Genomic DNA, 72089 nt, shown 5'->3' on the forward strand with positions numbered 1-72089 from the left:
ACCTGTGGCCTTTCTGTGTGGCGTTTGCATGTCCTCTCCAGGTGCTCCAACTTCCTGTCGTGGTGGATCGGAAACTTTAAATTGTCTGTAGGTGCTGGTGTGAATGTGTTTGTTTGTCTGTATGTGGCCCTGTGACAGACTGCTGTCCTGTCCAGGGTGTACCCTGACTCACGCTCTGCTGGGATAGGCTCCTGTGACCCTTAATTGGAGTAAGTGGTTGAAGATGTGGTTATGTGGTCTATTCACCAGAGGGAGCTCACATACCACCAGTGGTACACATACCACAGTTGGAGAACTATGGTACTAAGTGATCCTGTAAAGATGATAAAAGACATCCATGTCCTTAACTGTTAAGGCATAATTGTGAACCTTTAAAAGCATTGTTCCTTGTGAGATATATTTTTATTAAACAATCTAAGGATGAATAACGACAGGAATACAGTATATATAGTACAATACATGCTTCTGTTCATAGTGTATCGTTACATTAGCAATAAAAAATTATTCAAACAAAACTTGTAAACAAAATAAAGTGCAAAAACCATAACCATACATCAAGACTACTATGTGCAAAGATGCTTATCAGTAAAACAGTTAATTATCAGTGTCACACTCTAAACAGCCTAAAGACATTAACTAAAAAGACAAGCACTGGAGGTTTGGGAAAGCTGGACTAGCAGAAGTATTTGGTCAATACTTCTCACAGTTAAATAATCTTATATATTCACATTTACTTGTGTTAATATTGGAAAACTCCACCACTGCGTAGATTGTAAGCAGAGCATATTCAATAATTTATTTCTGAGGGGGTGTGTCACATTACAAAACTAAGATGTACTTATAAAGTGTTTAATTTAGAAAAAAATTACAATTTCAAGGAAAGAAAAGAAAAAACTATTTTGAAGAACACTGATTAAACCCTTGTAATCCCCTGACTGTAGAGCACTGCCCTCTTAAATGATACTTAACAATACCTTTGTACCGAGAACACAATATTCAGCTGGAAACAGTTTTGAGTTTTCACCCCCCCCCCCCCCCCCCATGGAAAAATAATTTTCCTAAGGAATAGATTCCAGCAAAAAAGTTTAAATCCTGTTAGTGCCAAACAAAAAAGTTTAAATCCTGTCAGTTCCAATAAATAAGGAACATGGATACATTTTTATAACTATTGGTACGTAACATGAAGAATTTGGACATACCCAGCCGAAGAACTTTGTTCCTGTTTACAATGAGAAAAGCAGATCTCAAGCCATAAAAATGTTAGATCTTTTACACAACTTTATCCAGAATAGGAAACTAGAGTACTTCAATTTTATTCTTAAGTCTTAAAATTAGTTTACTGGCATGAAAATGACCAAATCAACACATCCATAAAACTTGTTGCACAAAGACTTCTATTCATGTATTCAATTGTTTCACTGATCTCTTGGTAACCAGTTAATTCAAACTACCATCCTGTCATGTCGGCGCATCACATCATATTTCAGTTTACTGCAGAAGTGTAAACTGTGGTGTCATATTAGGAATAACACATCAATAACACAAACTTCATAAAAGACACAGAGATACACAAAATGGAAAAGGACCAGTTACTCCTGCAGGACTGGTGTTTCTACTCTTCACTAATACTGCTGAGATAGTGTGTTGAATCGTGGACACAAAATGATCAGAGCCACTCACTCAACTATTACCTACAAAATACAAATTCACTCAACAGCAAATAGACTGCCATTTTGGACAGTATTTGCACAAGTAGCTACAAGTGTAGTATTGCTCAAGCCTACATCTATCGAACAAGTACTGTTGAAATTTTTTTTTTGGGGGGGGGGGGGTGGGGGGGGCTGCTAGGTGTGTGACAAAATTTCCAATGCAATGTTTTTGTGTGTAAATGTAAACAGGCACAATATGAGCTGTTTAAGTTCTGCGTGGGTGCTCAGTGGGAACAGTCAGGGGATGTGTCTGAAGTTTAAACTGTAAATGTTGCCATCTTCAGTAAATATGTGAACCAATGAGGTTATGAATGCAAATCTGTTTCTTAGTCTGCACCTGCACACGTGTGCAGATGAACCTGCCAGTGTAAAAGTAACCTGCAGGGATAGTTAGTAACATTTTCATCTTTTGTATGACAAACAGCCAACCCCCCCCAACCCACACAAAAAAAAGACAAGTGGATTCCAGTACATGGCAACAAAATATAACTAACTGTACAAAGTCTACTGAGACGTTAGTGTCATGATGTTCCAGTGTCTAACAATACTGATAGTACGGCTGTTCATCAGGTCTGAAGCCATAGGCTGTGGCCGGTCGTCCAGGTGATGAGCTGGTCTGGTCAAACGCATCACAACCATCTCTGTAAAACAAATCAAGAACAATCAAGAGAGTGTAGAATCAAAATCACGTCACCATTCAGCTCCAGATTCATTCCTCCCATCAGGATCAATTCATGGTGACACAGAGGGAGATTCTCCTCTTTGATTCCAGGTTTAGGTGTATGAATGGAGACAGATGCTAAAAATGTAAAAACTCACCCAGTAAGGTTAGTATCTCCATTCTGAGGCTGGAGATCACTGAAGAAATCTGGGCTGACTGAACCATCTGCTGGAGTTATGCCATCTACAGACACATAAAAATATACCATCAGCAGTCTGTTAAAACAAAGTCCTATATAGGAGCTCAGGCCTATTAGTGTCAGTGTTCATCTCTGGATTCCATAGCATGAAGGGGATGAGAGTCTGGATGGGATGCCAGTCCAACTCAGGTTACTTCCTCAGCCAAGGCCGGTACCCATTTTTGGGTGGACTGAGACTCCACTGAGCTACCTGCTCTACAATAAAATAATATCACAATGAAATCACCACAGGTAAAGGGTTATTGCAAAGTTATAGAGATGATCACAAGATGCTGAAAACACGCAAACTATCTGCATGTTAATCACACAGCTATCACTAGCTGTCACACACTATCAGAGCCTGTCGGTAGTAAATAGAAACAAAAAACGTGGAACAAAACAACAGCATAAGTATGAAATCACATCTGTAATAGAGGCTGTCTGACTTTTGTGTACCTACACGTGTATAAAAATATGCATCTCATTCAGGCAACTAGTCGATGTGGCTGTCACCGCCGCCTCCTGCGCTCGCGCTCACACCCCTATTCCACAGGACACCGTTCTATTATAATGATCCTCCACGATCCAGAAAAAGTGCAAAAATGGGATGAAACGGCTAACTCCAGCATGCATCCTATTAGGCTGGCTTATAAAGTGCAGACCTGTGCAACTGGCTGACTTATAAAGCATACTTGGCAACTGGGTCGAACATGAAAGTAAAGGTCCACTGACACTTGCATGACTTTGATTCACGCTCTTGTGTCGTGCAGGAGAGTAAACTCATTTTTAACAGGTGCAGCCTTTTTGCGCAAAGAAAATTTTGAAATGTTCAAAACATCCTTCACGCATAAATGTCATGCTACGTGACGCAATCTTCTCGCCAACACAACGTGCAGCTCGTCAAGTGCAGTAAAGAAGAAGTGAACACAGCAAGTGGTTGCGTCAGCAGATTGCATCAGAGTGCAGCTCGTCTGAAGGATTATAACGCAGGGCTGTGAAATGAAAATTGTGAAATCCGAGGAAAATTTGCAGGGGGTCTGGGGAGCATAGGCCCCCCCAGGAGCGGGGGTCTCAGGCTCTGTGGGATCCCAGAAACCAAATTAATTTTTTATCTAATGATACATTTTCAGCATCTCTTGGAACAAAAAAATCTCAAAATTAGTGTATATTTAAATGACCCTGTATGCAACCTTAAATTTGAACCGTCAATGATCATGTTGAAATAACACAACATGATGTGGAAGTAGGACCTGGAATGATTTTCCTTTTAATTGTAAACCAAATTATGCATTAACTCAGAACAATTAAACTACATGAAATTCCTGAAGAATGAAAAAGCATTTCAAAAACCACAGCCAAAGCTTGGAGAATATTTTGAAATATCAATAACATACATTATAGTAAAAAAGTCACATATATTCTTGTGTAAATTCCTGTGTAAATTGGCGAATCGCGATTAAATTTTTTGATCAGCTCGAAAATTTCACCCGTTTCAAAACTGGTGCCAGTGATGGTCGTAACTACTGTGTATACCAAGTTTGTACAAGACTGACAAAGTTGGATCAATGAGTTACTGTTGATGTTTCAGAACACACAGACCGATTTGCTGTATGGGAAGAAACAGGAAGGAAAAGTGCTCAGGCAGACCAGCCAGAATCAAACACGACTTTTGATGTCTCGTTGTTAAAGTTTTATTAAAGTGACACAATCACATATGGCAGGGCGTGGCAACCTTTTCCCAGAATGCACTGCGGTGTAGCACAAACTTTTATGCAAAAGGTGGAAATACACAAAACTCGGGCAGCCTATTGCAAGTACACAAACAGCCTCAGCATCAGTAATTACAACCTGCCACAACATTACAATAAGTCTGCAATCATGTTAGTTTTTAATGACAGGTTGTGGTTTTCTCACTGTTCACTCTGGACTGAGTAGACTGAATGAACGGGTGTGTGTGAACAACAAAATATAGGCTGACTGGCCATCATTTATTTTGTTTTGTTCCAAATTTTTATGTTGACATCGCACTAGTGTTGCCAAAACTCACATCACTACATATAGCTAAATGTTTCTCATTCAGAATGGAGCTGGGGAATAAAGTTGAAATAAAATTTTTTTTTTGTCAAATTGTGCATGCAAGGACTGTATGTTTCCTGTGTGTACCTGCGCTGTAGAAGAGGTCTGTCCTGTCATCGTTGTCATAGAGATATGGTTCAGCTTCATCAGCCTGGCGACTCTCAACCATCTCCAGCCACTGGTTGTTATGGAAACGGAACTTCTCTGACTGAATCTTCCTCCCCCATTCTTCATCATACTCCTGGAAGGTGGAGGTGAAAACAATATTTGACTATGTACTTTAGAAAGGTATGTTTCCATTCCAGAGAGTGCAGAGCATGTGTTCTGAGCCAATAATTGTGTTAAGAACCAAGCCACATAAAATCAACTTTTGTTATGGATACATCTTGGTCTGAACCAGATCAATTGGTCTTTAATATAGGTTACTTAAAATCAACCACAGAAACAAAAGTTTCAGCTGCATCACTGTGTCAGTCTGATAATTTACACGGCAATTTCATAAGGGATGTACAACCCCAAATCAGACAAAGTTTGGACGTATGGAAAGTGCAAATTAAAACCAAACAAAAATAGCTGCAGTGATTCTCACATTTAACTTAAACTTCTATTTTATTGCAGACAGCATGAACCAAAGATATTTCATGTTTTGTGTGGTCAACTTTACTTCACTATTCAACCATTCTTGCATTTCAGGCCTGAAACAACCAGATTGTAAAAAAAATAAAACAAAACAAATAGCTGCGACAGGCAGAAACTGAGGGCTACTAATTTGGTTAAAAAATAATAATAATAATTACTGATATTTCAACTACATGATGTTAACAAATGACTAATCATGATTTGGTGCAGATGCAGTATCCACAAAAGGCAGTGTCTTTGAGATGCAAAGGTGGGCAGGGGATCCCCAGTTTATAAAAAAAAGTGTGAAAACTATAGAAATGTTTAAAAACAATGCTCTCAACAAAAGATTTAAAGGGATTTTCATATTTTCCCATCTGCAATGTGTATCATCATTAAACAAGTCAAGGAATCTAGAGGAACTTCAGTGCATAAAGGACAAGGGGCCAAGCCTAAGTCGAACACGTGTGATGTCCAATCCCTCAAATGGCACTGCATCAATAGCAGTCAGTCATCAACAGCTGATGTAACCACATGAGCAATGGATGACTTGGGTAAACCTTTGTCAGGTACTACGATACAGAGTTAAATTCACAAATGCCATGTAAAACATTACTGTGCTGTACTGTGTTGGGCTCCAAGTCATCTGGGCTGGACCGTCATACAGAAGAAATGTGTATTATAGTCAGACAAATCAGTATTATACATCTTTTTTTTTTTTTGGAAGAAATGGAAATGTGCTCTGGACTAAGGATGAAGAGGTCCACCCAGACTGTTATCAGTAATTAAGTCCAAAAACCATGGTCTGTCATGGTATGGGGTTGTATCAGTCAGTGTACTTGGCAAAGTTAATTTACACTTGTGTGATGGCAGCATTAAATTTAACAAGACAATGCAAAACCACACTCTGCACACATTAAACAAGCATGACTGAGGAAGAAGTGGGTATGGCTATTGGACTGGTCTGGATGCAGTTCTGACCCGTCCCCATGAGAGAACATGTGGAGAATTTTGAAACAAAAAAATACAACAATGACGCTGTACTATTGCACACCTTAATATGTTTGCAGGAAGAATGTGACAAAATAACACCTGCGACACTGCATCACTTGTTATTCTCAATGCCAAAATATCTCTTAAGTGTTGTGAGAAGGAATAGCAACATAAAAAAGTAGTAAATGCTTTAGCTTTCCAACTTATCTCTCTGAAACAAGTTGTAGCTCTGAAATGAAGGAATGCATGTATATTAACAAATGAAATGAAACACACAAAAGCTAAACTATTGGCTTGATACTGTCTGCAGTGAAATAGAAGACAAAATAAATAATCACTGCATTTTTTTATTAGGTTTTTTTTTTGTTTTTTTTTGCTTTCCATACCATCCTAACTTTTTCGTGATTTTGAGAGGAAAACGCAGCTCACAGCTTGGTGGTAATTCCAGAGTGTAAAGATAGCTGAGGAAGAAGGCTGCAAAGGTACTGAAGGTGGACAAAAGCTTCTTTTCCACATGGAGCCAGTTACATTTCTGTTTTAGGGAGGTGATGGTCTAGTGGTTAAGCGTTGGGTTTGACCAGAGGATCCTCGGTTCAAACCTCAGCCTGACCGGAAAACCACTAAGGACCCTTGGGCAAGGTCCTTAATCCCCAAGTTGCTCCCGGTGCGTAGTGTGCACCTTAAATGGCAGCACCCTGACATCGGTGTGTGAGTGTGTCTGTGAGAATGCGAGGCATAACTGTAAAGCACTTTGAGCGTTTGATGCAGATGGAAAAGCGCTATATAAATGCAGTCCATATAAATGCAGAATTGTATTTGTCGAATACAATTCACCTGGCAGTTGCAGAGGTTTGACTTTTCCACTCAAGGCTATCAAGTAGAATTTTTGCATTATTCTGCTCTCAGATATTGTTCAACACTAATCCAGAGTAGACCCAAACACAAAGTAAGTCTAACAAACCTGCTGATAGTATTTTCAGCTTCTCCCTTTTCACTCTGGTTCGCGACAGCAGATCTGATGTGGAGCTGCCTGTTCATTTGACTCAAGTTTCACACCAGATATTTTTCTTCATGCAACTTCACATTATATAGAAAATGGGCACGAGCAGTTTTGAACTGGGAACATTCTGTTTAAGAAGCAAGTGCACTAACTGCTTGGCCAGAATGACCATAGAACAAATGTGGTGATAATTACCTCTAATCCAAAATTACACAGACCAGAGGGGTACAGATTAATCTAGTTTCTTTCTATTTTTTTTTTTTTTTTTTTTTTTTTTTTTGCAATTTCTCATGTTTGGGAAGTCTTCTGAGTGGATCAACTTCACTTACAGCAATAATATCAAGGGTGTTGTGGCAGACCTTTTGGATTTCAACATTCTTGTCGTGCATCAGATCTATCAGGTATGCTGGTGCCTCTACAGTGGCAGGTGTAAGGAAAAAGCAGAAAGCATAAACATTCAGGATGGTATTCATACATGTTACAAATCTGGGCATGTTTCACCTTCATTTAAGGAGCTGCAAATCCACACAATCCCCCCCGGCCAAATCTATATTTAATCTTTTAATAATTTAATAGGGTTAGTTACTGTACATATAAATTTTTATTTTTTCACATGTATGTAATAATATATTATCAGCAACCAAAATTATTGCTTTTAGAGACAATGTGTGTTAGTGTTTCAACTAAATGAACATCCTGAAAAGACAAACCAATTACAGCAACCACACAGACAGACAGACACAGTGTGTCTGTGTCACACTGTATCAACCAGACTGGACAGCAGCATGAAAAAAATAATCACTTCTTCATCAAGGCACAAGATGGACAGAATGGACTTTAGGAAGGATACGGGTTTCTTTGATGATGGCGTCTCGTGTAGCCTGGTGAAAAACCATCTGATAGAAGACGTAGACAATCTGACAAACAAATTCATCATCTTCCTGTTTGGCTACACAGAAGAAACAATGAATTTGCACAAGTAGCAAATTTGTTAATTTCATGACATCATTAAAGCAATGTTATCAAAACTTGTGACATTCAACTGATATTTCCTGTTTAATATTATAATACATACATACAGTAGTGTTCAGAATAATAGTAGTGCTATGTGACTAAAAAGATTAATCCAGGTTTTGAGTATATTTCTTATTGTTACATGGGAAACAAGGTACCAGTAGATTCAGTAGATTCTCACAAATCCAACAAGACCAAGCATTCATGATATGCACACTCTTAAGGCTATGAAACTGGGCTATTAGGAAAAAAAGTAGAAAAGGGGGTGTTCACAATAATAGTAGTGTGGCATTCAGTCAGTGAGTTCGTCAATTTTGTGGAACAAACAGGTGTGAATCAGGTGTCCCCTATTTAAGGATGAAGCCAGCATCTGCTGAACATGCTTTTTTCTTTGAAAGCCTGAGGAAAATGGGACGTTCAAGACATTGTTCAGAAGAACAGCGTAGTTTGATTAAAAAGTTGATTGGAGAGGGGAAAACTTATACGCAGGTGCAAAAAATTATAGGCTGTTCATCTACGATGAGCTCCAATGCTTTAAAATGGAGGTTACAATTTGCCAAAGAACACATTAACTGGCCTAAAGAGAAATGGAGGAATATTTTGTGGACTGATGATAGTAAAATTGTTCTTTTTGGGTCCAAGGGCCGCAGACAGTTTGTGAGACGACCCCCAAACTCTGAATTCAAGCCACAGTTCACATTTAAGACAGTGAAGCATGGTGGTGCAAGCATCATGATATGGGCATGTTACTCCTACTATGGTGTTGGGCCTATATATCGCATACCAGGTATCATGGATCAGTTTGGATATGTCAAAATACTTGAAGAGGTCATGCTGCCTTATGCTGAAGAGAACATGCCCTTGAAATGGGTGTTTCAGTAAGACAATGACCCCAAGCACACTAGTAAAGGAGCAAAATCTTGGTTCCAAACCAACAAATTAATGCCTCGCAGATGTGGAGAAATCATGAAAAACTGTGGTTATACAACTAAATACTAGTTTAGTGATTCACAGGACTGCAAAAAAAGCAGTTTGAACATAATAGTTTTGAGTTTGTAGCGTCAACAGCAGATGCTACTATTATTGTGAACACCCCCTTTTCTACTTTTTTTTACTAATAGCCCAATTTCATAGCCTTAAGAGTGTGCATATCATGAATGCTTGGTCTTGTTGGATTTGTGAGAATCTACTGGTACCTTGTTTCCCATGTAACAATAAGAAATATACTCAAAACCTGGATTAATCTTTTTAATCACATACCACTACTATTATTCTGAACACTACTGTACATACATATACACAATGACCAAGGCTCACAACTGAAATTTTGTATTAAAAAAATAAATATGTTTGCCTAAAGAACAAGAAGACAGCTGTGTGAATGATAAAGAACATGTTCACTGCATTAATCAGGAAGCATAAAAGACAACATGTTACAGAAACACATGTATGTATAATTGTGTATTACCATTCAGCAGTTCAATAAGAGCTGGAATGATGCCAGATTTGGCCAACATGGCGGCACAGGCATCATCCATTGACACTGTTCCAATCATGATCACTATCTCTAGAATCAGATCGTCCTCTGCCGAGCCTGAAACAAACACACGTACAGGATAGTGGGCTATGTCTGACTTACACGTTTTAATCAACATCAGTGACACAAAAGTATCTCTACCAAGGCCCAAGATTCTATAAGAAAGAGTTCAAGTTTTATGGAATTCTAATTCTCAGGTTTCTAAAAAATGTGCTTTCATGCAGTGTTAAGAAAGCGATATGAGCAAACATTACTGAGGCAGATCTGGCCCAGGCTTTAATTTACTTACACAGCATAAACGAAAGCCTTGCTGAAACTGTAACATCAGGTCAATGGATATTGATAATTGAAAGAAAAAAAAAATCATAATACACTGACTCTTTAAATACATAAACATACTTCATCAAAATATATTCAGCAAGAATACTTCAAAGTTGCTTATACAAAAATAATGTGGATCACATTTTACTAGTGAACTATAAAATATTGTGAAGGCTTACAGTAATGTCAACGTGTTAAGAGTACATTTGCAACTGATGACTTCAATGAACATCATACTTTAAAAATAGTGTAAAAAATGCTCAAATGAACATATAATTAAAACCAATAAAATGTACTGCTACACACACATCTCACTGGAGTGAAGGAGGGACTGCATTTCTGTAGTACTTTTCCATCTAGCAGATGCTCAAAGTGCTTTACACTGACACCTCACATTTGTTTCCCCAGCCAAGGCTGATGTCGCAGACCGAACGGTCCCCCCTAAAAATCGGTCCACCCTGCCTTCACTGCGCATGCGTCATAGCCGCGGTTCACTGATTATCACCTTGTTTCTGCTTCAAACTGCACTCCAGTCATCATCTATTCTCAGCGACAGATATCGGAAGCTTTTGTACAACAATCATTTCCACATAAATTCAGCATTATTTCATCATAAAAGACAGAGGAAGCCATCAGGTGCCGCAGCTACACAGCCTGTTAGCTGTTGTGTTCACTGAATATTGCCTCGTTTCTGCTTAAAACTGACTTTAGAATGATTTAAGAGGTTTTACTTTGTTATCTGATGGTTAATAATCTCATTAATCCATTTGATGGCTCTGGGTGAAGAGACTCCGTCTCAGACGAACTGCTGAGCTCTGAAATGACACATGCGCAGTGGAGTGCAGGGAAGACTGCTCGGTCTGTGACACCTGTACCCAGTTTTACAGCTGGGTGGACTGAGACCATGCAAAGTATGTGCCTTCTCTAAAAACACAAGGCGCATGAGCGGGATTCAAACCCAGGTCTACATATTGACAGCCAGCTCCTTATCCACTATGAGTGTTTGGGTTTGTGATGGTCCTGGATCAAAACTAAGGTTGGGGCTCTCAATTATTTCCTGGACTCAGCCATCAGAAGTGTATCGTTATGAGATGAAAGCATCTAATTTGAAGAGACTTTCACTTACATCCACAGTGACATTTATGTCTCTGGGTCCTCAACCTTTGAGGTCAAGAGAGCTGTGGGACAGAGCTGTTTGGTGATGCTGATATCTTTGCTGGAGAACAGAAGTCCAAGTATTTAGGGTCTTGTTGCTGGTCTTCACACTGTGTGGTTTTGGGACTTGGATGACAGCTAGTGAAATAAAATGACATCTGGGTGTCTTTGGTACTAGGGCTCTTCAAAGCATCCTTGGGTACCACTGGAATGACTTTGTGTCAAATAAACAGTTACCCAAAAAGTATCTCTTGCACTGCGGCTGATGAAGGGCAAGGGTATGGCCCCCTTTCACTCGGCCATGACAGATAGATGGCTACTTTTGAGATGTGGGGAAGGACTGGTTATTGTTAAAAGGATCTACTGTTTCTTTCCACACTTTAAAAAAGGGGACATGTGGATTATCAGACAGGAAAATGGTGGTTGATGATGATTCATCAGTGTAGCATTAGGGCTCCAGATGGTGCTGCAGCATAACCAGCCTTACCTGGTTTCAGCCTGTCTTTGAGGTAAGGTACCAGGTTGTACTCTTTCAGCACCAACTCCCAGTCCAGGTCTGGGATGGTGAGGTTGGCCAGCGTTCCCAGACACTCCAGAACCCAGTCTTCCTCTTCATCTGCACGAATCTCAGCTGCCAGGTCACCTACATTGTCCTGAGAGAATCAAAGGAAAGAGAGTGAGTGTGGACGGAGACAGAGACACACACACTAGGGGTGTCACAATATATGTATTTGTACTGAACTGTACAGTACACTTAAAACTGTTCGGTGCACAGAATTGCATGTAGAGTACACAGTATGACTCTGCACAGTATTATACAGACATAGGTATTTGTTTTCACAAGTCACTGATATTTTAGCAAGTTGTGCTTATGTCCACAGACTGCATCCCTCTAGTTTCATGCTCTGTGCAGGAGGCGTGGTCAGCCCCCTCAGCCTGTGTGTGTCGAACAGAGGAAACAGCAAGCCAACTAGGTGAAGCAAGCAACCACATTATTCCACCCAGGAACTTTGGAAGCACAAATGGAATTGGTTAACTTGTCTTTTTCTTCTGAAATATGAGCCTAAAAGTGAAAGCGCACCGATCCACATTTGTACTGAATCATTGTCCCCATATGGAATCACAGTATAGTATTCTAATTTAGACAGACATCACCAACTTATGACAAATGTTGGCATTTTATATGAATTAGTGTAAATTTTCACAGATGAGATGGCTATCGAATAGCAACACCGCATACAGTGATTTCAAATCTGTACAAAGTGAGGTTTTATGAGATGCTGTCATTTGTGGAAAAAATGAATAAATCAAACAAACTTAAAATGAACAAAATATTGAAAGCAGTCTGCCGTGACACATCATGCGATACAAAAACAAAAAACAAAACACTTAGCATGCTGCACAGTAAATTCATCTCAAGGAGAATGACAAGAGATGGAATCCTATTCATAAAAGATTAAAGAAAAAAGTTGACATTTACACATTGTCAAACCAAACTCGGAACAAACCGTGATGGCTAAACTGCAGTGTGAATCAAGCTGTGACATCTGTGTAACCCCTAACACATACACATGAATGATACGTACATCATAGAACAATAAAACTATCAGCTTAAAGCTCAGTGCTACACAAATAAAAGCTGGAAGGTTTTCATCACAGCAATAAATACAAATACATTTGTTAAACAATCTGTCATGTACAGTGGTGCTGTTGTGTGGGCGGTCCGAAGAGGAGGTACTGCTGGCTCACCACCAGAGGGCGCCCTGCCTGTCGTCGGGCTTCGGGCAGCAGATGGCGCAGTCACCACAGGAGTCCGCCAGGTGCTCGGAGCTGACAGCTGTCACACATCATCATTCATCACATCACATCCATAAAAGCTTGGGATAGACATCATAACTCTGCCAAGTTATCAGCTTACCCGTCAGGTAAACCTTACTCAGCCGTTCTGTGCCATACACACACGTTTTTGCATCTGAGCTTTTTGCAGTCGTAACCTTTTTGTACACTTGCAGCTTGTAGCCGAGTTTGTGGAAGTTGGAAGGAGTTGGCGTACCCACTCCTCACTCCAGACTTGTTAAGTGTTACATAAGGCACTGCACGTACTCTGTGTTCTTGTGGTTGGAGGTGGAGGTTCCCCCCCCAGAAAGGAACTGTGTTTTTGCTGACTTGTAACCTGTCTGTTCTTCCTGCCAGCAGTACCGGGTCTGACAGCTGGAAGCGGTGGCCACCTGGGGACTCAGGACTTGGCAGCTCCGGTGTATTGCAGGTCTCTGTTGGCGGTGGAACCTCGCGGGTCCCGGCTCTTCTCTGGATAGACGTCTCCTACCCTCGGGCCTGCCCACGTGTCATCTTTAGTGTAGATTGATTGACAGACTAAAAGCATATTTGGTTGTTGTGCACATTTGCAGAATAAATTGTTATTTATTCGGACTTCCTATTGGCCGTTCATTTACGCCCCCTGTCGTGGGTCCGTGTACTTCACTTTCCCAACAGGATAACTCGGCCACGTCATGGACTCCGAGGGGCGTTTACCACTGTTTGAACCACCAATGGAAATGCAAGGTGTGCAGGCTCCACCAGGAGGTGAGTTGGGTGAGCTGCAGCAAATTCTCACCAACTTTATGGCTCGGTTGGATTTGTTAACCAAGCAGGAAATACACCTCACCCGCAGGATGGAGGCTCTCACCGCTCAGGTAGAGGCGCACCCGTCAGGCGCGGCAGCGGCCACCCCTCCTGCAGGCCTGTCGCTCGATAATGATGATCCAGTGGTAGTTCAAAGGTCTCCCCCTTCTCCTGAAGCTTACATTAGCCCCCCGGAACTGTACGGGCGGTTGTATCGAAACGTGTGTGGACTTCTTAACGCAGTGCGCGCTCGTTTTTTCACAACGCCCCGTGATGTACGCGTCAGACCACAGCCGGGTGGCTTTTGTGATTAATTTGCTTCGAGGCAAGGCACGCGCCTGGGCTACGGCGCTCTGGGAGCATAATTCACGACTCCTGTCGACGTACACTGAGTTTATCAGGGAGTTTCGACAGGTGTTTGATCATCCTTACAGAAGCGAGTCCGCTTCAAATGTGCTACTGTCAATCTGACAGGGGCGCCGGAGCGCTGCTGAATATTCAGTCAACTTCCGCGTTGCGGCAGCGAGCGCCGGCTGGAACTCAGTAGCGCTCCGCGCCGCCTTTATGAGGGGGCTTTCTCCGGCCCTAAAGGAGCACCTGGTGGCGAAGGATCAGCCGCGGGATTTAGACGGGCTGATCGACCTAGTCATATGGTCAGACAGCCGATTAGAAGAACATCGACGGGAGCGAGACGAAGGGCGTGGCCAGGCACGCGCCGCCCCTCTCCCTTCTGGGTCTGAAGCAGCGCCGTCCTCCCCCCGCTCCAAAGCCAGAGCACTCCGCATGACAACAGCTCCCCCTGCTGACGTTGCTATGGAAACGAGCAGGGCCAAAATGAAATCAGATAACAGACAAAGGAGGCTGGCCCGTGGAGAGTGTTTTTACTGCAGCTCGAATGAGCACATGCAGAAAAACTGCCCCAAACGGTCAAAACGTCAACGCTCGCCCTTAGAGACTGGGCTGAGGGTGAGCCATAATACTCACAAGGGAAAACCACGGAGATCTGCACAAGTCCCAGTCACAATCCTCTGTGGGGATTTAACTCTTCATGACCCAGCACTTATTGACACAGGGTCAGAAGGGAATCTACTGGACAGTAGATGGGCTAAGGAAGTAGGGCTCCCTCTAGTGGCCCTTCCTTCACCACTGAAGGTACGGGCACTAGATGGCACTCTTCTTCCATTAATAACACACCAGACACAGCCCTTAACACTGGTTGTGTCTGGAAATCACAGGGAGGAGATTGTGTTTTTTGTAACACCTTCTACCTCCAGAATTATTTTGGGTTATCCATGGATGATTAAGCACAATCCCCGGATCGATTGGCCGACTGGGGTTGTGGCTCAATGGAGCGAAACCTACCTGAGTGTTTAAGATCCTCGGTCCCACCCGGTGCGACTGCTAAAGAGGAGGTCCGAGTCCCCCCCAATCTTACAGCGGTGCCGAATGAGTACCATGATCTTGCTGACGTTTTCAGCAAAGATCTGGCACTCACGCTTCCCCCGCACCAACCGTATGATAGTGCCATTGATTTGGTCCCGGACGCTGAGGATCCGTCCAGTGGGCTGTACAATCTCTCACGTCCTGAGCGCGAATCAATGGAGACCTACATCTGGGACTCTTTAGCTGCCGGGTTGATCCAGAACTCTTACTCCCCGTTGGGTGCAGGTTTCTTTTTTGTGAGCAAGAAGGACGGCGGACTCCGTCCATGCATTGATTATAGAGGGCTGAACGAGATCACAGTTCGCAACCGATACCCGTTACCTCTATTGGATTCAGTGTTCATGGCCCTGTATGGAGCCAAAATATTCACCAAATTGGATCTTAGAAATGCATATCACCTGGTTCGGATCCGGAAGGGAGACGAATGGAAGACGGCATTTAACACACCCTTAGGTCGCTTTGAGTACCTGGTCATGCCGTTTGGCCTCACTAACGCCCCCGCGACGTTCCAAGCGTTGGTAAATGACGTCTTGCGGGAATTCCTTTATCGGTTCATCTTCGTGTATCTAGACGATATCCTCATCTTCTCCCCGGACCCTGAGACCCATGTGAAGCATGTACATCAGGTCCTGCAGCGGTTGTTGGAGAACCGGCTGTTTGTGAAGGGTGAGAAGTGCGAGTTCCACCGTACTTCTTTGTCCTTCCTGGGGTTCATCATCTCCTCCAACTCCGTCGCACCCAATCCAGCCAAGGTAACGGCAGTGAGAGATTGGCCCCAACCGGTAAGCCGTAGGAAGCTGCAACAGTTCCTCGGCTTCGCAAATTTCTACAGGAGGTTCATCAAGGGCTATAGTCAGGTAGTTGGTCCCCTTATAGCCCTGACCTCCACAAAAGTCCCCTTCACCTGGTCGGATCGGTGCGAAGCCGCGTTTAGGGAGTTGAAACGCCGGTTTTCGACTGCGCCAGTTCTGGTGCAGCCCGATCCTAACCGCCAGTTTATTGTTGAAGTGGATGCCTCTGACTCAGGGATAGGAGCCGTGCTGTCCCAGAGCAGGGAGTCCGACAAGGTTCTCCACCCTTGTGCCTATTTTTCCCGCAGGTTAACCCCAGCAGAACGGAACTATGATGTTGGCAATTGGGAGCTCCTGGCGGTGAAAGAGGCCCTGGAGGAGTGGAGACATCTGTTGGAGGGAGCTGTGGTTCCATTCACGGTCTTCACTGACCATCGGAACCTGGAGTACATCCGGACCGCTAAGCGTCTGAACACCAGGCAAGCCCGTTGGTCACTGTTTTTCGGACGTTTTGACTTCCAGATCACCTACCGCCCCGGGACTAAAAACCAGAGGTCTGACGCACTGTCCCGGGTGCAGGAAGAGGAGGTCAAAACAGAGCTGTCGGATACACCAGACACCATCTTACCGGAGTCCACTATCATCGCCACCCTCACGTGGGACGTGGAGAACATAGTCAGGGAGGCCCTGACCCATCACCCGGACCCCGGTGGAGGACCGAAGAACAGATTGTACATCCCACCAGACGCAAGGGCTGTGGTTCTGGACTTCTGTCATGGTTCCAAGCTCTCCTGTCATCTAGGGGTGCGAAGAACCGTGGCAGTGGTCCGGCAGCGGTTCTGGTGGGCGTCAATGGAGGCCGATGTCCGGGAGTATGTCCAGGCCTGTACCACTTGTGCCAGGGGCAAGGCAGTTCACCAGAAGGAAAAAGGACTCCTCCAGCCATTACCTGTGCCTCGACGCCCCTGGTCGCACATCGGCCTGGACTTTGTCACGGGTCTCCCTGCGTCCCAGGGAATGACCACCATCTTGACGATAGTAGACCAGTTCTCCAAGGTGGTCCACTTCGTGGCCCTCCCGAAGCTAATCAAGATCTGGAACAGGCCTTACGTTGTGTAACCTCCGCGCACCCGACGGCCTGGAGTCAACATCTGGCATCATCTTGAGTATGCCCACAATAGCCAAATATCATCGGCGACCGGCCTCTCCCCGTTCGAGGTGTGTTTGGGGTACCAGCCCCCATTATTTCCAGCGGTTGAGGGAGAGGTCGAGGTCCCCTCAGTCCAGGCCCATCTCAGAAGGTGCCGTTGGGTGTGGCGGACATCCGCTCTGCCCTTCTGAAAGCCCGGACAAGGGCGAAGAGCCATGCAGACCGCCGAGGCGCCCCGGCCCCCGCTTACCAGCCCAGGCCGGAGGTTTGGCTATCAATCAAGAACATTCCTCTGAACATGGACTCACCCAAACTAACGGACAGATACATTGGACCCTTCACCATCACCAAAGTCATCAGTCCAGCCGCTGAAGCTGGGAGTTTAAGCTTCACTGCGGATCCATCCCGTGTTCCATGTGTCCAAAGTCAAGCCGTATCACACCTCGGACCTCTGCAGCCCCGGACTAGCGCCGCCTCCTGCCCACATCATCGACGGCGAGCCTGCGTACCATCCACTTGATGTTCGCCGGAGGGGTCGGGGTTTCCAATATCTGGTGGACTGGGAGGGGTACAGACCCGAAGAGCGCTCCTGGGTGAAGAGGAGCTTCATCCTGGATCCGGCCCTCCTGGCCGATTTCTACCAGCGACATCCCGACAAGCCTGATCGGGCGCCAGGAGGCGCCCGTTGAGGGGAGGATCCTGTTGTGTGGGCCGCCTGAAGAGAAGGTACTGCTGGCTCACCACCAGAGGGCGCCCTGCCTGTCATCGGGCTTCGGGCAGCAGAGGGCGCAGTCGCCACAGGAGTCCGCCAGGTGCTCAGAGCTGACAGCTGTCACACATCATCATTCATCACATCACATCCATAAAAGCCTGGGAGAGACATCATAACTCTGCCGAGTTATCAGCTTACCCGTCAGGTAAACCTTACTCAGCCGTTCTGTGCCGTAAGCACACGTTTTTGCATCTGAGCTTTTTGCACTCATAACCTTTTTGTACACTTGCAGCTTGTAGCTGAGTTTGTGGAAGTTGGCTACCCACTCCTCACTCCAGACTTGTTAAGTGTTACATAAGGTACTGCACGTACTCTGTGTTCTTGTGGTTGGAGGTGGAGGTTTCCCCCCAGAAAGGAACTGTGTTTTTGCTGACTTGTTTACTGGGTGTTCACACACCCACCCCATAACCTGTCTGTTCTTCCTGCCAGCAGTACCGGATCTGACAGCTGGAAGCGGTGGCCACCTGGGGACTCAGGACTGTGATTTCCAGACTCAACCAGTGTTAAGGGCTGTGGCACCTCGTGGGTCCCGGCTCTTCTCTGGATAGGCGTCTCCTACCCTCGGGCCTGCCCACACGTCATCTTTTGTGTAGATTGATTGACAGACTAAAAGCATATTTGGTTGTTGTGCACATTTGCAGAATAAATTGTTATTTATTCGGACTTCCTATTGGCCGTTCATTTACGCCCCCTGTCGTGGGTCCGTGTACTTCACTTTCCCAACAGGTCCCTCGCTATATCGCGGTTCACCTTTCGCGGTCTCGCAGTTTCGCAGATTTTTTTTTAAGTGCAATTTTGCATGCTTCTTCTTTTTTTAACTGTCTGCTGTGCTTAGTTGCAGCCAAAATCTAGCAACAGGTCCAGAGACTACACTCGCTGTTTTGATGCAGAGTGCTCCAGCAGCCCGCAGGCCACTGAGAGAAGTTTTTATCTTTTTAATGTCTTGGATTCTTTGCGGGTCCCGCATCCATCCCGCAACGGTAACACCGAAGGCAGTAAGCGAAGAAAAAGCACGCGCATTGTGTTCTGCGTGTGTCTGTTTATAAGAATCTTCTCGCTCAGAAGAAAAAAAGAGCGCCAACAACTACCCATAACTGTGTTCTTCACTCGGAAAAAGACACCTGCACCGAGGAACTGTGAAATACTGGTTAGTTACTATTAATAATTTCTTATGTGTCCAACCTCGTAGGTTGATCGTTAAAATTAAATTTGTTAGTTCTAAAAGCCATCATAATTATTTATAGGAAAACGTTCTATTTTTATTTCTCAAACAAATGTTTGGGCCTGAAAACAGGATTTGATCTTTGGTTTCATTCTATAATACTGGACTTATTTTTCTACTAAGGTTTGAACTTTGAGAGTGTTTACACAGGAGAGAAAAGTGAGAAAATGTGTGTAGTGAGGGGTTTTACAGCCTTAAAACATCTATAATAATTGTAAAAACGCTGGCTACTTCGCAGAATTCACCTATCGCGGGCTATTTTTTGAACGTAACCCCCGCGATAAACGAGGGAACACTGTAATCACAAATTAGCTGGTTAGACACTCATACTCATTTTCTATACAGAGCACCCAGAAAGTATTCACAGTGCTTCACTTTTTCCACATTTTGTTAAGTTACAACCTTATTCCAAATGGATGAAAAATTTAATTAAAGGCTGTAACATAAAATGTGGAAAAAGCGCTGTGAATACTTTCTGGATGTGGTGAATATGTTTTTTGTTTGTTTTTTTCCTTTGTAAATTCAATGTGGGTGAGCTATACTTTTCAACAACACACAACTCAAGGTTGCGCTACTGAAGTAGCTGCTGGGTTAATCATCGCAATCCTGGCACTTTAATATATCTACAGGTAGTGCTACACAAGTGCTTTGCAACTTTTCATAACATGTTCAAAGTTTTCTAGCAAAAGTACTTTTTTGTATGTAGTAGATATAACTCACTATGAATAGAGGTTTAGTTTGTCCGTCATGTTGTGAGATGTTTCTGATCATTTTCATCAGAAGGCAATCTTTCATCTTCAAAGCTCTTTTCATTAACATCTTTAACCCATTGCCTGCAAAAACAACAACAACAACAGCAGCAGACATTAGTTATCACTGCAGTTATACACAAAACTAGAACATTCACATAAACAGTGTGGAAGTAAAGTTAAAAATAAACATGCTGTTGCCTCTGCTCATTTATTTTAATGTAGCTGTTTTCATTAGTGGTGCATCACACATTGTGGGCATAAAATGTAATATGATCAATGTCCCAATGCAGCCGCATGAAGTATTTAGAACAAATAATTTGTATGAGGAGCACTGAACATCATTCTCTCTGTGTGGTGAAAACACATACACCCATACCTTCACACATGAGTTGTGCATTCCTTTTGTTAGCAGCCAGATTAATGCAAACAGAGATGAGCTCTGTTTCAATTTCTTCCTCACTATGTTCATACAGCATCTGCATAAGCTGCACACACAGACACACAAACATACTGCCATTTACTGTGAGTGTCAGAGTTAAATGTTCGGCTGAACTTCCATTACTTTGCTCAAAGTGATTTCTAGTAGCTGTTATTGTACCTGAGGTATGCAATCGGTGTAAACAAACATGCCTTTGAAGCGGTCATCAATGCTGATGTGGTACAGGATACGCATGACTACCTGGTGATTGTTGTCATCACCTGTACACAACAACACACACATAGACTGATAATCGTCACGTGTAATCAAACACAGCACCACTAATTCTCTATTCTATTTTCTATTAATGCAGCCTCAAAACCTGATCATTTCTATCAAACAAATTTCCTCATGTCAACAAAAGTTATGTATTTCACATATGTCATAAATAAATGTCATGCAGGTCATACATTCTCAGTTTACAAAGATGTGTTACCTAGCAATGCAGTCAATTTGGGTAACAGTCCAACCTCTACCATCTTTGCTCGAAGACCAGAGTCAAATGAAAGGTTGAGCAGCAGACGCAGAGTCAGATTGACCAAGTCTTCATGGTCACAGGGCAACAGGCGAGCCAGCCGCTCCACAGTATCCACCTCTGCCTGTAAATTACACAAGCCAGCAGAAACAGACACAGCAGTATTATCAATTACAGGGAATAAAATATAGAGGGTAAATCAACCAATGATCATACCAAAATATGAAAAACATTAAACGGTTAAAATAAATAAATAAACAAATAAAGGGGAAAAAGCAAACGCCAATAGAAAACACCCTAACACGCATCGCACAACCCAACATCAAACTGGTGCAAGACCTCAGCAAGGTATAATCTGTCATTCATCATGGTCCATGAGGTCCTCTGGTGACCATAATTAGAACTGAAATGCGCCCAATGTCAAACCTGTCCGAGGTTTTAATGAGGTGACCTTCTGTACAGTCGTATTCAAGGCATTGCATACATGTTTACCACATGGACAAGTGGACAGAGCAACTAATAGGGCACCGCAGTCAGGATTTGACCACCTATGGGGACCTCCGCTGCCACTGTGCAATATATACACAGCATAACTTCACAAGGACAAATGGTGTACTGTTATGTTTTCTGCTGCAATCACAGAAGCAGTCTTGAAAAGTCTGGGTTTTTTCAGTTCCCAGTGGAGAAGGGAAGACGAAGCGACTGGGGCGCGTCATGTTGGTAAGTGTTAGCCAACATAGCTAACCAGAGTAGCTGCTGTCTCTCACCTGCAAAACCGCCTCGACATGTTTGTGCTCCAGGTCATAAACAAACCGTAACACGTCCACTTTCCACCGCGTCACTTTTTCTTTGCATTTTCACTCTGCATGTAATTTGCCCAAAAACTCAGAGAAAATGCAGTGTTTCTGTCCCCGAAAGTAGAGAAATTATATCATATGCGTCATATTTTATACCTTTAGCGCCCACCCTCAAAGAAGACTGCGGTGCCCAATTCCTGGAGCGACTCTGCATTCAACCTAAAATGGGCGCATGCTTGTGCAGCGACCAGCAGCAAATGGGAACGTCTCTGCCTCGTTTTTGATATATGAGTCTGTTTGAGTATCAAGGTGTGTAACCAGTTTCTGACTTGTGCATTAAGAAGAAGGACCTGTTTTTATTGTCCATTGAACATTGTGTTGGGAATGGAGCTTGTTGCTCTGTTTTTGCTGTGAACGCTGTGTCATGCCGTCAGCAGCCTCAGCCCTCCCGCTGGAGAGTTTACGCGGATCCAGTATAGCAGGGATCTTCTTCTGCAATGGGAATATTCATTGCCTGCGGACCCTACTTTGGACCTCCTTTTACCGAGAGTTGATCTATCGGATTATTTTAAAAACTCTCAATATGTTTCTCCTCGCAAAACCAGGAAGCGAGGGAAAAGGGGCAGCGCGCGTCAGCGGCTGTGGAGACAAGCCATGAATCGGATCCCCCTGCCGTCTATGATTCTCATGAATGTTCAGTCCCTCAGAAACAAAGTTGACAAGCTACAGGCACAAATACGTTTCCAACATGAATTCAGGGAGGCATGCCTGTTCGCGATAACGGAATCCTGGCTTACGGCTAATGACGCTGACGAAAATTTGGCACTGGATAACTTCGGGGAACCCCTTCATCTCGATCGTGACGTAGATGTGACTGGCAAATCACAGGGGGGAGGAGTGTGTCTTTACGTCAATGAGCGCTGGTGTAAGAATGCCATTGTGAGAGACAAACTCTGCACTGAAGATGTAGAGCTTTTAGCAGTGTCCTTACGCCCACCATATCTACCTCGAGAATTTCCACAAATATGTGTTATTGTGGCGTATGTGCATCCCAAAGCAAAAGTCGACAGAGCGTCTGAGACTATTTTTAATGTGACTCAAAAGCTGCAGTCTAGATGTCCAGATGCGCCCATCTTTGTTCTTGCTGATTTTAACCAATGCTCTTTGAAACATGTTCTGAGGAACTTTTATCAGTATGTCACATACGCAACTAGGCAAAATAAAATCTTGGACATGTGTTATGGTTCGGTTAAAGGAGCGTATAGGTGCTACTCTCTCCCACCTTTGGGAAGTTCTGACCACAACTGCGTGCAGCTCATCCCAACGTATCGCTCTGTTTAGAGGAAGGGCAGAGCTTTGACCAGGCAGTCCAAGCTGTGGACTGAGGATGCTGTTATGGGCCTTCAAGGCTGCTTGAAAGCACTGACTGGGATATTTTTAAAGAAAGCTCATCTGATATTGACTGATGTTATCAGCAGCTATGTAACCTTCTGTGAAGATCTTTTGATTCCTAAAAAGACTGTTAAAATATATCCGAACAGTAAACCTTGGTTTTCAAGATCTGTAAGAATTTTAATCAACAGGAAAATGAAAGCCTTTCGTGAGGGAAATCGGGAAGAGGTGCTAAAGCTTCAAAGGGAGATTAAAACTGAGATTAGGAAGGCTAAATTGGGTTATAAGACCAAACTAGAAAAACAATTTAGCCAAACCAAATGGGCTCCGTTTGGGATGGTTTAAATTTGATTTTAGGATCAAATAGGAAGAAAAATAATAATCACAAGATAACTCTTAATGAAACTAAATCTGGAAAAGAATTGGCCCAAGATTTGAATTCTTTTTACTTGAGATTTGAGTCTCTGGATTTTAATCATGAAATTTGTAATGGAAAATGACTTGTTATGCCCAGGTTCTCCTCCTTTTAATGAACAGGCTGTGGTTACTTGTTTCAGAAGAACAAGGCCAAAAAATGACCGGGGCCAGACAATATCTGCGGCCGTTTATTATCCTCTTGTGCAGAACAACTAGGCCCAGTCGTTTTTGATATATTTCAAAGGTCAGTCAACGAACAGAGGGTTCCTAATGTTTGAAACAAGCACAATAATCCCTGTGGCCAAAACCAAATCCCCCAAGGTCTTCAATGATTTTAGACCTGTGGCTCTTACTTCATTAGTAATGAAGTCTTTTGAAAAATTGATGAAGAATGAACTTCTTTCACAGGTGGAGCTTTACCTCGATCCTCTTCAGTTTGCTATAGGGCTGGTCGAGGCGTGGAGGATGCTACTGCCACCCTCTTAAATTTGGTCCTGAAGCATTTAGAAAGTCCTAGGCACATGCACGTCTTCTTTTTTTAGACTTTCTTCTGCTTTTAACACTATCCAACCACATATTTTAATAATAAGCTTGTTAAGGATTTTAAACTGGATTTTACTATGACAGGTTGGATTTTGAACTTTTTAACGGAGATCTCAGCGTGTGAGGGTAAATGGTTGCCTTTCTGATGTTTTATATTCCTCAACAGGCTCACCACAGGGCTGTGTGCTGTCCCCTCTCTGACTGTGACTGTCGCAGCCGCTATAAGAATCGCCATATATTAAAATTTGCAGATGATTCTGTTATAATCAGTCTCCTGCATGGTGATGAAAGGGAACATGGCCCTGTCGTGGCAGATATGGTTCAGTGGTGTGACGACTCCTTCTTGCAGCTGAATGTTGACAAAACAAAAGATATGGTTATTGACTTTCGGAAACGGATGTCCTCACCCAAAACCACTACAATCAAAGGCCAACAGGTGGAGCATGTGGACAACTATAAATACTTGGGAACGCTGATCGATAGCAAGTTGAACTTTAATGACAATGCAGACCTGCTGTACAAGAAGGGTCAGCAGCATCTGTTTTGTCTTCGTAAGTTGTCATATTTTCAAGTGGACAGGACAATAATGACCCTATTTTATAAATCTTGTATTGAATCGGTTTTAACTTTTTCGATGATGTGCTGGTACGGGAATCTCAGCATTAAAGCAAGGAAGCCACTTCACAACATTATAGAATTGTGCAGCAAGCTTTTGGGGGCCCAGCAGACCTCACTGTCTGACTTGTTTTCCAGACAGGTGAGGAAGAAGGCTCAGAGAATTTTATCTGATCTGGCCCACCCTCTCCATGGTGAATTTTGTTATTTGCCATCTGGAGCGAGGCTTAGGTTTCCTACAGTGAGGAGTAATAGATATAAGCATTCCTTTGTACCTGTGGCTATCTCTGTTCTGAATGCTGATCAGAGGAGAGAAGCAGGTACTTAGAGTTGATGGCAAATCATGTTAGGTAACTCGGTTCCTTTTCCATCGATCCAGGTCTGTACTGTGTCCCCCTTGTGTACTGAATGTTTGGTGTGTTTTTGCTTTTCTTTTTATTCTGTGTTTTTCTGTATACCCATTGCTGTACAGCTAGTTGCTCCTTTGGAGACATTGAATAAATAAAGTGAAAGTGAAGCAGGCAAAACATTTTGGAACACCGAATGTATACAAACAGCAGTGAGTCCCTTCGGCTTCTCCCTTGTTTCACTCAAGTCGCCACAACACTATTAGGCCTACAATTATTACTTCCAATGAGTCATATTTTGTCAGTTTAACAACTATGTAATCCTTTACATTTTACCATTCTCCAACTTCACACTCAACACTAGGTGAAAAGAAAAATGCAGCAACAAAGATCAACTATGATACAGCTGAACAAGACTATCCCAAAATCTCTGTGTGACTAAATTTGTTCACACAGACTGAAGCAAGCGAGTGTTTTTGTGCCACAGACCCGCCATATTCATTCATTAATTTTGTATACCCACTTACTCCAATCAAGGATGACCACTGGGATGGGTTCCAGCCTCCTGTGAACCTTGACTGGAATAAGTGGGTTTGATAATGAATGGCTGGATGGAATATGCTGGAAAAAAAGGTAAAATTTTCCACAAACATGACTGATAAAGACCCTATCAAGCCCCGGTCACACGGCACTAACGAAGGACACCAAAGCCAAAACAAAACAAGAAATCTGGTCTCATGTTGACTTTCGGAGACATGGTTTAACCGTCGTCCAGCTTTGTTCCTGCAGCTGGCGCTTCTTCAGAATTTTAAAACTGTTGAAAAATGTGAACGAATACCAACGACAACTTCAGTTTGTCCATAATCCGTTTTGCTTTCTGTCTTGACGGTTCCTCATCATTTGCATACTTTCCATACCATCAGCGTTCCGTTTGTCGTCCAACTTCATCCAATCTCCCAAGTCCGATGTCTTGCACGAACATTGACAATATCTGAATGGATCAATAACTAAAGCTCTGACGAGCTGAACGTGACTCGTCCATGTGTGGGATGAAAAGCAACATATTCATACAGAAACAATAGCGGCAAGAACATTTTATCAATTACTGTTATGCACGTTCCAGCCACAGACGGCTGGAGTCAAACCAGTATTTAAATTTTTGCAGTTCCCTCTCCACCAAGTCCAAGAGCTGTCTCAAATTATCTCCACTACCAATCACAGTTGTATCATCAGCAAACAAAATACAACTCAAAGACTTAGAAACCAAACCTATATCATTAATATACAGCAAAAAAATAATGGCCCGAGAACTGACCCCCGGGGCACTCCACATGTAATCCTCAAAAATTCTGATTTTATCCCACCAAGGTGAACACACTGATATCTATTACGTAAATAACTAGCTATCCAGTTAAAGGCCAGTCCTCCATACCAATAATCTGTCATTTTTTCCAGTAATATGGTATGATCAATAGTATCAAATGCTTTCTGTAAGTCAAAAAAAACCCAAGTGTATTGCTTCTTCTCTATTGCATTTGTAACTTGTTCCACAAAGTCTATTAAAGCCAAAGAAGTTGTTTGATTTTTCTGAAACCATACTGCTGTTCGTTAAGTATATGACGTTTTTCTATAAAATCGTTCAACCTCTTTACAAATATTTTTTCCAGAATTTTAGAAAACTGTGGCAACAGAGATTGGTCTATAATTTGAAAAAAATGTGTTTATCACCAGATTTAAACAATGGTATCACCTTAGCAATTTTCATTCTGGACGGAAATTTCCCAGTAGTGACAGGTTACAAATATATGTTAAGGGTTTGATAATACAGTCAATAATGTTCTTAATCAAAACCATATCAAAGCCAGGCATTAACATTAAGCTTTTTATTGTACTTGTCCATAGGACAAGTAACCCTGGCGGTTTACTTGTCCTATAGGAAAAGCTGGTTGTCCGGACAAGCGAGTGCCACAGGCGGCACACGATACATACGCCAACAGCGCATGTCACCTAGGGGTGTCTGGGGGCATACTACTGTGGAAGTCCTGAAATTACACTTTTTCATAAATTGCTTCTCTCCTATGTGGGTAGTAAAATTCAATTTCCAAAAAAAATTTTTATTACATTTTGCATGCATAGCCTCTAGCATTTTAATCTGTTAACCAAGACATAGCTCAGAATGTTTCTCTCCTGCGACTGTTCATAATTGGGGAAAAAATTTAAATAATTGGTAAATGCCAATATGCATCTGCTTCTCTCCTGTGTGTTTTCTGAATTCATCACTGTTCAATGCATCATTTGCCAGTATGTTTTTTGATAAAGCAAATCAAATTCTTTTATTTCAACATTTAAAAATGCCTTACTGGTCCGCAATTGAAGGAAAATCCCGACAGACATGGCAGTATATTGTGTTGTCCTCTTCCTTGTGCCCCAGCCACGGATAATCCTGTGTGCAGCTACTGAAAAACTTCCTCTCTCTTCCTTTCTCTTCATACTTCTTCTTTGAAGGTTCTACACTTTCAGGGGTTGATGCTTTGCATTTGACTGGTGTTTTCCCTGGTATCTGGCCCGGTTTCGGAGGTTTTAGAAAAGACATTCTGTTCAATATATTCTTCGAAAGGCGTGTTAATCGATGTGATGTTCGTTATCTAATGTTTCCCGTCACAGCATCTTGCAAGAAGATGCTACGAACGCACACTCCACACAGTGGTCTCGTTAAAGTTTAAAAACACATTAATATTTGATGGACATAACATTTGCTCTCTTCTTTAAAAATGACACACGGTACCTTTAATTCAGTAAAACAGGCAGAGTTTTTCTGTCATGTTGACAGTTTAGCTTTTTTTCAACATTTTGAGTGCAATTGCATACTTATTAAAAAAACCCAACAATATAACTCCTAATTGTCTTGTTTGAACAAGAGCTAAATCTGGACTGATTTGATTGTCAAATCAGAATCAAATTTATTGCCAAGCAAGTTCTCACATACAAGTAATTTGATCTGGTGTCATTGGTGCATAAACAACAATAATAAAAAGAAAATGAAAAAAATAATTCTGGAAGAAGTAAAGGAGTAAATCTGGTCTTTTAGAAATGAATCCTGGATGAAAAACTTTCTGAATCAGTTTTTACACTTTACTGTTTCTCTGAGGCTGTGTGGTGAAGATGATCATTTATTAAAATTGTTTTGCTGCTTTTTTACATCTAATGCCGCGTTCACACCGGGCGCGATCAGACGTTACAAATTCGCGGGGGTCACGTGGCGACGGACGTGCCTCCTTCGCCCGGTGTGTCGCTCTGCTTTTGCTGCGAAAAGTCACCCCGGTGCGTCATCAAATAGGAGGAGCTTCCATTCCACTCGCTGGCTCCGGTTGTCAGTCAAGTTAACATGACGGACCTTGATCACACAGAGTGAGTTGTTGTGGAAAGCTCCCAATTCAGGGAGTATCATTATTTGCTGCAGGAGCTGCGTCTGGATGACGGCCGCTTTCAGTGGTCCTTCCACCTCTGCGGGACCCAGTTTGAGGACCTCCTGCTGTAGGGCTGCTGCTCGCTCCAAAAACTCTGTCATAATTGTGTTTAGAAACCAGTCACCATTTGTTTTATTATACATCTGTGTAGTTAATTAATAAAATATTCTCCAAAGACAATTCGCTCGCGCGCACACACATAAAAAAAAAGAAACTCTGCTGCCTGCTGTAGGGCTGCTGCTCGCTCCAAAAACTCTGTATTTAGAAACCAGTCACCATTTGCTTTATTATACATCTTTGTAGTTAATAAGTAAAATAATCTCCACGGACAATTCGCTTGCGCGTGCACGTAAAAAGAAAAAAAAAGAAACTCCGCTGCTTGTTGCGGGGCTGCTCCTCGCTCTTTCCCAAAAAACTCTGTCATAATTGTGTTTAGAAACCAGTCACCATTTGTTTTATTATACATCTGTGTAGTTAATAAGTAAAATATTCTCCACAGACAATTCACTTGCACGCGCACGTAAAATAAAAATAAAAAGAAACTACGCTCCCACTGCTGTGGGGCTGCTCCTCGCTCAAAAAACTCTTGTCATAATTGTGAAGTAAAGGACAAAAGAGACATAAGTCCTGCTCACAGGCTGCTACCAGATACAGGACATGTTCACATCTTCAGTCAAACTCCAGACATCTCCACGTCACTACATAGTCAGTCCCTGATTGGTCATCGCGGCGCGACGAGATGAAAAAGTTCAGATTTTTCAACTTGGGGAGGAGGGTAATGCAACGTGATGCGAAGCAATATCGCGCCACAAACGCGCCAATCGCTCAAAATCGCTTTACTCGCATCGTTTCATTCGCGTCCATCGCGTCGCGCTGCGTGACTTGGTGCCAAAACATGTTGTTTTTCCTCCTCCTTCCCTCCCTCTCTCTCTCTTCTCCTCTCTCCTCTCCTCTCTCTCTCTTCTTCTCTCTCTCCTCTCTCTCTCTCTCTGTCTCCTCTCTGCTCTTTCTCTGTCTCCTCTCTCCTCTTTCTCTGTCTCTCATCTTTCTCTGTCTCCTCTCTCCTCTTTCTGTCTCTCATCTTTCTCTCCTCTTTCTCTCCTGTCTCTCTCTCCTCTCTCTCTCCTCTCTCTCTCTCGCCTCTCTCTCTCCCTCTCTCTCTCTTTCTCTCCCTCCTCTTCCTCCCTCTCTCTCTCCTCCCTCTCCTCCTTTTCTCTTTCTTTTGCTCTCTCCCTCCCCTCTCTCCTCTCTCCTCTCTCTCTTTCCCTCTCTCTCTCCCACTCTCCTCTTTCTTTCTCTCCTCCTCCTCTTCTCTCTCTCCTCTTCTCTCTCCTCTTCTCTCTCCTCCTCATCTTCTCTCTCTTCTCTCGCCTCTTTCTCTGTCTCCTCGCTCTGGTCTCTCTCCTCTTTCTCTCTCCTCTCTCTCTGTCTCTCTCTCCTCTTTCCTCTCTCTCTCCTATTAGGATTTGTAGTTTTTCTTAAAGCTTGTTGTGGTTGATTTTATATTTATTGTCTTGACTAATAATTGGTATAAAATATTTAATTAATTAATTAACTAAATTATTTTTAAAAGTCAAAGTCTCTCTTTCTCTCTCTCTCTGTCTCTCTGTCTCTCTCTCACTCTCTCTCTCTCTGTGGTTGAATGAGAGACTCTTCACTCTCACACCGTATTTGAGCAAACTTTTGAAACATGAAGGCTTTCAACTGTAAAATAAAGCCTATAAATGAATTTCTGGAGGTATGCAAGCAGAAGGAGCTCGTTTTCTCTGAAGACTCTGACAGATTTTTTTTTCCTCTGCAGTGCTGCTCGGCTCTCAGTCTGCGGGGGAGGGGGGGTGCGGCCAGTGCAGCACAAACAGCCTGACTGTATTTTAGAAAAACTACCTAATAGCAGGGCAGAGTGTGACGGTGCTGTCAGAACACTGTGGCGTGGCGCCGTTGTTCCATTGTCTGGGGAGAATCTGTGTTCCGATTGTCCGCTGCGTGGAGAGTGGCAGGAAAAACCGAAGACCCTTTCTCGCGAGATGGGAGAAGAATTTGAACATAAAAAAAAAAGAAAAAAAAAAAGCCACTTGTCCGGTCGGACAATGATTTAAAGCTACTGCTTGTCCGGACAATCGGACAAGTGTTAATGTCGATGGTAGAAAGCTATCAATATCAGTGGATTTTTTCCCCTTAATTTTGTAAGTAAGTCCCTTCGGCTGCTCCCTTGTTTTTGCACTCGGGGTCGCCACAGCAAATCCAAGGTGGATCTGCATGTTGAATTGGCACAGGTTTTACGCTGGATGCCCTTCCTGGTGGCAGGGGTGGGATTTGAACCCGGAACCTTCTGAAGTGAAACCAAGTGCATTAACCACTTGGCCACCACCCCTGCTCAACTATATTCAAATTTTCTTTTTCATCAGTTTCTCTAATAAACATTGAATCCTGAATTTTATGAACTAATTTACAGTTGTCCATAAAACACTTTGCCATAGTTACAATTGAGTTTGATAACATTAACATTAACAAAATAATCAGCAATAATTTTATTTCCTTTTACAATTTTATCAGAGTCTAAATAAAAGTAAGATGGATAATCTTTAACAACTTTTTTCTTTTTAATGATTTCGCCCAAGAGCTTCCAGGTTCCCCTAATGTTAGTTTTATTTTTCTCCAACAAATCGTAGTAATACTGCTTCTTACACAATCGCATAATGTTTGTTAATTTATTTTTATATGTCTTATATTTCCTATCGGTTTCATTAGTTCTAAATTTCAAAAACTGTGTTGTGTGTTGGGGGGGCGTGGCTGGATGTTTTGGTGTTCTTTTCTTTTCTTTGCTCTCCAGGTGGCATGAGGGCTGATTTGTCTGTGAAGAAGGTGCTGGCTGAAGAGTCTTCACCCTCATCAACATCATGGAAAGAACCTGTGATTGGTGCTCACGTGCAACCTGGACGACTTGCAGCTGAAGCAGATAATTGGATGGCGTTCTGCATTTAAGTCATGTGTGATTTGAGCAGAACTGCCGGGAACTCGACCTTGTGATGTTCGTTTGTGAGACGCTGAGGACCGCGCCTGGGTTTTGACACATCGAGCCCGTGAAGCAGGGAGGGGTGAGGACACATGCTGTCAGCACACACTAAAGGTAATTAAGTGTTTAAGTAATTGTTGATAGTAACTTGGTGTTTTGTTACACAGTATACTGGAATTGTGAAGAGAATTGTGCAGTTTGCTTCTCACTGCTGTGGCGTGAAGGATAAGTGATCCTCCACTGGTTGTGAGAAGCTGCTCATTTGCATAAAGTAAAAAAAGGACACTGACCTGAGTGTGTTGCTGATAGCGTGTGTTTATTGGAAGATATAGTTGTATCTGTTGACTTACCTCACCTTCTCTTTGCTTCACAGAGAATCAGTTCATCGTGTCCACCTGGGGGGTGTTTGGCGGTGGTAGGAAGTCCAGGAGCGCCGGCTTTAATCCTTGCGGGCGCTGGAGAGCGAGCCACGAATCACTCCACCAGAGGGACGTTGTTTTTATGTTTTTACACTTTTAAGCACAGGTGAATAATAAATAGTTTCTGTTTGGAACCGCTTTCTGGTTATTTTTAGCGCTGGGTCCTGTCTGATGCAGGTCCGCTCCTCAACCCGCGTCGACACATAATAAACTGCTTATACAATAATTTTTTATTTTTACATGCATTCAGGAGTCCCTTTGTTACCCAAGGATTATCAGTCCTTCGTGTATCTCTGGTTTTAGGCACCCACGGACAATGTTTATCATAAAGATTAGATACAATAGAAATAAATGATTCATATGATGCACCCACGGACAATGTTTATCATACATATTAGATACAATAGAATTAAATGATTCATATGATTCATTAACATCATCACAATAAATTTCACACAATATCTGGCGCAATAAATCCCTTTGAGGTTCTCAATATTAACATTAGTTATTTTCCTAATAAAATGTACAGTTTTTGTTTGGTGTATGCTGTCCACTGATGATTGAAAAGCTACAAAAACTAGCAAGTGATCACTGACATCGGAAATAAGTATTCCACCTGTTATATTCCCTACAATGGCATTTGTTAATATGTTGTCAATGAGTGAGACCCATACAAAACATAGAGTTTAGAAATTCAGTTATTTGTAATTGACCATAAGGGTTTAAAAACATCTATATTAAAGTCTCCACAGACAAACAAAAGCTTGTTATTATTAATTGTGTTGTACATGTCAGTCAGTCTATCCACAAAAGTATTGATATCTGATCCTGGAGCTCTATAAACACAGCGTATAATTATATTTTTTGATTTTTTTACATTTAATTTCAACTTTCAGCTGTAACTTCCGCTAAATTTTTACGGGTTTATCGGTTTAGCTTTATAAACGTTATCTTTTCAGTTAGCGAATTAACAATTATCAAAGCTAACTTTTTGGTTAGCTGTGCCCACCACTGGTCCTATCATCTTTCCATTTTCGCAGCGTTCTTCCTTGACCCAAAATACATAAGTATAACAAACGGAAAATGTCAGCTCTCTCCAGTTTCTCTGTTATTGAAGCCATACGCACGCACACACGCAAGCAGAGGCCACTTGGCTATTATTATATTGATAATGAAGTAAAATACACTCCACTTGGTTAGTTTGATTAGTTTTGACAAGTCTTATGTGTTAACTCATTGCTTGCAGTGGCACTTCAAGCTCAGGTTGGCCTCTGTGACAATAAACACGTTAAAAATTGCTTTAGTTCTTTTCTACAAGACGCCAATTCTTACACAGTGAAGTGTTATCTCACTCACCATGTCATTCTTGTTTTCCAGGAAGATGGACAGTTTCTTGAGGAAGGAAACCACCAAGACCAGCAGCTCCTCATCATCCCGTTCAAGAACTCTGACCAGCAGACCAACAATGTTTTTATTCCTCATCTTCAGTTCAGTCCTTGTGTCCTCAGCGAGGTTTAACAAGAGATAAAGACACACTGGAAGACAGTGAAGAGAAGGAAACAAGAAAGGGGGAAGAAATAAACATAATCGGGAGAACTGTAACATAATGAGATGATAGGCATGAAAAGCACCTTTAATCTCATATTGTGACACTCTGGTCCCAACTGTGTACAAAATTTCATCAATATAGTTCAACTGCTTTTTGAGATACCAAGTCCACAGACAATCAAAAACACCATCAGATACCCTGCACCCTTCTAAAAGCCCAACTTACCCCTGAGTAGCTGTTCCTGTTTAGCCAGAAGGGCTTGGTATTTCCTCAAAGCTTTTTCCTGGTCTCTTCTTAGAGATCCATTCTCAGGTGCAGACTCACGTGCAACAAAGACTGTTAAGGAAAAACACATCAGCAAGATACAGCAGTTACAATGCAAATCACAGAAGACAACAGGTAATAACATAACAGCCAATAAAAGGATATAAGCTTTGTTCTTCTTGCGTAGCTCCTCACGCCACACATCGTGTCTTTTCAGCTCATGTTCTACCACACTCATACACAGAGCTCCTATTTTATAATGACTCACCACTCCATGAAACTGGGAGAAGCTGGGAAGGAGACACATAAGACATGCAAAAGGCTGAAACAAAGAAGCAGATTATGCAGGAGGAGTACTGGTGTGTGCGTGTCACCTGGAGAAACAAAAAAAAATGTAGATGATGATGGTAGCCAGCTCCATACTCTGCTTCCAGTCTTCTCTTAAAACTCTGGCTAAAGCACCGAGAGCTGCTTCTGCAAGCATACAAAATTATGTTCATGAGATTAAATGGACTGCATTTATATAGCGCTTTTCTATCTGCATGAGATGCTCAAAGCGCTTTTGAAATTGATGATAAGACAAAGTACAAGTTTCTTCCAGAACCCAAGTCCACTGCAACTACGTTTTAAACAATGCTGTAAAACAGACTGGTATGAAAACAAAATATTAAGACCCCGTCACACACTGCAAGAATGAGCAGGAATCAAGCAGAATCACTCGGTATGGAAAAAAAAATCCAAATTTCAAGGCACAGGCAGGAGGGAGAGACAGCCGGACAGCCGTGTATGATTGCCGGGTGACCACATAGAATGTGGGCGGATCCAGTACGGACTGAGTCGTGCACATCTGCAGCTGAAACACTACAAACAACACTACATAGACACGGACTGCTGCCAGTCTGCACCAAGATCATAAATAAAGTGCTCAGACTGCCGGACGGATGTGCCCGAGTGCTGTTACTCACTCACTCACTCATTGATTCACTCCTCCACTCACTCCCTCGTGCACACTGACCTCTGAGCAGGACATTGCACAGCCAGGACGGACATGCATATCCCACACAAGACGGACTGTGCTCACGGACACAGTACTGCGATAGCGACGTGCTGAGCACCACGGAGTCCACGGAAGGACTGTGTGCCACGCTGTCTGGTCGGATTATCAATCAATTTTTTTTTTATATATAGCGCCAAATCACAACAAACAGTTGCCCCAAGGTGCTTTTTTTTTGTAAGGCAAGGCCATACAATAATTATGTAAAACCCCAACGGTCAAAACGACCCCCTGTGAGCAAGCACTTGGCTACAGTGGGAAGGAAAAACTCCCTTTTAACAGGAAGAAACCTCCAGCAGAACCAGGCTCAGGGAGGGGCAGTCTTCTGCTGGGACTGGTTGGGGCTGAGGGAGAGAACCAGGAAAAGACATGCTGTGGAGGGGAGCAGAGATCGATCACTAATGATTAAATGCAGAGTGGTGCATACAGAGCAAAAAGAGAAAGAAACAGTGCATCATGGGAACCCCCCAGCAGTCTACGTCTATAGCAGCATAACTAAGGGATGGTTCAGGGTCACCTGATCCAGCCCTAACTATAAGCTTTAGCAAAAAGGAAAGTTTAAGCCTAATCTTAAAAGTAGAGAGGGTGTCTGTCTCCCTGATCTGAATTGGGAGCTGGTTCCACAGGAGAGGAGCCTGAAAGCTGAAGGCTCTGCCTCCCATTCTACTCTTACAAACCCTAGGAACTACAAGTAAGCCTGCAGTCTGAGAGCGAAGCGCTCTATTGGGGTGATATGGTACTACGAGGTCCCTAAGATAAGATGGGTCCTGATTATTCAAAACCTTATAAGTAAGAAGAAGAATTTTAAATTCTATTCTAGAATTAACAGAATTATCTGCGCTGCGGGACGGCACCTGACATGGGATATACAAGGTCTGTTAGAAAAGTATCCGACCTTTTTATTTTTTTCAAAAACCATATGGATTTGAATCACGAATGACAAAAACTCCTGTAACAGTGGAATGTGCCGTTCATTTCCAAACTGGACGCTGTGTTTTATCTGGGATGTCGTCTGACTAGCACAGGAATTGTGAAAAGACGTGGACATCAGCACTTTTTCGGCACATTGAGACAGACGTGCGAAGGAATTCCGCGCGTCGCAGCGGTGCCACATGGCGCAAAGCAACGCCGTGATGAAGCCTCACAGGACATGTTCTGGCATGTCCAGATTTGATCGTCACCGCTTTGATCGTCAGTAATGACCACATCTCCTCTCCTATATTCACATGTATTGAAAGCCACTCTGTTTCAGACTGTGGAATCTTTCAGGCGTCTGATAATCTGGATATCTGGACTTTTCAAATCTCGGTCGTCGTCTCGTCGTCTCTCATCTGTGTGTGATCATTGTTTTGTTTTTTTGTGCTGATGGTTTTTTCCTGCATTGCTGCTGTGTGGTTTAACGCAGCAGCTATGAAGGTTTTTCTCTCCCTAGTTTTACCTTGTGTGTGCTTTTTATATGTGTTGATGTACCGGGCCAGCTTATGTGTGTTGTGTGTTATGTGTGTGTCGTCTGTTGTCATGAGGCCGGTCATGGTTTGCTCAGCCCTGCTGTTGACCTAGGCAGGGATGTACATCTGGAGCTGGTCCCTGGGCGCCTAAAGGCGACCTCTGCTCCTAACTGGCAATTAGGATGGGTTAAATGCAGTAGATACAATTCATTGTGCAGGGAACATGTTCCTATGTGCATATGACAATAAAATTCTTTTGAATCCTTGAATCCTTGAATGTCCAGGCTCATCCACAATTTCTCGGATAATCACACGACTGAAAAACCACAGCTGTCTGAAAGCCATCTCAAAGCCGTCCTGTGAGACCAAAACGGAGGTGGTTTGTCTCGCTCCATCAGCGAATCCGTCGTGACGCGCGAAGCCTCCCCGCGGCTTTCCATGACAAAATCTCTTGTTAAAAGTGAAATCTGTCGGAAAATGGTTGATGTCCAGCTCTTGTGATAACCAGAGAAATTGCACACGATGGTCAACGGATCCATACAGCCATCCGTTTAGAAATTAAATGGTCATTCAGCCTGTCGATCGCGGCTCGGAGAGCGGCGCGCCATCAGCCGCTGTGGGCCGTCCTTAAAGCGATAGTAACAATCCTTAATCTCTCTGAAGCCCATAAAATTTTCACCGAAAACCATCTGAATTTCTCGAATGGTGTCCACTTGGATGTGCCTCACAGTTTCTGAAAAAATTTTGATCAAGCAAAGCGGCAGTCTCTGAGCCATTCCTAAACAATGAAAAAAAAGACGAGGGGGCTGGACCACTCCTCACTCAAAGCCTGCTCACAGGCGAATGACGCAACCGACAGGCGTGAAAAAACTCAGGTTCAAGCTTGGCTGGTGCAATCACACATGATTCAAATCCATATGGTTTTTGAAAAAAATAAAAAGGTCGGATACTTTTCTAACAGACCTTGTATTTATGCCGTGTTGGACGAGGTATTTGTGAACCAATGTTATCGGCACATGGTGCAGCCGGGGTGAGAGGGACTGTCACACGCCTGGGGCTGTACCGGAGGCGAGTTTAAATGTTCATTTATGGTATCATGGGCTGGGAAACAGTTTCCACCGTCATTCCTCCGACAGAGTTTGATGGTGAACACATTATAATATGTGTATTACTGCTGTCCGAAGTTTTCAAACTGCACGTCAACACTTCGGATGTGGGTCGATTCGCCATTCGGCCCCATTTGTGCTATGTGTGATGGGGTCTAAGAGAATAACACATTTGCATGGCTCAGTATCATGATAAGAAATGAAATATTCATATCTAACACTAATGCCTTTAAGTTACACACATGAAGCCAATCTGTACCTTGAATTCCATTGTGTTGATTGGGTTTATGAAAAATACTGAAGACACAAGGCAGCACATTTTTTTCAAACCAATTCAGCATACATGCAGATACTATGAGCCAAAAGGTGTTTTTTTGTTGTTGTTGTTGGCATTTACAGGTAAAATCAAAGAGTACCATTGTGTAGCAGTTCTTCCAAGTTGTCAGGGTTGCGGGCAAGCTGTAGAATCAGGGCTGAGCCTCTGATCTTCTCTGGGATGCCTTCATAGAGTAACTCAACATACTCATCTACTCTGGTTATACTGGCTTCCTCATTCAACTGCACACACATGCACACAAACACACATTACAGACAAAAAACAAGGCATGCCAAACTATTCTCAGTCTTTTTTACATCCCCAATTCCAATGAAGTTGGGACGTTGTGTAAAATGTAATTAGAAACAGAATACAATGATTTGCAAATCCTCTTCAACCTATATTCAATTGAATACACCACAAAGACAAGATATTTAATGTTCAAACTGATAAACTTTATTGTTTTTGTGCAAATAATTGCTTATTTTGAAATGGATCCCTGCAACACGTTTCAAAAAAGCTCGGACAGTGATATGTTTACCACTGTGTTACATCACTTTTCCTTCTAACAACACTCAATAAGTGTTTCAGAACTGAGGACACCCATGGTTGGGTATAAAAGGAGCATCCCCTAAAGTCTCAGCCGTTCACAATCAAAGATGGGGTAAGGATCACCACTTTGTGAACGACTGCATGAAAAAATATTCCAACAGCTTAACAACGTTTCTCAACATTCAACTGCAAGGAATTTAGGGATTCCATCATCTACAGTCCATAATATAAGCAGAAAATTCAGAGAAACTGGAGAACTTTCTACACTTAAGCGGCAAGGCCGAAAACCAACACTGAATGCCCATTACCTTTGATCCCTCAGGTGGCACTGTATTAAAAACCGACATCACTGTGTAAAGGATCTTACCGCATGGGCTCAGGAACACTTCGGAAAACCACTGTCATTTAACACAGTTCGTTGCTACATCTACAAGTGCAAGTTAAAACTCTACTATGCAAAGCGAAAGCCATACATCAACAACATCCAGAAATGCCACCGCCTTCTCTGGGCCTGAGCTCATTTGAAATGGACAGACGCAAAGTGGAAAAGTGTGCTGTGGTCTGATGAGTCCACGTTTCAAATTGTTTATGGAAATTGCGGACGTCATGTCCTCTGGACAAAAGAGGAAAAAAAAACATCCAGATTGTTACCAGCGCAAAGTTCAACAGCCAGCATCTGTGATGGTATGGGGGTGTGTTAGTGCCCATGGCACGGGAAACTTACACATTTGTGATGGCACCATCAATGCTGAAAGGTACATCCAGGTTTTGTAGCAACACATGCTGCCATCCAAGCAACGTCTTTTTCAGGGACGTCCCTGTTTATTTCAGCAAGACAATGTCAAGCCACATTCTGCACGTGTTACAACAGCATGGCTTCATAGTAAAAGAGTGCGGGTACTAGACTAGCCTGCCTGCAGTCCAGACCTGTCGCCCATTGAAAATGTGTGATGCATTATGAAGTGTAAAATATGACAACGGAGACCCCGGACTGTTGAACTACTGAAGTCGTACATCAAGCAAGAACGGGAAAGAATTCTACCCTACAAAGCTTTAACAATTAGTTTCCTCAGTTCCCAAATGCTTATTGAGTGTTGTTAGAAGGAAAGGTGATGTAGCATAGTGGTAAACATACCACTGTTCCAACTTTTATGAAACGTGTTGCAGGTATCCATTTCAAAATGAGCAAATATGTGCACAAAAACAATAAAGTTTATCAGTCTGAACATTTGCATTTTACACAACATCCCAACTTCATTGGAATTGGGGTTATAGCTCAGACATATTTGAAGCTGAATGCCTAAACAAAACAGAATGACACAAAATTTCTCTAGCATTACCCACAATGGTGTATCTTGTGACATTTTTCTAGAGCCACCCATTTATTTGAAACCTACCCTGGAATTTAAAATCTGTTTTAGACTACATGCAAATTCTTTAAACCAAGTTTACTGATATAATCTTTGATAGTTTCTGAATAACGCTGATAATTCATCAAAGAGAACAGATGCAGGTAAATCCACAACCTCCGTACTGGAGACAGTAATAAATCAGATAAATACATTGAATTATACAGGGGACTTCACTTTGTGAGCCTGCACAGATAGTGCTATTCAAGCCCACTGTTTCATGGCTGTGTATGTGTTTGGAGCGGCACAGCCGGGATTGTGTTTGTGCAGATCAGGACTGCTCTGCAATTTTGGCACATCACCAAAATGTAAGTTCTATTTCATTCCTCCTGACTGCCAGAGGGCGGTGCTTTAGCACCTGGATTATACCATGTGCGCATACGCAGAGGTCAAGTCTTATACCAACAAGGTCACATCAGTAGGTGTGACCTGGGTGATGTCAGCAACAGTATATGAGTGCACGTTACCCAGCATTCAGTTCTCTTTCCATCTCTCGCATGAGAAGCAGAAGCCTTTTTAGAATCGCTTGTTGGTCAGAGCCTCGCAACCTTTCGTTGTTGGAGCTGTGCATATGGCCCTCCAGAGGCTGCAAGACCACGATTTCTTTACTAACTCTGTTCTGCTTACCGCTGTGGGTGAGTGACCCCACTTGTTGCGGGTGTTCAGTTGATTTGGTCTCAGCTCATGGTGAGTAATTCTATTTCACTACGAGTGAGCAGTTGTGGCTTCACTTGTTTTCCGCTACTGTGTGAGGGATGTGCTGCTCTCGTTTTCCTAAAGAAATGAGTGCACGTTAATTTGTTACCAGTACTGTGTGTGCAATGTTACATGGAATAATCCACGTGCTAAAGCACCGCCCTCTGGCGGTCATCCGGAATTCATAGGACCGCAATTACATACGTAACTCTCATCTTGCTGCATATATGAAACTGTTCAGGCATATTATTATATCCATCTGAAAGTATTTTCAGGGATATCAATATGCACTACTTACACAACCTAACCGAAAGGTCCACATTTTAATGACACAATCACTGTGATCACCAGAAAGTGTCAGGTCACAGTTGTACAGAATGTGTGGAATATTCCCTATAGCCCAGGGGCCTCATTCATAAACAATGTGTACACATTAAAAATAAAAACATACATACGCTCTTTCCCAAACAGGAACTGGACCTTACAAATGGAAACTTGTGCACCATCTTTACACAACTAACCTACTGTACATTGGAACATTTATAGAAAATAAAAGGTGAACAAAGACCATAACAAAAATACAGCAAACAAGCAAGCTAAATAAATAGAGAGTGAGGCACAATCATTCCAGTGCAGGAATTCTTACCTCCATTCCTTCAAATAGTGTCAGCTCTTTGGGTTTAACTGTTCTTTTCTCCTTCCTGTCCCCTGCTGATACACGTGGTCACAGCCAAAAGTTAAAAAAATGTTAATATTTCACCTCATTCACTGAAGCTTTGATCACTTCACTGAGAAAATCTTAATGCATTCAAAGGTGTACAGAGCAAGTCTTGTGAAATATAAATAATTTAAAAGACTGGCCACAACATTAGAGGTGTAAAAACAACAAAAATCCATCATAACTGAACTGCCCCAATGTATCCATTTCTACTGACTATAATGCACAGATTAGAGTCCAGATATGGACCTTTGTCTTATGAGACTAAAATGAGTTGTCTCAGGTCTAAAGTTACTTTACAGTAGGAATATTCTGTGTGCACAGAAGCATTTGTGGAACTAGGATATTTAACATTATTATACATCTGACTGAAATCCTTTGTTCTGATTGGCTGATTCTCATGTAATAATTGCATTATTTTTCACAATAAATCATCCAAAGTTAACAATAGCCACATTATTGACTGATTCTGCACCATTTCGGGCAACATTGTGAGTGACTGCGGACCGATTTTGTCATAATGGGGCAACAATGTTTCACACATGCACACGGGTGATGCGTTGCAGATGACATCATGGCAGAGAGCAGAAGGTTTGCATCTGTGGATACTGATGGGATAAGCACTCTTCTGTCCAAGAAAGACAGTGAGAGTACCGCAAAAAGTATCAAGAAACGTTCCGCACTCTTCAAGGAGTTTTTAGCGAAGGATGACGGGAAAGATTTGCATCGTGTTTCACCCGACAAGTTCGAGAAGCTTCCCACTGCCACACTCGACCATGAACTGGGAACTATGCATCAGTGCACTCCAAGTCTGGCCAGAGGCTGAAACACAGTACCATGAACTCATTACGGTACAGGATGTCCAGGTACCTAGCAAATTTTTCACACAATTGTAAAGATAAATTTATTAACTACACAGATGTATAATAAAACAAACTGGTTTATCGGGCAGCATAATGGTGTCACCTCTCTGGATCATTGTTGCCCCCACGGGCTTCGGCCTTGGGCAACAACCTGCATAGAGGATTTCAGAAATTGAAGGAATTACTTTGAATAGCTTCTAAATGAATGATTGGCATAATTAAGGGTTAATCGGGAAACCTTTGGCTGTGTTTCAGAGCTAACTGATGAATCAGTGTCTTCCTGCATTTAAAAGTAGAAAAAAAAATCTGATGAATTTAGTCAAGGCCTCTGGAGCATGAAACAAAAATGTAAGAAGACTTCCACCTCAGAAACTTTACATGACTGAGGAAGAAGGCCCAAATTAACTCCCAGGAGCTGTTCTAATTGTCCACCAGAACCTCAGGTCCACAAATAAGGAACTGATGGGTTTGGAGACATCACACAGAAATGTGATATCATGCACCTTTAAAGAGCACTCTGCCACCATGACCGGAAAGGCTGTTGGCAGTGGATGAAGCCATTAATCCAAAAGCTACATCAAAAAAAGCTAAACAAAAGCTTGCTGTGAGGTGATCACCAGGATAAAGGCCAAGCCTTTTTGTTAATATTAATTTTGGATTAATGGTTTCCTACTTGGTTGGCAGCACATAAATGCAGAAAATAAATGCATACTATGCATACTCCCCAACACCACACTATGTTGGGGAATATGTTGGAATGTTTAGACTCCACAGAGATGTAACTGTGGTGATGTCACTGACCTCTGCCATCTACTGGGCTTGATTTTCTGTTCTGGAGGTAGTATAGGAGCTGCTCCACCTCAAGAATTCGGGATGGAGGGATGAGCTTACACTCCTCTACCACCTTTTTGGCCAGTAGTCCCACATCTGTACTAGGAGAAAGACTTTTTACACGAATACTGCAAAGAGGACAAAGGGACAAGAGGGAGACAGAAAATGGATCAATTTAGATATTCAAATGATTTGAGCTGGTAAGTAAATCCATAATATCAGGTTTCCTTGTTCGAACAAAAATAAAATTGTTCATTCAGCTCCTCCTGTTTTGTGTAGGGTCACCACAGCAGACACAGCCAGAGATGCATTGGTATTTGGCACAAGTTTTACACTGGATGTCCTTCTTGATGCAACTCCAGTTTTACCTGGAGAAACACACACAGCCCCTGGTGTTCTGAAGAGATCTCCCATCAGAGTACTAACCAGGGCCTACACTGCTTAGCTTCCAAGATCTGACACGACCAGGCTTACACAGAGCAGATTGACTGCTAATGATAAAATAAATAAATAAATGAATGAACAAAAAAAAAAAAAAATTATTTAAAGTAATACAAAGAACTTGATAGAACCCGGATCTGACTTAGCTTATTTCCAACTACCATCATTACTGCACACAATTCTGGAGACTTTTAAATCTCTCTTTCAACTCTCTAAGGTTGCTGAAGTTGCAGCATATTCAATCAATCAATCAATTTTTTTTATATAGCGCCAAATCACAACAAACAGTTGCCCCAAGGCGCTTTATATTGTAAGGCAAGGCCATACAATAATTATGTAAAACCCCAACGGTCAAAACAACCCCCTGTGAGCAAGCACTTGGCTACAGTGGGAAGGAAAAACTCCCTTTTAACAGGAAGAAACCTCCAGCAGAACCAGGCTCAGGGAGGGGCAGTCTTCTGCTGGGACTGGTTGGGGCTGAGGGAGAGAACCAGGAAAAAGACATGCTGTGGAGGGGAGCAGAGATCGATCACTAATGATTAAATGCAGAGTGGTGCATACAGAGCAAAAAGAGAAAGAAACAGTGCATCATGGGAACCCCCCAGCAGTCTACGTCTATAGCAGCATAACTAAGGGATGGTTCAGGGTCACCTGATCCAGCCCTAACTATAAGCTTTAGCAAAAAGGAAAGTTTTAAGCCTAATCTTAAAAGTAGAGAGGGTGTCTGTCTCCCTGATCTGAATTGGGAGCTGGTTCCACAGGAGAGGAGCCTGAAAGCTGAAGGCTCTGCCTCCCATTCTACTCTTACAAACCCTAGGAACTACAAGTAAGCCTGCCGTCTGAGAGCGAAGCGCTCTATTGGGGTGATATGGTACTACGAGGTCCCTAAGATAAGATGGGACCTGATTATTCAAAACCTTATAAGTAAGAAGAAGAATTTGAAATTCTATTCGAGAATTAACAGGAAGCCAATGAAGAGAGGCCAATATGGGTGAGATATGCTCTCTCCTTCTAGTCCCCGTCAGTACTCTAGCTGCAGCATTTTGAATTAACTGAAGGCTTTTTAGGGAACTTTTAGGACAACCTGATAATAATGAATTACAATAGTCCAGCCTAGAGGAAATAAATGCATGAATTAGTTTTTCAGCATCACTCTGAGACAAGACCTTTCTGATTTTAGAGATATTGCGTAAATGCAAAAAAGCAGTCCTACATATTTAATATGCGCTTTGAATGACATATCCTGATCAAAAATGACTCCAAGATTTCTCACAGTATTACTAGAGGTCAGGGTAATGCCATCCAGAGAAAGGATCTGGTTAGACACCATGTTTCTAAGATTTGTTGGGCCAAGTACAATAACTTCAGTTTTATCTGAGTTTAAAAGCAGGAAATTAGAGGTCATCCATGTCTTTATGTCTGTAAGACAATCCTGCAGTTTAGCTAATTGGTGTGTGTCCTCTGGCTTCATGGATAGATAAAGCTGGGTATCATCTGCGTAACAATGAAAATTTAAGCAATACCGTCTAACAATACTGCCTAAGGGAAGCATGTATAAAGTGAATAAAATTGGTCCTAGCACAGAACCTTGTGGAACTCCATAATTAACTTTAGTCTGTGAAGAAGATTCCCCATTTACATGAACAAATTGTAATCTATTAGACAAATATGATTCAAACCACCGCAGCGCAGTGCCTTTAATACCTATGGCATGCTCTAATCTCTGTAATAAAATTTTATGGTCAACAGTATCAAAAGCAGCACTGAGGTCTAACAGAACAAGCACAGAGATGAGTCCACTGTCCGAGGCCATAAGAAGATCATTTGTAACCTTCACTAATGCTGTTTCTGTACTATGATGAATTCTAAAACCTGACTGAAACTCTTCAAATAGACCATTCCTCTGCAGATGATCAGTTAGCTGTTTTACAACTACCCTTTCAAGAATTTTTGAGAGAAAAGGAAGGTTGGAGATTGGCCTATAATTAGCTAAGATAGCTGGGTCAAGTGATGGCTTTTTAAGTAATGGTTTAATTACTGACACCTTAAAAGCCTGTGGTACATAGCCAACTAACAAAGATAGATTGATCATATTTAAGATCGAAGCATTAAATAATGGTAGGGCTTCCTTGAGCAGCCTGGTAGGAATGGGGTCTAATAAACATGTTGATGGGTTGGATGAAGTAACTAATGAAAATAACTCAGACAGAACAATCGGAGAGAAAGAGTCTAACCAAATACCGGCATCACTGAAAGCAGCCAAAGATAACGATACGTCTTTGGGATGGTTATGAGTAATTTTTTCTCTAATAGTTAAAATTTTGTTAGCAAAGAAAGTCATGAAGTCATTACTAGTTAAAGTTAATGGAATACTCAGCTCAATAGAGCTCTGACTCTTTGTCAGCCTGGCTACAGTGCTGAAAAGAAACCTGGGGTTGTTGTTGTATGGCTGGGGGGCCTGGCTGCCTTTTTGTTTCTGTCTTTTGTTTTTCCTTCCAGGTGGTGCGCATTTGGGACTGAGTGGCTGTGTAGCTAAGTTTATCAGGACCTCACCCTGATCACCTGCGGCTCATCAGGACTCACAGCTGTGGTGCATCTACATGGATTGGAACATGGTGGCATTTAAGACTGGAGTACACAGTGTGTATTTGCCAGAGACTCGACCTTGTGACCAGACGGGTGAGATCGTCGTCTCGAGAGCCATCTCATCATCAGTGGATGCAGAGAATGTCCAGGTTTGATGCATGGTCTGTGAAAGAGGAGGGGGTGAGGTCTCACGCTCGTCAGCACACTTCCTGAGGTACGTTAGATTTTGTGACTAACATTTATACAGTCAGTAAATATGGTGTCCCTCACACCTTATTATATTGAGCTGTATGTAGTCGTTTAATCAGCTTCCACTGCTGTGGAGTTTTGTGAACTGGATGTTCCATGCCTGCAGGGTGGGAAGCTGATTAGTAATTAAGCCAGGAAGTGTTTGCTGTTTGTACACCTTTGAGCGTTCTCTCTGTGTGTTGAGTGTGGACTCACATAATGATTCCTTCTTTCACAGACTCGGTTTGTCGCAGCCACCTGGGGGGTGTCGGCGGGGTCCTTGGGTCCGAACCAGTTCTGGCTCCGGACCGTTAGCGCTGCTGGGAGCGCACCGCAATCCACCACGCCAGACCGTGCACTTTTATATTTTTCACAGCACTGTTATGTTCATTAAACTCTGTTATCCTTTGTACCGTGCTCTGCTTATTTTATACTGGGTCCTTCAAACGCTGGTTGGTTCTCCGGGCTGCGTCCGACACATAACAGTTGTTCTTATTTTCTTCAATTAGTGATGAGTAGAAAGATGTCCTAGCTTTACGGAGGACTTTTTTATAGAGCAACAGACTCTTTTTCCAGGCTAAGTGAAGATCTTCTAAATTAGTGAGACGCCATTTCCTCTCCAACTTACAGGTTATCTGCTTTAAGCTACGAGTTTGTGAGTTATATTGAGTAGAGCCCAATCAATATGGATCTTTTGGGAGACCAATACGATATATTTGTGAGTGAAATTTTTACGATACCAATATATACATACATAAAAAAATTGCAATGATGCCTAACATTTCGTTTTCAAACCTTTATGACAAAGAAATGTAACTGAAGCTTTTGTAGTATAAATGTGCAGTTTATTATCAATAACTATAAATATGACCACCAACCAATCCATACATCACGCTGCCTCCACTCAGATTGACAGTCATCATGTCGCATAATTCAGCTTGTATAAAATAGATTTCTCATATATTATGGCCCCATCTAGCTAGCAAGATAGCCACCACATATCTGCTATCACCAAGCGGCACACACCGACAGTGATTAGTGCAGAAGTTGCAGTTCCTTGACTGGTCACTTGAGGCTGGCTCCAAAACAGAACACTTTCCCATAACACTCTGTGTTAAAATGTCCAACTTCAGAGCAGAAATAAACATGTTTACAGCGTGGTACAAAAAGCGGTTTTGGTTTCTATAGATAATTTCCTCCTCCATGACAACTGTATGAGGGCTTCATTTTTTTCTAACTTGTTTAAGATGTTTTAAGCCATAAAATCTCTCCTCTTAGACTGCTGGATGTGATTGGTAGTGCAGGCTGTGTGTTGTTTTGGAGTATTTTATTACAAACACCCAGTGGTGGGCACAGATAACCAAAAAATTAACTTCAATAACATAACTGAAAAGTTATCTCTGATAAAGATAAACCAATAGACCACCCAAAAACGTATCAGAAGTTACAGATAATTGATAACCGATAAATTCCAGTGTTGTCTACATTTGCAATTACTAAGAAACTGAAATTGATTTTTAACACAATCGCTTTTGAAAGCATCAAAAGCAACAAAAAACCCAAAAAATGAGTCAGCATTTCTATGTTTGATTATACTACCCCTGTAAAAAGCTGCACAGCCAAATCCTGAGAGCACCCAGAAAATCAGCTCTCTGCTAATCATAATGCTCCGGTCAGGCGGAGGTCTTGAAAAATAAAGTCATACTAACTTACGGTTTTGTGAAAATACTGATAGAATAACTCCATTAATGTCAATTCTGTCATTTGTACAAAGTTAAAATATAACATATATCTTTTAATGTTGAATAATGCACTAATTCTGAGGTTTTGTAACAAACACAGACCGCAAAGCATTCTGGGTAAAAGTGCCTCTGCTAAACACTGATTGGTTCAGTCATTCATTATGCAAACCAACACGTTAATGTAACGTGTGTCGTGTGTTGGTTTAGAGATAAATGTGCTTTTGTAAAATATTCCATTTTTATTTGTAAAAACAAGCATTTTTACGGAGCCCTGTAAGTGTCATCGCAAAATGTTTTGCATGTGGAGAGAACGTGCAGATGTTTTATTAATGCCATGCACACGTATGATGTTGTAAAACGTGCACTCAATATTAGTAAGTAAATTTATTTATATAGTGGCTTTCACAGATATAAGCAGTGATGCCAGTAACGCCTTACTCTAATCTGACACTTTTTTTAGTAACGAGTAATCTAACGCGTTAATCTTTCCAAATCAGTAATCACATTAAAGTTACTTCTCCAAGTCACTGTGCGTTACTATTATTTTTCATTGTGGGTCGATAGCAGCATTAAACTTGGTCTGTGGGCAGGAGGTCGGGGTTCGACTGAACTGCCCACTTTAAGTGAGCTGTGAGCTTTTCATCCGCGGTTTTTTGCAGCTGCTCGACTCGTTGTCTCTTAAAGCACGGTGATCAGCACACCTGCACTGAGCTTTACAAAGACATTTTTATACTTTTTTCCTCCTTTATTTAGAGCTGAGCTGAGGCGCTCCGTATCTGCACGTTAAAACAGCTGATCCTCCGCGACGCTTCAACAACTAACACTATTTTCCACTCAAATGCACCTAAACTCTCTTTCTGAGGACCACATGATGTGAAAACACAATAAAACTTTCTTACCTGTAAATCTGGTCACGTTTTCTGCATAAATAAATGTTATCCATTCTTTGTGCTCAAACACCAAAGCAGGGGCGAATCCAGATGGAATGGGGGCGTGGGGGAGGGATGTGCCCCCCTCACAACACCCCTAGATTAAAGGTCCAGTTTTGAAGCCTTTTTTTACTACAACTACTAATACTACTTAAAATAATATTAATTTCTACAAGTAAAATATTTAGAGAGAATTTAAATGTTAGAAAAATGCTAGAATGAATTTAATAGTTACATTTATAAACAATGTAGGTTCGAAATTGCAAGTTTTACTGTTACAGTGCTGTCAACAGTTAAATATGAGGTCAAGAAAGAGGTCTTTATTTTACTTTTTATAAAACAAGTATTTATTTTCATTGAAGTCAAGAAAGGGTGACTATAAAGTAAGTTTTGGCAAAACAGGTATCATTGTCATGTTGAGGTGGCAGAGTGTTGTTGTCGGCAGCTGGGAAAAGTAACAAAAAGTAACTAGTAATCTAACTTAGTTACTTTTACAATTGAGTAATCAGTAAAGTAACTAAGTTACTTTTTCAAGGAGTAATCAGTAATTGGATTACTTTTTCAAAGTAACTGTGGCAACACTGGATATAAGTCACAACGCACTTCACAGGTTAAAATGCAATAATAAATAATAAAAACATAGATAAAACAAAGGACAAGGTTAACAATTGGTCAGTTCTGAAAAGCCTTATCTTAACACATAAATGTTGGCTTTACACTGTGCGTGTTTTGGCCATTTTACAGCTGATTTTTCATTCGTGCGAGAATTTTTTGGACCGAGTTTCAGATTAATCACGCGTCCTGCATCGTGTAGTGGAGTAACAAGCTTTAACATCTCATGAACACCTCCTGCTGCTAAAAGCTACAAGCATCCAACCGCAGAGCTGTCTTGTAATGTTTTTTTGTTGTTGTTGTTTTATTTTTAAACTTAATTTGTATAAAAAAAAAGCCATTTGCAAAGCCAAAAAGTTGATTTGACCGTCATCTGATATAACCGGGTTAAAATAAATAGAACACTGCCATCTACTGGTACCCAGACGCTTAGTACTTGGGGCGAATACTGCCATGAACACTACTGGCCAGTAGATGGCAGTAGCGGCCTTGAAAACTTGCCAAACAAAATTCCAGATAATCTGTGTCTGCTACATTTAAGATGCGTGGAATTTAACAAATGCAAATACACTAACGTCTATAAACCCAGAGAATATATTCACAAGAGTTTTAGGCACTAGAGTTTAATGCTGTTATCCGTGGAACCTGAACAGAGTGTCTGAAATGCATTTGTCCTGTTGTGAACATCTGAGATTACCCTTTGCTACCCATAATGCATTGCTGCCTGGCACAGCATGTGCTCACAAAACCTTAAAAATTAGCACATTACTTTAAAACAAAAACATATATCTGATATTTTCACTTTATAAAACTTCAGACATGACAGTAATTTTAAATAACTTGTCCAAAATGAGTTGGTTAAAATTTGAACCATAAGTTAAAAATGTATGCCTCTGGATGACTTGGTGATATTGTGATTATATCAGTATAGTATTAAAGGAAATGATTTTTTTTTTGGTCACCAGTTCTCCTTTGCTTACAGAGGATAGAGTGGTTTCTTCTGAAAACAGCTCTCTTCTGTTTGCAGAGGGTAGAACAATATATCTATTAGGAAACTTTTAATAGATAGATCTCAACTGCTTTAAAGTTTTAAAAATGTTTTTCACTATTCAGCTTGGTTTACTACATTATCTGTCTAAAAGTTACCAGACAGCAATTCATCGGAAGATAATTAGTCCGATGATGTTTTTTAAATTTATCTAAAAAGATAATCCGATAATGAAAACATTATCTTCGATAATTATCTGTTATCGGATTATCGGAAGTGTGCCCACCACTGCAAACACCTGGAATAATACAGCTTAGTGTGCGGTGAAACATCCTAACGGATCATCTAAAATGGCTCTGTTGCAGTTTTTACTCTGAGTGTAACTCTCATTGGATTTAATGCTATATGCTAATAGTGTTAACAGTTTTTGCCGATGTTGGTAACTTCACCCGAGTTACATCCACTTAATGAGAGAAAATATGCAGCTCATAACGCTTAATGCCCACAACAAAGTAAACTGTTAGGAGGCCCACAGCACAGTCCCCAACAATATGATTTATTAAACACTCGAACCCATGGTAGGTGGTTTGGACTCTAGAAAGGGGAGTGTTCAGGGGTCATACATTTCACATGGAGCCACCTATGCTCCACCCCTTTATGCATTAATGAGTTCATCATAGGGCTGCTGTGAACATGGGCGGAACAATATGCCCCAGACACAGGCTTCACATGGGCTGCTCCAGGTCTCTATAGAAAGCATATGGGTGATGTCATCCAGGCTTTGCGGTTGCTTGTAGCTGGTGATTGGGTCCGAGCCATGGTTGACAGTAGGGGTGGGAAACTATAGGCACATCATGATTCAATATGATTAAGATTCAGAGGGCTGCAATTCAATCACAAAACAATTATCAATGTATCTTAATGCATCTTTTTTTTCACTGTGACTAGTTGGTACTTTTCAAATCAAAGTATCTGTAATGTTCCAAAATTAATTCATTTTCAATACACTCGGGTCGGTCACAATCAAGGCTATAGATACAAAATACAGATGTTATCATATCAGAAACACTAAATCATATGTCATGAAGATGTACTTTCGCTTTCAGCATCTGCATATGAAAAAAAACTTCATGTTGCCAAAAAAAATGGTATTATTAATGTTATGTGTTGGGGGTTTGGCTGGCCAAGATACTGTTTGTGTGTTTTGTGTGCACTCCAGGTGGTTTGTGGGGGGCGTGTCTGAAGCTGTGATGATGGATGAAGTGTCTCTCACCCTCCACTGTCGTCACGCCAACCCCATGCACCTGATGAGCAGTTCATGTGCAGAGCTAAAGGACTACCAGCTGAAGTGGATGCACCTGATGAGCAGTTCACGTGCAGAGCTAAAGGACTACCAGCTGAAGTGGATATCCTGATCAGCAGTTCACGTGCAGTTCCAAAGGACTTCCAGTTGAAGTAGATATCCTAATGATGTACTACATTTTATTTACCTACACCACCAAAATAGGATGGAGGTCCCAATTTTATGCCCATTTGTCTATCTTCCAGTTATCAGTCGGAAACCAAGTGCCAAAAAGCAATGACAAATAGTACACAGCAAAGATAACCAATGTTCTGCAGAAATTATATGAAAAAGAATTCAGAAACCGAAAAAAGTTTAAAGAAAAAAAAAAACCTGACAACATCACAAAAAAATTTGATTCAAATGCATGAACTAAATACATACTCCTGGCATTTGATCATATCTAATGTAGCTTATGAACTGCCACTTCTAACAGGACTTTGACCTTGAAAATTTTTTTGGCAACGTAAAGGGAGCCCAGTGGAATAGTGCAGTTACAAGCAGTAGCAGTGGTGAAACTAGATGAGTTTAAATACTTGGGGTCAGCTGTCCAAAGTAATGGAGGGTGCAGCAGAAAGGTGAAGAAGAGAGTGCAGGCAGGGTGGAGTGAGTGAAGAAAGGTGGCAGGAGTGATTTGTGACTGAAGAATATCTGTAAGAGTGAAGAGAAAAGTCTAAAGACAATAGTGAGACCAGCTATATTGTACGGCTTAGAGACAGTAGCACTGACAAAAAGATAGAAGGCAGAGCTGGAGGTGGCAGAGCTGAAGATGTTGCGATTCTCTTTGGGAGGGACGAAAATGGACAGGATTAGGAATGAACATATCAGAGGGACAGCTCAGGTGGGACAGTTTGGAGACAAAGTCAGAGAGGCAAGATTGAGATGGTTTGGCCATGTGCAGAGGAGGGACCCAGGGTATGCAGGGAGAAGAATGCTGAGGATGGAGCCACCAGGCAGGAGTAGAAGAGGCCAAACAGGAGCTTTATGGATGTACCAAGGGAGGACATGCAGATGGTTGGAAACGATTGAGGACATGCAGGTGAGATGGAAATGATTGATCTGCTGTGGCGACCCCTAACTGGAGCAGCCAAAAGAAGAAGATACTTAATTACTGTGTTATATTCAGTGGACAAGAATTATAAACCTTTTTCTTCACATACAGACCATTTACTGTGACTTTCACTTTGTGCAGTGTCTGGAACATCTCTGCTCATAACCAATTACTGTTCATACAAAAAAAGCACTTTGTTTTCTCTCTTTTAGAGATACTTTAGCGACAGGTGATCACCCAACTCTGTCACTAACTTTCATTCCTCAAAAGTAGTTTAAAAGTAGTCAAAAAGTAGTTTAGAGCCGAGGAGAAAAAAAAATGGAAAAAGACAAAACTGTGGATAGGAGACATTACACTCACATTTTTTGTCCCTCTTTGCGCTCTCCCAGCATATGACCTCCACTCTCTCCCAGGATACGTGCTTCTACCTCATAGTGGACCACAAGGGCTTTGTCTGTCGGATGAACGTCCAAACTGCCAACCACCACTTTGCTTTGGAAGATTATGCACAGATTTAGACAAACACCACACCTATTTATTTATTTTTTCTTCAAAAATTAATATGTGCATACTGAGCTTATATTACCTTTCTTCCACAGCAGGACGAAATAAGTGTTTATAGTGGAGCTGTAATAAATTTCCTTCAGGATAGTAAAGTTTAATTCGATAATTAACTGATTATTAATCAGCTATTAAATTAATTGCCAAATTTTTCAATAATCAGTTAAACTACCTTTTAACTCATAAAAAACAGAGAAGGTGTGACCTGAACTGGTCATTGGATCTTAATAGGATTTCAATATGGTCACTGGAGACACATCACACCTGTAATGTTATGTGTAACTGCACTCTGGTTAAAACCAAATCTAGACACAATATGGATGAGAGACACATTCTAATGTTACCTTTAAATGGGGCCCTTCTTCTTTTTCTGATTCTTTTTGGATTTGGGTATATGTTTGGGGTTGTCATACTGTAGAATTAATTTGAGCCTGATCAGAGGTCTTTGAGAGATGATGTACAAGTATCTAAGTGTAGTTGTCAGCACTGAGGGCAGTATTAATTCCGACAATATCCCCAACATTTGCAAAAATATTCCCACAAAACTACTAGAAACATCTGTGAAAACACGCCTGAAAACACCTTCTGTTACAAAGAAATATTTAACATTTTGGTATTCAGTCCAGAGTACCTGTTGCAATTTTTATTACCCAAATCCTTTTCCATGCGCACTTGCACAGGCGAACTGCTTGGATTTACTGGCACGTTAAAGGCACAGTGTTTTCACTGCACGTTTTCATTTAAATGAGTTGTGTCAAGATTTCTCTGGACTGCAGATTGATCCCGTTGGTTTGCTGATAGCATCACTAGACAGCTTCCAATTATGAAGGGATGTCAGAATATTTGTCCATCATCTATAGTGCTGTTTCCTTGGCTGACCAAAGAAATGTTCAGTTTTAGAGCAATTACAGCTCCTCAAGATTGCCTGCATCTTTGTGGCTCTGCAGAACAGGTCAAGTTTTAATTTCACAGCTGTTATTTTCTGATCATAATGACTCATTAAAAATAAACCCTTGTTATATGATTGCAACATGATACTTTTTAATGAATCATTAACCTGTAAAGCAGTCACAAAATTGCCAGACGTTTGTCCACAAAAGAAAACTACATGCATCAGCGCTCAGTGGATATCCAATACCGTCTACAATGTCCTATTAAGCGTTAATTAATGAAGTAATTACATTGTAATCTGCGTGTTAATGACAATGACGATGCAGTGCTGTTATCTTGCTAGCAACTTCCCACCCTTTTCACAAGCGAACGTAATATAACATTCTATTAGTTACTTCTCACCGTTTCAGGTAGCATGCGTCATCCTGCATCTTCTTAATTTGTTTTTATTTCAAATGTTCAATTATAAATCGCTTAAATTTAGCCAATTTCTCAAATCACGACTACAGAAATCCTCCAGGTATAGTGTTCTTCTACTTCTTCTTTTTAGTGTTTGATGGCGGATGATACCAGAAGCGTGAATCCATGGCCAGTGCATTACCGCCACCTTCTGCTCCGGAGGGTAAATGCATCAATCCAGTCTGTCTAGTTTAGGGTAATATAGAGATCAGTGGGTTAAACATAATTTACTTTATTCAGGAAGTCAGGGTGGGCGGCTCCATTTTGGCAAGCAACTTCCGGTTTGCCACTGCGTCTGATGATTAGTTACGTGGGAACACAGTACGTTAGAAGTGTCCAAACATGAGCAGCATTAATTGTTCATTTCGTGCTTGCCACAGCAAGTAGAAGAAGAGGAAACTATCGCTTTCAGAACAATGTTTTGAACATGGAAAGGGGAGATCTGAATGCTGTGGACCAGCATTTAACTTGTTCCCTCCTCCATCAAAAAACATTCTCCGGTGCTGGCTAAAGGCGCTGAATTTGAAAAATCCACCCAAACATCCTTATTCGTTGTTTTCACATATCCCATAATCCCTTGTGCGCTAGAGAGTCAAAACAACATAGAGAATCCACATGATGACAATTGTAAATGAATATTATACTACAAAAATGTAATTTTTTATGCTTTTCATCACGTTAATAAGAGACTGCTGCATGATACCCTGAAAACTTGCTAAAACAATTATAACAATCTGTGTCTACTACGTTTAATCTGCGTGGAATTTAATAAGCACAAACCGTATTTCAGACATATATATGAGTCTGGAACAAAGAGGACAAACAGTGTTGTAAAGAACAATAATCAAGACGTTAAAGAGCAAACTTTACTTTCCCCCAGAACGACATGATCAGGAAGCGAGCGTAGCTCACAGCAGCTCCCATTGAAAATAACGGAGAGACAGCCTGTGATTCTCGCATGTTTACATAAAACAAACGCAATAACAATGTCTATAAACCCAGAGAATATATTCACGAGAGTTTTAGGCACAATATAAAAATAGTTTTATGTTGCGATCTTAATGGTGTTGTCTGTGTGCAGCTGTTAAAGTGAAGCCCGATCAGAGTGTCTCAATGCAGTTCTCAATGTTACTGAGATCTCACAGCGCGGCGACCTCTTGGAGGTTTTGTGGGATTTGAAACCTGAAAAGCCTCAATGTCTGTTCTTTTCATTTTGTGGAGAAAAACCCACACCACTGCATCCTTACCCAGAAAAATGGTTGGGCTACAACACTCCATTGAAGAAGTAACGGCGGCTGCTAGTGAAACAAATGGGTAAGCTGTGTGTGTAGCGTTAGCTGCTATCAAATTTAGTCATTTTCTGGCATATGATACAACCAAGCACAGCTTGAAATAACACCATACGTATATTAACATTACGTAATCCTGGCATTACGGTGGTACTACTTGTCAGGTAGTATTGATAGGCTTCGATGCTTTTACAGTTCCTCATAGCCAAACCGTCCACGCGACAACACAAAGCAGGTAACAATATCGGGATACATAATCAAGGGCCACTTTTTCATGTCATCTTCCCACTCTGTTATTACCCGTGGGTGAGCCAGAGTCACTCCCTTTGAGCTTTTCAAAAAGGTTTTTGTTTCTACCCGTGTAATGACTTCCATTATTCTATAATTGAAAACACTGCTCACCGGAAGTCCTAAGCCAAAACAGAAATGCCTCTGTTGTAAAAGTGAGCAGAGTGTTATGTGTCGACGCGGGTTGAGGAGCGGACCTGCGTCTGATGGAACCCAGCGCTAAAATAACCAGAAAGCGGTTCCAATAACAAAACAATTTATTTCTTCCACCCTTTGGTGCATAACAACGTGTACAAACTAAAACAGCGTCGGTCTGGTGGAGTGAAGGCTGGCACGCTCTCCAGCGCCCAAAAGGATCGAGGCCCGGCGCTTCTGGACTCACTTTTACCGCCAAACACCCCCCAGGTGGACACGACAAACCGACTCTCTGCGAAGGATAGAAGAGGTGAGGTAAGTCAGCAGTTAAAAGCAATATCCTTCAAAAGGCACACACTATCAGCAACACATTCAGGTCTGTATTCAAGCTCTATGTAAATGAGCAGCTTCTCACAACAGGTGGAGGATCAGTTGTCCGCACGCCACGGCAGTGAGAAGCGAGCTGCACAATTCTCATCACAATTCAAATATACTGCGCAACAAAATACCAAGTTACTATCAACAATTAGTCAAACAATTATTCACCTCTGATGTGTGCTGACAGCATGTGTCCCTCACCCTTCTTCCTTCACAGGCACGATGTCAAACCCAGGCGTGGTCCTCAGCGTCTCACAAACGAACACCACAAGGTCGAGTTCCCGGCAATTCTGCTTGAATCACACATGGCTTAAATGCAGAACGCCATCTAATTATCTGCTTCAGCTGAAAGTCTTTAAGGTTGCATGTGAGCACCATCCACAGGTGCTGCACATAACGTTGATGAGGGTGAAGGACTCTTCAGCCAGCACCTTCTCCACAGACAAATCAGTTTTCATACCACCTGGAGAGCAAAGAAAAGAAAAGAACACCAAAATGTCCAGCCACACCCCCCCAACACACAACAGTACCCCCCCTTTAACGGGATGCCTCCCGGCGACCGAACAGACCAGGTCCGAGAATAGCACCTCCCTCCGGGGTCCTCGTCAGGAAGCAGACAGCATAATTCTCCCAAGGTCCACCACAGACAGCAGGACAGGGCACCGCAGCTGGAAGGCCGGCTGGCATCAACAAAAACCCCAAAACAGTCCCTAATACAATCCAACATACAAGAAAAAACATAAAACCCACCCAAAACCTCCCCAGGGGACCGTCCCATCCAACCCCGGGAAGAAAAGAAAAAACTCCCAAATGCAAAAACCCAACACAGCCCCACAAACACAATACAAACATAAATGCATAAAAGAAAAATAACAAACAACCCTCCCAGAACGACTTGCAGAGCCCAACACCCCCCAGAAGGCCTTTACCGTCGGTTCCAGGAGGAATAGCCAGAACCGGAATCCCACAAAGGTCCCCAGGTACACATGGAGCAAACGGCGCCCCCCAGAGGACCGTACCATCAAACCCCAGGAGGCACCCTCCCCACAACCCCGGAACCCCAGACCTGGCCACACCTGGCTAGTCGGCCCCACAAACCAATTCCCCCCCAGAGGACCGTCCCATCAACCCTGGAGGTGGAACCCGGAAGGAAACAAAACAAAATCAAAGTCCAACCCCCGGAGGACTACCCTAAACAACCCCTGGGGGCAAATAAAACAACCGTTAAACCCTGTTACCTTCCCTGGCACCCCGAAAGACCCCAGGTCCCTCCCAGAGCCCCTCGGCGGCTCAATTTTGGCGAACGGCACAAAACATCAAGCCGAGGAAGGGAACAGGAAAAACTAACCCAGCCCCAACCCCTAGGCGCAGCGGAAAACCGGAAATACGTCCGGTGCCCCAACTCGACCATACCCCAGCCTCTCGGGAGGGGTGGAACTACCGAAATGGCGAACGGCAACAGATCGGCCCACCCCTCCGACTGAGGTATGTTCCCGCTGCACCACACCCCGGCAACACCAATGACGAACGGTACAAAGGCCCACCGAGGCTGGAGTGGAACCGGGCGCTAACCAAACCAAGAAAAACGCCCCTAACAACCCCCCCTAGGTGCAGAGGTCTTCTGAGAACGCTCAGTGTGACCAACCTGCACCACCCCACAACCCACAAGACGAACAGTCTTGGGGCAAGTGAGGTTGGGGTTAGGGAAGAAGGGAAATAAAAAACAACAAAACAAAACGACCCCAGACCCAAACAGAAAATACCTAAATACACATAAAAAAACAACGATCAAATGAGTCCAGACGGGCTTCTAACCGCCTATCGTTCACTCCACCAGACACGCCTCTGACTCCCCAAACAAATTATAACCCCTATTCAAAGAAACAAAACATTAACCCATACAAGTTTTTTTTTTGTTTTTTGTTTTTTTTTGTGTGTGTGTGTGTATTATTTCGCCTGTCCCAGAACACCTGGAGATACGTCACCAGAGAACATTGCATCAAAAACGAAGCACAGGCTTCAACGTCTCCCGCATAAGGCTCCGGATGACAAATAATCAGTTCGGACGCCGAATCTCTGGGAGACGGAGTTATCTGCACCGGTATCGATGGTGCCGCAGCTGGAGCAGCAGGAAGGAAGGAACGGCTTGCGCTGCAAGCTCCGTAACACAGGCGTCTGTTGGTTTAATTTGGTTTGCGAGATGCAGTAATTGCTCCCATATTTTCTCCAAGTGTTCTTGAACTCTTTCGGCGAAAGGAACCACCTCTGCCGCTGGGTCCATTATGGAATGGCCGGGAACTACTGCTATGTGTCAACGCGGGTTGAGGAGCGGACCTGCGTCTGACGGAACCCAGCGCTAAAATAACCAGAAAGCGGTTCCAATAACAAAACAATTTATTTCTTCCACCCTTTGGTGCATAACAACGTGTACAAACTAAAACAGCGTCGGTCTGGTGGAGTGAAGGCTGGCACGCTCTCCAGCGCCCAAAAGGATCGAGGCCCGGCGCTTCTGGACTCACTTTTACCGCCAAACACCCCCCACACAACACAGAGCTGAATAAGGTGAATAGTCTTTCAGGGTCCTGTCATCCCCTGTATGGTTGGAGTGGTTACAGTTCAACTCACCAGTTGCAAACACTGAAAATGGCATCACCGCTTGTCACGCATGAAGACAATAAATGCAAACCAGTATGAAATACAGTCACCAAAGGCATTCAAACATAAGTTAATGTATATATACTGTAGATTTAAAATAAAAACCTAAATTATCTTTATTTATTTATTTGTCTGTCTAATCCCAGGATGAATCACACTCAGGTTACGTGCCATTGATATTCCTGTTCCAGAAGGTCCTTAGTTTCCCGGTTACTGCACGGAAACAATGAATTTCTGTGCGATGCCCATATACAGTTGTATGCAAAACTTTGGGCACCCTGATAATTTTCATGATTTTCCTTTATAAATTAGTTAAATGTTAAATGTATCATAAAGCAGACAAACACACTGAGATTTGAGAAGTGAAATTAAGTTTCTAGTATTTACATAAGATGTGCAATAATTCTTTAAACAAAAATTAGGCAGGTGCATAAATTTGGGCACCCCAACAGAAAAAAAATACATCAATATTTAGTAGATTCTCCTTTTGCAGAAATAACAGCCTCTAAATGCTTCCTATTGCTTCCAATGAGAGTCTGGATTCTGATTGAAGGTATTTTGGACCATTTTTCTTAACTAGTTCTGTGCCTGCAGTGTTCCATTTCCTCACTATGTTCCTCACAGTGGAAACTAACAGCTGAAATCTCTGAGATAGCTTTTTGGATCCTTCCCCTAAACCATGATTTTGAGCAATCTTTGTTTTCAGGTCATTTGAGATTTGTTTAGATGCAAAGAGGAGAAACATTTGCAAATGGCCACCTTAAATACCTTCTCTCATGATTGGATTCACCTGTGTAATGAGGTCAAGGTTCAATGAGCTTACCAAACCAATTTTGTGTTCCAGTAATTGCTGCTGAATGTATTCAAATCAATAAAATGACAAGGGTGCCCAAATTTATGCACCTGCCTAATTTTGTTTATATAATTGCACACTTTCTGTAAATGCTAGAAACTTCATTTCACTTCTCAAATATCAGTGTGTTCTTCTGCTATATGATATATGATATATTTAATTGAAATTTCTGATTCAGACAACCAATGATTTATAAAGAAAAATCATCAAAATCATCAGGGGTGCCCACATTTTTGGCATACAACCGTATATAGATACTGGACAAAGCCTGTGTGATGTCACGCATAGGTTTTCTATGGAGACCCAGAACAGCTATGACGCCTGTGTCTGGCCCATGTTCTGTGTGTTGCGATGTTCACAGCAGCTAAATGATGAACTCATTAATGCATAAAGGGGTGGAGCATGTGTGGGTCTCTGTGTAATGAAAGACACCCCTCTCTTTGAGTCTGAACCACTGAACCAAGGTTTGGGTGTTTATTAAAGCATATTTTCAGGGACTGCGCAGTTGTTCCATCTTGGTCACCTCCCTGACTAACACCCTTCTCCGATTTCTCGGTTTAGACGGGCAGCCAGCTCTAGGAAGAGTCCTGGTGGATCCAAACTATGTCCATTTATGGATGATGGAGGCCACTGTTGTCATTGGGACCTTCAAAGCAGCAGAAGTGTTTCTGGTACCCTTCCTCAGATTTGTGCCTTGACACAATCCTGTCTCAGAGGTCTACAAACAATTCCTTTGACGTCATGTTTCGTTTGTGCTCTGACATACACTGTCAACTGTGGGACCTTACAGTACATTTATTCCAAATCTGGTTGAAATTCAAACACTTGGCATTGACCTTTGACCAAATTAGTTCTTTAAGGGCAATTTTGGGGTCAACCTTCGTTGAGATACCAAGTTAGGTCAGCGTGACCTTGGCCCCAGTGACTGACCTTTGGAAAATTTGACCTTGTTGGCAATTCTGGAACCCACATCCATATGTGTATCAGGTTTGGTACAAATTACACAGAAAAACCTTAATTTTGACCTTTTATCTCAATGACCTTGATCCCAATGATTAATCTCTGGCAATTTTGACCTCACTTGGATAATTTCAGAACCCACCTCCAGATGTGTGTCATGTTTGCTTCACATTGTAATGAAAAACTTAAATTCTCATTCTAGACCCTAGTGGCCTTAATCTCAGTGGCTGACCTTTGACCATTATGGTTTCACCTGGGTAATTCCAAAACAAAAGATTTTTTGACCTTGACCCCAAATGAGCTTGACCTTTGCCAAGGGTAATTCTGGGCTCAATCTTCATCCACATTAAAAGGGCCAGGGAGCTAAAATGATTAATGGAACAAAGACACAGTAAAACAGACAGATGTTTTCAAAATTACAATATGATCCTTGGTAAATATTGTGCATATCAGTGCTGCTCTGCTGAAATTCATATGGCCTCTTTAAAAATGCTGAGCTTCATATTCAAGAGCCCCATAGCAACATTCAACAGAGAGTAAAAACTGAAATCAAACAGCCCCATATAAAGGTTTCATTTTGTACTATTGGAAGTATTTCGAGCACACAGTAGACTTCACAATGACACACACAAAGACAACAGAAACAAGAAAAAGCATTTATTAAATAGTTATGATTATGCGTGCCAAGCAGTATTACAGAAACTTTATCTAAACACAAGCACTCATTGCATTCATTTACAGATGTACTCTGTATTAAACATCTTTATGCATTTTATGACGTTCCTCAGTCTCCTCCATTTATTTCCACCATTTTCCTGATTTTTTTTTTTTTTTTTTTAAGATCTTCCTGTGTATTTTCTTCTGTGGAAGACTATCACACCCAGTAATTTAAAAGAAGGAAAAGAAATGGAAGTTCAATGCACATTTTCTTTTATGTTGTATGAGAAATTCATAATTGTCATAATTAAATGAAAAACGTATTTAGCAATTTGGTTTATGTGAATGAATGAATTGTTCATGGGGGCAACTGTGGGATTTTACAACATTGGGTCTACAATTAGGTGTTTTGTGGGTCATCTTTTCACTTGGGACAAAAACTAACTTCATTGCTAGATGACTGATTTAGAATGTGAACACCATCACAAGCTTATTGGCTAATGGCACGGGGCAAGCTAAAACACTCGGTAAACTGTGTCTTGCCGTCACTGGACAGGTGAAAATAACAATACAGTGTCTGTAAATACAGGATGGGTCCATACAGACATGTATGTTTACCTCACTAAAAACATTTTTTTTTTAAATGATCGAGGTGGTGCTAACCTCTGAGTGATTGATTACAAGTCAACTGCCCATGACAAGCTTGTTCAGTATTGCATTATGTATTCTGTACTGTATTTCTTTGCACTTCACTCTAGGAGGCTGCATGATCTTAGATTTCTTCTTTTCTTTGAATATTACTTATTCTGCCTATTCTGACTGAATGTGAAGAAACATTTATTTGTACAGTGAACATTAAAAACAATAACTACATCGGCACCCTTTTTCATTGCTGTAGAACCATTTTTCAGTATTGTTTTTACCTACATGTCTGTTGTCTCTCCCCAGCATTGTTCTTTATATTCATTTTTCCAAATTGTATCTACAGTGTTTACATATTTACACATTGCACAGTCCTTCCTTCTTTTGTCATTTATATCTTCTTGTTTCTTTAAGGGGTGAATTATAGCCATTCTGGTGTGTGTGTGTGGGGGTGGATTTTACATATGCTGCATTCTAGCTATCTCAGAAATCGTAGGTCACAGCTGGGAATAATGTTAAACCTGGGCTAAATGCCTTACATTTTTCACACAACCAGTCAAGTTGAAAGAAAAGCTGGACATCTTTAAGAATTATACGGTCCACCCAAGAGTCCTCGTGGAAGAGGACAGATGAAGCTTATGTTACATTAGTGTTTTAATTTACGTTTTAGGACAGCACGTCCCTTACCAAAAAATAGTACTGATAAGTATATAAAAAGTAAACTAGAAGTATACTTGAAACATTCTTGAATATACTACTTTTTGGTAAAGGGTGGCTTAGTGGTTCCGGGTGCTCCAGCTTCCTTCCACATCCAAAAAGCATGTATATGTAGCGGGATGAAGGTCCCGTGTCCTGATTGAAAAGACGTTCCCGCTAGCTTGGCTAATGGGGAATTCCCCTTTGGCTGACCTGGTAGAGGAACGGTCTTTAGTGCGAGCCGTCTGGGTTCGATCCCACCACCAACCCGGCCACAAAGGCCCTGCGGTCACATATATTAGGTGAACTGGAAACTTTAAATCGACTTTACAATCAATGAATGTGTTTCTGTCTGTCTGTGGCCCTGAGACAAACTGGCACCCTGTCCAGGGTGTATCCTGCCTCACACCGTATGGCTGTTGGAATAGGTGGATCCCCACCCCCCACCCCCACCCCATGACCCTTAACTGGAGTAAGCGGGTAAATGGATGGATGTAGTACTTGTTTTTTTGAGTTGGTTTGTAATGTGGTGGGTGTAGCTTATCACTGTGAGCAGCATTTGCTGGATTAGCAAATATAAGCGGTACCATTTAATAAACAATACATTACGCAGTATTTCATTCACAAAACCATTGTGGCAACATGTCCACAGACAGCAGTAGAACAGTACTGTAGTCACAGTTTATTAAATTGGACAAAAAACAGTAAAAACGTCCAATTTTACTACTGTTAATGCTCTGAGCAGCCATCTTGGATGTGAACTCGTGTCGTTTAAACAAGTTGACAAGTTTTTAATTACGACTTCAGGGGGTGAAACAATTTAAATTTCTATTCATAACTGGGGAATTGTGAGTACAACTAAATCACCAATATTCAGTCTGGATATTCATTTAGTCTATCAATTTTCTAGTGTCTCCATTCCTGCTCTTCTCCTGCCCTCCTCTCTGGACCTTTATCTGCTATCCCCTTCCTGTGTTTGTTCCACTGGTCCTTTTCCCTCTTCTTTCCTCAATCCTTGTCCTCCTCTTACTCCACCTGTCCTCCCTCATCTTCATCGTCAACACACACTGTGAACTCCTTCTCAGGTAACAGTCCATACTCATTAAGAAATGACTCCACATCTGTAGCAAAGAACTCTTCGTTGAAATGTTTGGTAACAGAGAGGAAGTTACCAAGTAATTCTCCGGCTTTGTACACCAGCAGAGCAGGAAGAACCTGAGGGAATAAAAAGAAGAATTAATTAAAAGGTCATCAAAGGTTAAAAAAGGTGCAAGGGAATTTCCAAAGGTGCCCATGAACAAATTTATGTTGTCACAACATTGTTATAATATTATGGTTTCATTGTGACAGCCTGAGGATTTTAAGTTGCTGCAATGTAATTTTATAGAGTTTACAGAGGTTGTCACAGCATTGTATATATATATATATATATAGAAAGTCATATTTGAGCATTGCACCTTGAAAGCCATGGGATATGTTCTACGTCCGCCACTCAGGATTGAAACAGAGACCCCTCACACCATTGCACCTTGGTTTACAACTACATGGACATGTGTACATTTGGTCAGGTTCAACACTGTAGCAACTTGTGTAAAAACTCTATAGAAGGATATTGTGGTGGTGTTAAACCTCAACCAAAATATAATGTTTCATTTATGTAGTGTGTTTGCTCACTGGTCATTCAAATCAAAAAAGTCAAATCCAAAATTCAAACGCTAAAACCTGTATCTGATTTACATATGGAAGACAGAACTCTCACCAAAACTGAGCAGGAGAAGTAGGTTCCTTAAAACATTTTTCATGAATGTCTTTACCAGAGACAACTTGAATAATTTCTCTGATGTCAACAGTGAGAAAGCAAAAGAAGAATTAGACACCTTCATTATGAATGTGGAAGAAATATGGAAAACACTGAATAAATGAATACATTAAATCACCAGGACCAGCTGGACTACATCCAAGCTTTGTGAAGGAACTGACACCCTCTAAATTACACCTGGTGTGGTTAATAATCAAATCAGTAAATGAAAAGGTCCAACTAACTGATTAATTGATGCTCATGTCTCTCTATTTTATAAAGAAAAACAAAAAGAAAAAGGTGATGTTAGAACAGGTCAGTTTCCCAAGTCATAGGAGGGTTTCTGACATATGAATTTATGAAGTATATGACTGAAATAGCTTTTTTGGCCAAGATCTACATAGCTCTATTGATGGTCTATTGACCATGACTAAAAACACTTAAAACAATAGCGTGCTCGTCACAAACATTTTCTGATAACTCAGAAGGGTTTTCATTCTTATCCCTTAGCCCATTCAAAGGGTTTACGGCGTTTGTGTTATCACATGGACAGTAGGACAGTCAACAACATGATGACAACACCTGTTCGGTTGTCAGATGATGGTTAAAAACCTTGGTTACTTTGTAGGTTTAATAAAAATGATTTTCTTGAAAAACCTTAGAATATAGATCCCCCCAGAATGTGGCTACGAGTACAACTACAAATACTACTACTAATAAACTGACTGCAGTGTCTTGCAGGGATGATTTGGGTTTAATGGTGTATTACCTTTGTCTCTTACAAGTATTTGTCATTGTTACAGTTTTTAAGATGTTTCCAGAGTTAAGAACTGTGTTGTGATATTTAACCAACCTCAGAGGAGAAGCGCTCAGAAGCACCTGTGGCCACAGCGTCAATGCGGCAGAATTTAACGCTGGAATACTCTGAAGCCAGACAGTCCAGACACGAGTTCAGCTGTTCACAGTCTGAGGGAGGAGACCATGCGTCACTTCTCCAAACACTTTATTGAAAGGACTCATCTCAATGAAACGCACAAGTATTTCTGGATCATGTTTTGCAGAATGTTTGTTGTAATGTGGGTTGTAACATGAGTCAATGTGAAACTCTCAAAAGATTTCACCTTTCACACCGTGCTGGTAGATGTGGACCACTACAACGGTCAGCCGATGTTCCTTTTCAATAACTTCCAGAAAAGCCTCTCCACTCTCAAGTTCATGGACTGATTCAAACCTGGGTCCAAAACTCAGGCGCTCATGCATTTCCTGCATACATTGTTTTCTGTAGCGTTTCAGGCACTGTTCATCCTCCGTTTGGATCATCTCATACTCCTGAACACTCATCTGAAGAACAGGGAGAGCTGAGGGTTAAAAAATGTAATCTCGCTCCCTCACGTTCACATTGTTCTCTTCTATGTCTGAGAATACATTTGTGTTTTCGAGCTTTTTTTCTTTTCATTTTGTGTTTAGACTTACCTTTCTGTTGGCTCGCTCTTTATCGTCATCTTGTGGACTGGACATTTGCCTGAGGAGCTGTCGCTTGCTTTGTGGGACAGTCTGATCTACGGTGTCCAATTTAAACCTCCGCCAGTCATTAATTACACCTTTAGGCCCTGCACACATGTAAAGTGATAGATTTATGTCATTTCCCACCATCCAATTTCCAGAGTTTATCCAGGTTCAGGTTCCTATGGTAGAAGACCAAAGAAAGCAGCCTATATGTCCTTTTGGAAGTGAAGTCTTCCAGATCTTCATGGTGGATCTAAAGTCAATGATCCATCAATCCATCCATAGTATAAATACCTCTATCTGTACATACACACATAGAGATATATGAATACATACATACATTCACACACACAGTTTAGGCCGTTACATTACCTGTGTGGTTAGCAGGTAACTCTGACTCTTCTGATGCACAGTCAGACATCTGCAATGACAAGAACAAACAATCTATGCAACTTGAACAGACCATCTTCTTGCAAGTTCTACAGATGTTTTTACAGTTGACATGAATGTGTCTCAAAGCCAAACAGATATTCATGAAAACTCATAATAATGGCTCTGTTAATGCTTTGGATAATTGTTGCATCTGTCTTGTTGACCTGCCTTTTTCTTACAGGCCCATATGGGGTACTGGATTTCCTGCAACATGTTATCCCTTCTCTATATGACCAAAGTAGGAGCTGTGTTCGCATTCTTGGCATTGCACCTGTTTCTGGTGAGAGCTGGACTCCACCAGGGCTGCCCCTTGTCACCAGTCCCGTTTGTGATGTTCATGGACTGGATTTCAAGGTGCAGTCAGGGACTGGAGGGTGCCCTCAGAGTTGCATCTCTGCTTTTTGCAGATGATGTGATTCTGTTGGCTTCATCAGCTGGTGACCTCCAATGCGCACTGAGCAGGTTTTAGGCTGACTGTGAAGCAACTGAGATGAGAATCAGCACCTCCAAATCTGAGACCATGGTCCTCTGTCGCAACATGGGGGATTGTCCCTTCTGAGTTAGGGGAGAGTTATTGCCCCAGATTTAAGTATCTCTGGCTCTTGCTAACAAGTGAGGGTAAATTGGAGCGGGAGATTGATTGATAGATTGAGCCGGCGTCTGAAATTTTACGGAGGTTGTACCGGGCCATTGTGGTGAAGAAGGAGCTGAGGTAGAAATGTGAGGCTCTCAATGTATAAGTCAATTTACGCTCCTATCCTTACCTATGGCCATGAGCTTTGGGTATCTGGGCTTACACTACTGGACAGGGTGAGAAGCTCAATTATCCAGGAGGGACTCGGAGTAGAGCCACTACTTTTTCACATCGAAAGGAGCCAGATGAGGTGGCTTGTGCACCTGGTGAGGATGCTTCCAGGCATGATGCCCAACTGGGAGGAGGCCCCAGGGAAGACCCAGGACATGCTGGAGAGATTATATTTCCCAAATGGCTTGGGAATGCCTTGAGATCCCCTGGGAAGAGTTACAGGACTTGATTGAGGATAGGGAAGTGTGGAATGAGCTGCTTGCTCTGCTGCCCCTGTGACCTGTGCCCAGATAAGTGGCTAAAAATGAATGAATGAATATTCAAATCCTGTAAACTTGGCATCTTCCAACTTTGTGAGGTATTAGTGAGGTATTATTCAGTTCAAGAAATAAGTAGCACTGACAGCATTTTCTGAAAATGTGTGTGTGTGTGTGTGTGTGTGTGTGTGTGTGTGTGTGTGTGTGTGTGTGTGTGTGTGTGTGTGTGTGTGTGTGTGTGTGTGTGTGTGTGTGTGTGTGTGTGTGTGTGTGTGTGTGTGTGTGTGACCCAGTGTTGTCACATGCACTTACTGTGAGCTGGGTTAAGGTTGGATTATGCTCAGATTACAGGAGTCTGACATGCACAATTTCCGACCACACTTTGTTTTCAGATGTGTGCTAACTAAAGTCAGAAACATTTTCTATAAAGTAAAAGGTTTTTGTTGCCAGTTGAACAAATATATTAAAAAAAAAAAAACGATAACAAAACAAAACAGACATAAACAGTGACGTAACATTATTTTAACGTTACCACTTGCTAAGGTTGCAAAGACTTTGGGTTTCAGTGGCCATTCTTCTGTTGCAAGGTGTGACTTTTTACATAGTTACATACAGGTCAGTCTTAGATGAAGCTTAGGTAATGACTCTCGTATGCGTGTGTACAAAATAACTCATAAATTGGTGATCAGAATTTCCTCAAATTTGATAGGAATATTCCGTGGGTTAGTGTCTCCAGTTGATTACCTTTTGGACCAGATCAGTCACAGGTCAGGGTCAAGGTCATCAAAAATTTCATCCAAAAACACATTTTCCATGGTATCGCCACAACCAATACAGCTAGAGATTTGACCCAAAGCTTATATCAGTCAGCTAATCATTTATCATTATGTGTTATAAGTGACATCACGATGACATCACTTGTAACTTTACAAAATGACGTCACTATAGTCAGAAAAACATATTACCTGAAATAAATGCAACCAATAGTGCTAGAACAATAATGCCTGTTATATTGCTCTCACTACTGTCACACATCCTATATTTTGAAATGACTATCATAAACTTATAGTGAAATATTATGTGCATGCACAGGACATCACGCCGCTGCTGTCTTTCATTTAAGATGTCATTGTTTTACAAGGAAGGTAGCAACTTAACAACTTTTTCTGCTCCTCCATAGAGCTACACGTAAACTTACTAACAGAAACTATCTGAAAAAAGTTTAAAAAATGCAGCTAACTGTTAAAAAAATGAATAATTTTGTTAACTGAGATCACGTTTTGCATCCTTGTAAGTAAGGATCTGTTAAAAATAATTTTGCACTTCTGCTTCGGTAACAAAATTACTCTTTTTCAGTTAAATATTGGTTATTCGTTATAAAACATCACAAAATAAGTGTACTAGGTTAGCCCCATATTTATCCCTACATGACCTTTTGAGCATTAGTATGATTTTTAACTGCTCAAATATGGTCTGAAACATTTTCAGACGAATTCAAATCAAACCAGCAATAACTGGAGGACATTCAGAGCTTTCATACTGCAGAACAGAAGTGCAGGTGCAGGCACTGCTTCACCAACGTCCAAAAAACATAGAAATCAATGACAGATATTTTAAAATATTCATTAAATTTGAACTGGATCTGCTTTAAACGTTAAACACTTTTCATTGACCAAAGGCCAACCTGTCCACTTAATTTCAATGAAATCCAGACATGTATCAGCTGAAAAGAAACAGATATAGAAACAAAAACTGTTGTTGTGAGGGATGCAGGAGCAGCTGATACAGCAGCCTAATCACCCTTACATCAATTAGAAAACTGATCATCTGACCGCTAATTCCTCAATACTGTCATTTCCAGGATAAAGTGGTTTATTTTTTGCACACAACTTACCAAATGAACATTAAAACAGATGTGCAATATAAAATATCACACAACAAGATTATTATCTGGGTGGAAAAATCTAAATATTCTTAAAGAACAAAATGTGTTTGAGCAGTTTTGCAGAGATGCTGCAGGATGTGGAATATAACTGTGAATTCAGTGTAACCAGCAAGTGTTCGGAAAACCATCACTGACAGCCTTCTGAAGGTTTTTTTTTTTTTTTTTTTGGAAGCACAGCCACAGCCACGTTCTTACCTTTGCCCCTGGATTAACCCTGGTGTCACTGGTTTGTGTCCGTCTGAAGGCTGCTCGCTCTCTTATGACTGATTTATTTCTCAGTACACTGTGTCAGTGCTGGTGTTCTCTGTGTGTCCATGTGATGAGGAATGCAAGAACAAGTTCAGGGAGGGTACAGAGATGAGTGAATGAGGATTTATCATCAGCATCGCTGTAATATAATGACGTCTAAGGTGATTAGGCATAATGCTCAGCAGCTCAGTGTTATGGCCTGATGACTAAGGACACCCAAGGAGAGATTTCCTTTCTCAAGTAAACAAAGGCAACCAGATGAATGCAGTGTGGTGTGTGTGTGTGTGTGTGTGTGTGTGTGTGTGTGTGTGTGTGTGTGTGTGTGTGTGTGTGTGTGTGTGTGTGTGTGTGTGTGTGTGTGTGTGTGTGTGTGTGTTCTAAAACTGGGTAATATGTTTCCTGTTTCATTTTGTTTCAGGATTTTGCTGACAGTGGATTTCATGATTTTTTTTTTAAATATTTCAGTATTTGTTACAATCTTGTTGTTCTCAATCTGTCCAGCAGAGGCCACTGCAAGTTTATGAGCATTCTGATTGAATTAACTTCTATTTGCAAACTTACAAATGATCCTTCAATAGATTTTGTAGCTTTAAATCTTGCAAATATTGATTTCAGACCAGCAGTGAAGAGCAGTACAGTAAAGCCCCCCCCGTCACACATTAGCAAGAATGTGCAGGAACCACGCTCGACACGGCAATATTGCCATAATCCGATGCAGTCGGGAGGGAAAAGAGGCGGGTCAGCCATGTCAGTACGCATCCAGATCACCTCGTCCACACCTGCATGATAGCACATCCAAAGCACATGTAGACAACAGGTAGATGACACAGAATGCTGTCAGCGGGCCATTAAAGACTGTCCAATGTCCAAATGTCTGGATGGCAAACACGGGACTGGAGCGCTGTGTCCCTCACACGCACATGCACTCCACACACACGCGTGGGGCTGCAATTATCACTCAGCTGTGTGTCTGTGTGTGTGTATGCATAACACTGTATGACCCACTAAGCCGCGCACCGGGCACGTGCGCATCAGTGCCACTGGACAGCTTCACTGAAAGTTTGCTGGCATGGGCCATGCTGTCCCCCTGCGTCAGATGGAGCACCTTTCCAGGGAACTTTAATTTTCTTTTTCTTTTTTGCTCACTTCAGGAGCACAACGCAACTCTGGACACCGCGATGGTTGGATTATCACATGGGATTTATTTTTATTTTGGGTGAGAAGATTTTACCACAGGCTGCGGGGTTTTGGCTCCATGTCCACGTCCGTGCTGTGAAACACTCCTGGATTGCTGTTGGAGGTGAGATTCATGTTTATTAATTCTGTAATGGCCTGGCACAACAGTTCCATGTCATATCTCCTGCAGAGTTAGAAGGTGATCATTTATTACAGCATGAGATCCGTCCAGCTCCGAGCCTGATGTGTGCAATGACGCGCTACTGCACACCATGGAGAGGCGCAGCTGCCCGTGTTATATACAGATATGATGGAGACAATAGTCACATTATTTATGTCGCCCATGGGAAGGAATATTATCGTACTGTAAGGTCTATTATGGATATACAGACTGTCCAGATCTGTAGCACTGTCCCTGATACACTGAACCACAGTGGACGCGGTGCTTTCAGTTGTTCACGCTGTGCTCACATCCCCTGCACATGGATGGTGAGTGGAGGTGACATTATAAGTGGACTAAGTGGCACGTGAGGTCATGCCAGAAGCTTTGCCATGCCGGAATCCATCTCGAGGTTCCTCATACGTACTCAATCATTCGGATCCTGTTATGCCGCCTTCAGAATATGTAAATTGCGGGTTCAGATAATGCTCAGACCGCCGAGGATAGGTGTCCCCATCTTGAGGACGCCCAGAGG

The 72089-nt window shown here is 41.9% G+C and overlaps 2 protein-coding genes across 4 annotated transcripts; both read right to left on the minus strand.

The window, feature by feature from the left end:
• Positions 1–383: 383 nt before the first annotated feature.
• Positions 384–54775, minus strand: LOC117521644 (kinesin-associated protein 3-like). 3 transcript variants are annotated; one of them, XM_034182965.1, is made up of 21 exons: positions 54617–54775; positions 53123–53254; positions 42814–42971; positions 41078–41139; positions 37875–38016; positions 34225–34324; positions 34016–34140; positions 33812–33910; positions 33394–33572; positions 20989–21151; positions 20673–20773; positions 20451–20559; positions 20043–20155; positions 11810–11975; positions 9778–9903; positions 8146–8244; positions 7625–7710; positions 4772–4925; positions 2529–2613; positions 2247–2350; positions 384–806 (listed from the first exon to the last, which is right to left on the minus strand). In XM_034182965.1, exons 1-20 carry the CDS (start codon positions 54643–54645, stop codon positions 2248–2250), a joined length of 2331 nt encoding a protein of 776 aa, XP_034038856.1. In that variant the 5' UTR covers positions 54646–54775; the 3' UTR covers positions 384–806; position 2247. The 3 variants fall into 3 exon arrangements, with proteins under 3 accessions (XP_034038856.1, XP_034038855.1, XP_034038857.1); XM_034182964.1 differs by having other exon boundaries at positions 41078–41142; XM_034182966.1 differs by lacking the exon at positions 53123–53254 and having other exon boundaries at positions 41078–41142; positions 54617–54771.
• A 9154-nt stretch (positions 54776–63929) lies between these two features.
• Positions 63930–70291, minus strand: LOC117522578 (phosducin-like). Its single transcript, XM_034184010.1, has 6 exons — positions 70165–70291; positions 66903–66951; positions 66498–66634; positions 66146–66365; positions 65878–65990; positions 63930–64441 (listed from the first exon to the last, which is right to left on the minus strand). Exons 2-6 carry the CDS (start codon positions 66949–66951, stop codon positions 64253–64255), a joined length of 708 nt encoding a protein of 235 aa, XP_034039901.1. The 5' UTR covers positions 70165–70291; the 3' UTR covers positions 63930–64252.
• Positions 70292–72089: the final 1798 nt, after the last annotated feature.

The sequence above is a fragment of the Thalassophryne amazonica genome, chromosome 12 (genome assembly GCF_902500255.1).
Source record: "Thalassophryne amazonica chromosome 12, fThaAma1.1, whole genome shotgun sequence".
Classification (NCBI taxonomy): domain Eukaryota; kingdom Metazoa; phylum Chordata; class Actinopteri; order Batrachoidiformes; family Batrachoididae; genus Thalassophryne; species Thalassophryne amazonica.

Excerpts from the sequence above, each read along its gene's own strand:
- LOC117521644 (XM_034182964.1), bottom strand. The coding sequence starts at position 54,645 with ATGCAGGATGACGCATGCTACCTGAAACG. Across the intron at positions 53,255-54,616 it reads GACGCATGCTACCTGAAACG|CAAAGTGGTGGTTGGCAGTT; the intron begins GTGAGAAGTAAC and ends AATCTTCCAAAG. Across the intron at positions 42,972-53,122 it reads CGCAAAGAGGGACAAAAAAT|TATTCGTGTAAAAAGTCTTT; the intron begins GTGAGTGTAATG and ends TCCTCTTTGCAG.
- LOC117522578 (XM_034184010.1), bottom strand. The coding sequence starts at position 66,951 with ATGTCTGACTGTGCATCAGAAGAGTCAGAGTTACCTGCTAACCACACA. Across the intron at positions 66,635-66,902 it reads GTTACCTGCTAACCACACAG|GGCCTAAAGGTGTAATTAAT; the intron begins GTAATGTAACGG and ends ACATGTGTGCAG. Across the intron at positions 64,442-65,877 it reads CTGAGCGCTTCTCCTCTGAG|GTTCTTCCTGCTCTGCTGGT; the intron begins GTTGGTTAAATA and ends TTATTCCCTCAG.